General features: G+C 32.5%; 1 protein-coding gene across 1 annotated transcript; it reads right to left on the bottom strand.

Annotated features, from left to right (window-relative positions):
- Positions 1-67,785: 67,785 nt before the first annotated feature.
- LOC115889782 (protein fork head-like) lies at positions 67,786-69,557 on the bottom strand. The gene has a single exon (XM_030909863.1). It carries the CDS (start codon positions 69,211-69,213, stop codon positions 67,921-67,923), a length of 1,293 nt encoding a protein of 430 aa, XP_030765723.1. The 5' UTR covers positions 69,214-69,557; the 3' UTR covers positions 67,786-67,920.
- Positions 69,558-72,089: the final 2,532 nt, after the last annotated feature.

Below are 72,089 nucleotides of genomic sequence, written 5' to 3'. Positions count from 1 at the left end.
AAGTTTAAGCCTTATTGCCGCCATGTACCTAATATTGCTATGTCATCAAATATGGTACTATAGAAGGTACCACTTTATATGCTTCATGGTACCGTGATATTACAATGTCACTGAAGATATAGTATACCAAGTTTAAGCCCAATCGAACGCCATGTATCGTAATATAGTACTATATTATGGTATCACTTGATATGCTTCTGAAAAAACGGCGTCAGTTGGCTGGAAAAGGACGGTCGATGACATTTCCCATATAAATTTACATATAAAATGACAGTGATATTCATTTCATAGCTATCGTTAACGCCGTTTTTTCCCGATTATACAATATGAACTTGGTATGAACACAATCGAACGTCAGGAAGTGGTATCTTAATAGTAGAACAATACTTATTATATTGTCGCCGAATTACAATGAAAATTCAGGATTCAATTATACAATCAAACGTCAGGAAGTGATTGTAATTTAGCTCATAAGATTTAATTCCAACTAACATGGCAAACTGAAAAAAAACAGCTCTGATCTATTTTAATATGTTTAAATGATGTAGCAAATTTGAAGGTAGGCTTTATCAGGAAGTATTACGATATGAATTACACAATGGCAACACTGCAAAAAAGTCTTTTAAATTTTGTTTGTAGAAAACTGTTTTCTTTTAAATTTATTGCCCTCTATTATGTATTAGCAAAACTACCACATCAAAATATCTGATTTGGAGACAGGCTTTTAAAGCCTGTCTCCTTTTGCTACCTACAATTTTATACATGTAACGAGGCTTCTGTTGCGTAGCTAGATATTCTGTGCTAGTAGCCTTCTGTAATTCTTCTCTCGTCCCAATAGTTCTTCCCTTATATATAAGGTCTTTTAATTTCGCGATAAAAACGTCGAAAGGGGTTAAATTACAGGACCTAGCAGGCCAAGATATGGGGCCCTTTTTCCAATCCAATTCTCTCTAAATTCCCCATTTAATAGTTCAGTTGTAACCCTGCCGTTTTAATTTTAATTGGTAATAGTAATATAGAATGTTGATTTACTTTTTCAAAAGTCTTTAATTATGCAGATAAATAATAATATAGAATATTAAATTGCGATAAAAAATAATTAAACAACTAGGTCAACACAAAATCAAAGCACACTTCGATACAAAGGTGAAAAACGATATATTTCTCTCATTCTTAGAAATAAGTACCCATAACTTTATATCGTTCGAAATGGTTAAACGCCAGCATTTTTTTAAGTTCATAGCCAACTATGATTTCCATTTAAAAAATTATATTTTTTATTATTTCTGACAAAAAGAGCAAGCATAGAAAAAAACTCATTACGCCACTGGATTGTTCTTAAAAAAGTGCCTTTAGAACGTCTTTACAGAATTTTATTATTGCGCAAAATAAAAAGGTTATGGGCAATTTTCAAAATGGTTAAAAATACAAAAAGACCCCGTATCTCAGTTGGTAGTGAAAATATCAATAGGCGGTTTATGCCATTAGACGTGTCTCAGAAATCGAGCCCATGACATCTGTGTCGGTTTTGCTCTATCTAGTCAGGAAATAGGTTTTCTCTGTTAAAACAGACCAATTCCGACCACCCTGTACAAAAATAAAAAATATAAAAAATGGTAAGTCTCGCAACCCAATTTTTGCAGAAAAAAAGTTGTGAGATTTCATGTAAAACCAAGTCAGTTTATTTCATTTAGTTTCTATTGAGGCACCTATTCAACAATATTGTTATAAATTATTACTACCAATCTCTCTTAATTTCTGTAATAATTATAATAGCTTGGCAATTGCATGGCACCGTAATTAAAAAAGAATAGTCTAACCATTTCGATTACTAAGTAACTATAAACACTGCACTTAACAATAAGGTATAGTGTGACCAACGGATCTGTAGCTACGGGGTATCGGCAGGGGAACGCAGTTGTAAACAAAACACGCCCAATTTCATTCATAAAATAGGCATGGGCGTACGGTGTTATATGAAAATAATGTGTATCATAAATATAATACTCAGATTAATATTTTTTTTCAAAAAACTTTATGCTGTTTGAATCGTTACTGTTGAGTTAGCAGATAAACACTAAAAGCTTTTATTAAAGCTCCCTTAAGTATTTTGAATCATTTTATTATTGTGTTGTTAATATAATAGAAGAAATAATTACAGCTGAGGGTTGGACCCTTTGGTGTTACACAGCAAAATAAAACACTAAATCAGTACAATCCACCAAAACACTTTTAATTTTACACTGGACGCACGTTTCGCTAACCATGTGTGCCATCAGCAGATGATCAAGACTGAGTCTTGAGGTATATTTATTTATATATCTGTACTAACTATATTTTTTTCTATAATACATAATTCTAGATATAACTATTTCCAGCAAAAAAATCTTGAAAATAGTTAACTTTGGAAGCGCAAACAAAACATAATTTTACTCACTAGTAGATCCAATATTGCCTATTACACCAGATATGGTATCGCTCCGCCAGCAGTTTTTAAAGGTTAGGTCATTGTCTACCCATATGTTTCATCCAAATAGATAATACTTGGCTATATTTTCGAATTTCGCGTATATATTTTTGCAATGCAATCTCTCTCTGCAATATAATGGGCCGCTCCATTAATAATTATCTGTTATTTTGATATTTACGCCAAAAAAATTCATTTGATTTTAATAACCCCCTAAGCATTTCCCTGCAAAAGGAAAATTCGATTCTTCCTGCAATTTTTGCAAAAGCTTTCTAATTGTGGGGACGAGTTTGAATTCGAGATAAAATTTATTTATCAAATTCCTGACCACTTCGAAAAAGTCGTCGAGCTTTTCGACAGCAGTCTCACGTGGTCGTTTCTTTCCAGAGCTGGATATCATTTTATCGGGGTTAGTTTTCAGCCTTTTTTTTATCTTCTGTGTGAATTTTTTTATAGCCGATACGCTAACTCCGGTATAAAGAAATATCCGCTCAAGTTTACGTTTAAGCGGCAACTTAAGCGAACTCTCTGTAGCTTCTTCATCGCAAACCCTATTATGAACACAAGGAAATACACCAAATGAGATTTCATCCACGTTATTATTAACTTACCTATATAAATTAGCTATTATTTCTCTTGTCTGACTATGTAGCGTCTTACCCTTAACAAATTTATTCGTTTTAAAACACAAATATACGATCAAACTTGATATTAATAATTAAAAACTACGAACGAAAAACATTATAACAAGATAACAAAACAATAAAACACAACTTAACTATCAAATATACTAAAAATATAGGAATAAAGTTTAGGATAACCGGTATAAAATAATGAAATAAAGTAATAATGATCAAAAAAATGACACCGCCACTGGATATTTCAATAGTATTCAATATTCCTACTCTTTTCAGAAGAGACCGTGAAGTTGGGGATAAAGCAAGCGAATAGGAAAGGCGTAAAAGCCATGGCAACCGCGTGGTAACAAATCTTGTGACGTACTCTCGCCAATCATGTTCGATGAATAGGCGGCCATGCGCGGCGATGCCGGTTTGCCAATGATATCGTTGAAAAATCTTCAACTTTCATAATAAGCAGATTATACAGAATGAAAGAAATAAGTTATTAAATAAAACATATCGAACAATATGAACTACGTTAAAATTTCTTAGTAATATACGTCAGAATATATGCTAAACACATTATATAGGTATAATAAAAACATATTAAATTTATAGTTCATGTCTGGCAAATTTGCTATTTTATAGATAAACGTGGCAATATCGATTTTTTTTTTCTCGCATTCCTTCCGTAGCTTCAGATCCGCTGGTCAAACAGTACAATATGATCGAAAAAAATTATATGGAGAATGACATCGATCGTCGTTTGGTTTGAAATTGTCAAGTTATAATTATTCCAGACTCCAGATATAAAGGGATGTCTAATATTGATACTAACAATTTATAACAAATTTGTTAAATAGGTGCTTCAACAGAAACTAAATGAAATAAACTGACTTGGTTTTACATGTGATTTCACAACTTTTTGTTCTATAAGAATTGGGTTGCGAGACTTGGCATTTTTTACATTCTTTGTAATTTCTAATAGGTACAATCCCGTGAAAAAGCTATTAGATATTGCCTAGTTAAAACATCAAGGTTTGTCCACCATGTACGCTATACGGAAAATTTTCGTATCTGATAATATTGCAAGGATGTTGAATTCACGTTCAAGCTTATCTTTGAATAAATTTTACGATGAATGTGTGTCAAGAGAGAGTTTAAGAGTGCTTAAAATTAACATATCTCACGGTTATACGTCGCAAGTTACGTATGAAAGTATGAAGTGTCATTGCTAACTATATTAAATCTAAAAATCTATGACGAGCTTCTCTTTGCTTTGTATGTATACGATCGAAAAAAAACGGCGTTAGAGATGGCTTGGAAGTGAAGATCGCTGTCATTTTTAATGTAAAACTATATCAGAAATGTCAACGACCGTCGTTTCAAAGCCATCAACTGGCTAAAGCTACTACAACTATAAAACCGTTATCTTACGTTTCTAAAAATAGAGGAAAACAGATCCTCGAAACTATCGGGGTATCGAGACCGGTTATGACATAATATGCGATAGAGACTAGAGCAGAGAACACAACAACAAAACGGCTCCTAAAGGGGCGTCCACACTGGATGAGCGAGCAGGAGCGAGCAAGAATTCGGGTATGTTCTATGGGAACGCTTAACTGGTGTGGACGGCTCTGCGAGCAAGCGAATGATTGCTTGCTCGCGCTCGACGTTGTTCCATGCCGTGTTTATACATCAAAGAAAATTCGCGCTATTGCACGTTCGGTTTGGACGGGATTTTGTTTACCACGTTTGCGATCGAATATCAAAAATGGAATGGCCGAATGAAGTTGTTTTAGAACTAATAGAGGAGTACAAAAATCGCCAAGACCCGTAAGGTTATCGCTAGCCTTTCTCTAAGTGAAATTGCTTTTCGATAATTGATATCACTTTTCATTATTTTTATGTCAATTAAATCTAATAAGGTATTAAAATCTGTAAGTGACATCCGACAAAATTTCTTAAATTTTCCCGAATCTTCTGTTTCAACATCGTTTATTAAATTGTTACCACCATGAGAAACTCGATTTTTAAAAAGAGTTATGTTCCACCATCTCCTCCGCAGTCGTTTTCTCTTTTGACGTTTCAACAATTTATAAAATTCAATGAAAGACGCACAAGCAATAATTTTTTCCGACATTATGAACATGAAGTGCCACACACCGATCAACGTCGAACATACAAATAATCGCTAGGTCTGGACGGAAGCTGATCATGTGCTCGAGAGCAGCAGATATCACGAGCGAATTTGAATAAATGTTTGCTCGCGCTCGTTACTGCTCGCTCATCTGGTCTGGACGCTCCTTAAGAACAACAAAAATGCGAACACTTAGATCAATTATAGGATATACCTTATATGACCGGAAAAGAAGTGAGGATATAAGAGAAACATGTGAAGTACAGGATGTAGTAAGATGGGCAAGAAACAGGAGCAGAGAGTGAAGAGACCATGTGGACAGGATGCCAAACGACCGGTTAGCGAAAATTGCTAAGGAAAAAAGACCCAACACGCCTCGACCGCCGCGCCGGGACGACCACCTACCTTCTAGTAAGGACAATTTAATAATTGTAAATTTATGATATGTGACATTAATGATGTAAATAAATTATTAGAGTAGTTAGATGAGTCGATGAGTGTCCATTTCCATTTTATATTGTTACTCAAAATCTCTCTCTCTATTGTATTTCATGGTTATTACCTATAAAAGGTGCACTGAAAAAAAGGATCTCTCAGTCGAAATGAATATGATTTTGACTCAAAAGATTGGCGCTTTTCAATAGGGCCAAGAACGACGTTTCTTTACCCAAAGCATTAGCTATCTTTTCATAAGCTTTAAAAAATTACTTTAGAGAATAGAATAATCTATCTGTCCAAAGTATTTCACTCTTGACCCAAAATTAATATGCAAAGAAGTTCTTGCTATGTATTGAAATCTTGCTACAATAACAATAGTCTCTTTGATTCATGCAAAAATTCTTGATTGAAAAGGCATACTTCTTGATTAAAGAGACACTTTTCTTAAACCAATAGCGAATACCATTGACTCAACTAAAATTTATTTTGATCTAAGAGAAGTCTATACTCTATCATATACAGTAGCGATGGGAACTATCGAATGAATTAGACTATCGAATGTTTAATGAATGAATGATTTCAACTATCGAATGGTTTTATTCGAATAAAATCATTCATTCATTTGTATACTAAAGCATATGTGACAACCTCGCCGTGCGACTAAATGGTTATCGTTGAGCCACGACTATCGAATGCTTTTGATAAATGAAATTTAGTATTCATTTGATTTTTGTATGCGTCAGTGCATTATTAGTTCTTCCAAATTTTTATAACTTCGCCGTATAAATACTGTGCTATTTTTAAAATAGTTAAAATACTAAAATAGTAGTTATTTTTTAATTTTATTTATTGACGATTGTGTGCATGTGCAGGTGGTCAAAATTTTTCCGAAAATTTGTGTGGTTTTCCGTAGTCCGATCTTTCAATTATTTAATTTTATATGATATATGGTTTATTTTTTAATGGGAAATTATGAGAAGTAACAATTTTTAAGAGAGATGAGATGAACTTACAATTAATTTTAAAAATACATATTTGTATTTTAGATGTTTTAATAATATGAATTAGTTGAACTTAATAATCATATTTAAGTAATGTGGTTAAGTAAATGTGGTTATCGAACTCAAACTATGGGGTGAGAAAATTAAAATGAAAGTTTTACACGTGCCAATTTAAAAAAAAGTTAACGATGTTTGTATTTTGTTTATGCTAATTCTCTTACATGTAGTTTTTTGCGAAGAAATATTTCATTTATTTTTTAAAGTAAATGCCAGTAAAAGTAAATATAATTTTTAAACAGTAATATAAAGCACCTAATATAAATAATTTTGATTTCTAATTTTTTATTTATATTTTTCTTCCATTACACTGTATGCTTAGAAAATTAATAAATGTTTATATTTCATGATATTAAAATTTGTTGTTAATAAAACAAATTAGTTCTGTAATTATTATTATTATTTAATAAACCAACGTTTCCCCCAAAAATTTAGAGACTATATTATTTTTAAATAGGATCTAATATAAATAATTTTGACATCTAATTTGTTGTTTATATTTTGCTACTACTTAAAAAAATATTTATATTAAATGATTTTAAATTTTGTTGTTAATAGGTATAACAAATTATTACTGTTATTATTATTTATTAAACCAGTCTTTGCTTAAAAACATTAAAAATCATTTTCCTACATCCAAAATAATAAGTATTATTGCAGTGTAACAACAGAATATTAATAAAAAAATGCAGAATATATAAACATACTATCCCTAACTAACTAAAGTCAAACAATAATATTCTTTGCTAATATCAACTAATATCAAAATATGGCAACAGCGCCCTTCATAATGTATTTTCTGTGTAAATACTAGCACCTCAATAAAAAAAAATATTGTGTCCTTATCTATATCTGACTCCGCAAAAAATCAAAGATGCCGGCTTCTTTCATAGCATTGCCACCGACCGCTGTCGGGTTTCTCGGAAAGAAACCTACGTCGCCGGGCGACAACTAAAATTCAGTTAATATTTTATTATAATCGATCCTGACGAATAAATGAATTTCATAAATGAATGAATTTTATAAATGAATGGTTTTTGCTGCCGAATTACTAGAATACAATATTTCAAGGCAGATGACGGATCTATTCGATAATTTTTATTCGAAAAGTTTTCAACGAATGTTTTCTTACTAACTATCGAATTATTCGAATGAATTGCAACTATCGAATGTTTCGATAGTATTCATTCGATAGTTCCCACTACTAATATACAGGCATATTACAAGGTATATTATTTTCTGATAAATTTAGGTTTTCCTAGTCTGTAGTAAGTAAAGTGATATTATTTTCCTCGATAGTAGAAGGATAGTAGTTATTTCTGCTTCTTCCCTTCTTGGTATTTTTTGGGGTGGTTCATCACTCTACAAATTACAAAAAAATATTACATCACGATTAGTCAAAGTAAAGCAAACAAATTATTAAAATTATAAGCTTTGGTCGCATTTTGAATTTTTTAATACGACGACTTGAAATTCTAAAATTTTTGTAATTATTTGCAGAAAAAAATCGATACCTATATTATTATTCTATCTATAGTCACGCATGCATTATCTAAACAGGGTAAATGTCTCTTACCTTCAAATATAGCAAATAAATGCTCTAATTTCCATTTTTCTAGAAACTCCTTTAAAGAATCCATATATCACTAATTTGTTATACGATATGCATTTAAAAAGCAAATTATGCAAAATTCCAAGTGGAAAATTCCAAGCAACAAAACCCGTGCGTACTATGATGTGCCTATGAAATGCGACGTGCGACTGATCGGACTGCCGACTGATTGTATATGCCGACCTTCGTCATCGTCTTTGCGTGTCGTTATTATTTTTCATCAAAAGAGTATTTAGCTATTGGAAAAATGGCCATGTTTCTTGAATGAAGTACTTCCTAGCGTATTTTTGTTATTATCTTAAAATAAAGTAACTTGCAGTTGGTTGAATGAAAATAGATTCAAGAGAAATTTTCGAATTTATCAAGAGAACAAGTTTTCTTGAGTTAAGAGAGTTTTTCTTCAGGCAAAATATTTTCTTTTACGCTGAAATAAATTCTCTTGCCACCAAATTTTCTTTTTCAAGAACGATGACGACTAGTTCAAGTCTATCTTTTTTATTAGTGTGGAGGGAATTATGACATCTTAATTCCCGTTAATAATATCACAAGAAAGTTACGAGTTATGACTCCATTTATGATTAGCTTAACCAAGACGATATAAGCTTATATTAATTAAGTAAGAAATAAAATACACTTAGTATATAAAAAGCCTCCATATTCGAATTCGTTTCCATTAAAAATAAAATTTAAAATATATTTATATATATTTTTTTGAAGACAACAATTACCATTATGAAACATTTTATTCGATCACGAAATGTATAGAAATTGTTAGTTTTAATTATTTACCTCACCTAGCAACTAAAAATAAAATTTCCGTCCACGTCTGAACGTCTGCGATATACCCACAAAACACCTTTTATCAGTTAGAAATAAAATTGATAACGTTTATTCCAGGTTTCAAGAATGATATGGGTGTATTATCTCTGATACCTTGGCGCCATAAATATGCCGCTTATTACTAAATCTCAACCAGTTTTATTTAAAATATTTTATATTTTAGTTATTTTTAGAGAAACATCAGACAGACTTATTTAAATTTTAGTTACATGATACGGTCATTTTAATAACTGAACAACCTCCTCCTCCTAGGTGCCTTCTCTGTTGAGGTTGGCGATTAATATGGCGTATGACTCTCTGTCCAGAGCTTGGTGAATAAGAGTGTTTCCGTCGGTGTGGGTCCAATCTCTTATATGTTACGTAGCCATGGTTTCTTTTTCCTACTAGTAAGAACTTCTAGTAATTTGCGTGCTGTATTCGAACGAAGGCTTTTTTGTAGTCAACGTAACATACGTACAGCTTCCTTTGGACTTCCATGTCTCTGCAATTAACGTTAAACTCAGGATGGCTTCTCTTGTTCTTGTCCCCCTTCTAAATTTTTATACTGAACAACTAATAATACTGACTGAACAATAATACTAATTGTTCTGAACAAGTGAACAACTGAACAACAGAAAGTAAAATTAAAATTGCAAGATGACTAATCTTCAATATCGATTTTCTTAAGCGGATCCCCATACAACAACCAAGCATCGAAAATATTCGAAAATGACTGAACACTTAGCGGTTGTTTTTCAAAAGGAGTGCAAACCAATTGCACAGATTTTGTTGTCTGAATGTTACTGTATACTCTCAGAAACTTTGCAGATTACCCTCGTATGTCTCTTCAGTAGCTCGCAGATAGCAATGAGCCAATGCAACCAAAACACAGACTCCCTTGTGTGGACCAAAAGTGAAGGATGAAGTCTTGGTCCTGCTGCAAGACTCTTGCAAATCTTGCACTTTAAAAAAAATAATGCAGGTACTTTCTACTAGTACCTAGAGTTATTTTACTTTGAAAATTTCCAAAAAAAATGATTTTTTGTTAAAATTTTGAGAACCACCGGATCTTTTCTGGATTTTCTTTCTTGTAAATTTAATCTAATACCTATGTTGCCATATTATCAAGAATTTTTTTTTAATTAAAAACTAAAAAAAAATTCAAAAAATTTAAAAAAAAGTTCGAATTTTCCAAAAAAAAAAAAAATTCGCAAAAAAAACCTCATAGGTGTGTTTCTGGAGTTGAACTATACTACCAGTTGAAATACTTGCACTTATTTCTGGGACACCCTGTATTATAGATATTGAATCAGCATTGCCTCTTTTATTTTTTTGCAGTGATCACATAACAATAGCAGTATATACAGAAAATATTATATATAAAAAAGTATTTTTCAATACAAGGGGATGTATACTTGTATTCATTTAAAACTTCCCAATATGGCGGACATCAGTATGGGAGGCTTAAAAAACGAAAATCTCTAACCTGGAATCGACTGTACTTCAAATCGTTCAAATTGCTAATCTGTGGTAAATCCAATTGAACTCTGACACTTGGCTGACATTGACGTTTACGGTTCCTTTTTCTAAATATTTTCATTATTTTTTGAGTTTTTATTCACAAATTCTACTTGATTTTGTTCTTTTATTTAACCTGCAACCTGCAGTACTAATTATATAGTTATAAATAATCTTTTCATCGATCAAGAATTGACGAATAGGCTGGAAGATATTCAAAATGTGAAAAACGCTTAAAAACGTATTAGAAAACATTGACTCGTTCACAAATTCGTGAAAATAAATTAGTCCAGATGTTTGTAAAAAGGTCTCTAATTATTTTGAGAAGTTTCCTCGTATCAGTAATTTTCAGGTTTGTAATATGTACTATATGATAATAAATAGATTAAAACTTATATTTCAGGAAACAGCGCGGGCATTACAGATTGTTTTAAATCAGTTTTAAAATATAAAGAAGGTTTAAAACAGGTTTAAAAGTTGAGTTAGTAGAGAAGGCCTAAATAAGGTAATGTTGGTAATGGGACCAAACATCAAATAACACTTGAAATATATAATTATGTACAATAATTGTAATTAGTTTTCATGAATCTGTTGGATATCTATTGCATTGTTTTTATATTTCTTGAAATATATATTTTTTTACTTTACAGGATACACAAAGAATAATAAAAAATACAGTGACTCACTAAAAGCACTTAAGGTTTGTAATAGATGTAGTTAGAATATCAAACACCAAACCAAACCAAAAATTATGTTTTATTTTACTGGTATTCCTCATATTTGAAGGGAAAGTCATTTCATAAATAAGCAAGACATTGTATAGTACACTCTATATTAATAATTGTTTTTTATCCTATACTTGTTAGTTAACGCATCACTTACTAGGTATAAAATTTAGTACTGATTAACCTATAGTTGTGGTTGTGATATATTCTGATGTGTTTCTGGCAATTTACAATAAGTTAATATTTAAACAAACATTTCTGGCTTTCCTGACAGGAGTGTGGACACAAATTTAATAAAGGTATAATGTGGATAATGTTCTGATTATTACAGTTTGCATGGATGTTTTTGTATGTTGTTATTTTTAATAAAGTATATTTAATGAGTTTTTGAGTATCTCTTTTTCCTTCAGAGAATTGTGTTCTAATCTTTATATATTATAAATTTTCATAAATTATATCTACAAAATTTATTACCTTATAATTTTTTGCTAAATACTTTGTAGTTGATACAGTTTAACAGTATATAAAAGAACTATTTAAATAAGATGTTTGAAAATATATAGCTGTTTTTGCACACATCATTTCAATTTGTGATTAACTGTACTGAAATATAAACAAATTCAGAGAAATGGGGTGATCTATCAACTATAACATGAAAAGCATCATCCTATTTCCAAGTCTTCTATTAATTTCACTTATTAAACAACAATATTATTTAAACTCTCAGATATCGTCAAAACATGAAAACAAAAATTTACTTCCTATAGTTCTTACGTCCCTTTAACTGAAATATAAGAAACAGGGGAGTTAATATTCTCACTGAGAAAGTTTATAAAATACCTTTAAGTAAAATCTCTTCGGATCTGCGGTAAAATACCTTTATTCTTATTAAATAATTTCAATAATCTATGTTTTTATTTATGAAAACCACCTAATAACCTAACTTTAACGTCAACTTGACAATCCTGAAAAATATTATTGCTAACCAAGGAGTAAATCAATTTCTGAATTCGCTAACGCCAACTTATTTTTCATTAAAAAAAAATTACCAATTTTCGTAACTAGGTGGGCCATATTGAGGAACTTTTAAAAGAATAGTACTATAATAAGTAAGTGCAATTAGCATTTTACCAACAATAAAGTTTTTTTCTTTCTCTAACGCAAAATGTAACAAGTTAACCTTGATAATTCCACAAAATTCCACTTCTCCAACTCCCAGTGGTTGACATACCAAGAATTTACAACTTTGAGAAACAGCTCACTGTAGTATTGAGTAATAAAAAGGATTGGAAGGAAAAAACGCTTACTCAGCAGTAGATAGGCACTATCGAAGAAAACAGGAAATTGCCATCCTATCCGATAGTCAAGCGGCACTAAACGCGATCAACTCAGTAACCATCAATTCGAGGTTGGTCAAAGAATGCCTAGAGAAGCTCAACAAATTAGACAAAGAAAATAAAGTCCTTCTACTCTGGGTGCCTGCTCACCAAGGGATAGAAGGTAATGAAAAAGCAAATGATCTAGCTAGAAAAGGAGCGAACACTCCCCACTATCTGGACCAGAACCGTTGTGTTCAGAACCGTTTTGCTTCCGACGGCGACGACGGAAAGAGATAAACTTTCCGAAACGTTTAGCATTTTTTTTTGTTAGGCAAATTTGTATAACTGTAAACACAACTTCTGACAAGCAGTGTCCGTTTAGGTTTAACGCAGAAGTGTTTACAAAAAATAACTATTTTATTTTGTAGATTTTCTTGCGGTGCAGTGGCGAATTACCCATAAAGGATTTTTTTTGAAAGATGAATCCGCCACAGAGGTATAGACATCTTTTAAAGATTCTTTTATTATTATATTTTAATTTTATTATTATTCGTTAAAATTCTTTCAGTATTTATAAAAATATGTGTTTAAGTCTTATTAAAATAGAGAGTGAAAATATGGAATTATATTGTTTGATTATTAAGAACGTTAATTACTGATAAGGAAAGGCAGACAATGCACAATGAAATTTCGTGTAATAGGTTTTCAGAACGCAAGTCATTAATTCGTCTATTATAATAAGAGGATAAAAATATAGATAAAAAGATCTTTTAACGCATTTTAACGACTTTTATATCAAAATGCGGTGTGCGTATAAAAAAGTTCATCTCAGCGATCTGTTAAAATAAAGTTTCAATCAAATCAACTCAGTAGAGACTCTTTTGTCAAGTCAGTTTCATGTGCAATAAGCTGCAATTTGGTAGTTAAAAAAAATCCATTTATATCGAACGTTCATTTTATTTATTTAATTTTTTTTATTGTTAAGATCATTTTTTTTAAAAGATCTTACGAAATATAGTTATTTTTTATACAAGCCACGAAAATTTCTGGAGACTATAATGCAATTTTATCGTCGTGTTATAAGACAATATTTTTTCCATAGCGAGTTACGTTTTAAAAAATATTCAGAAATTATTATTTCAAGGAATTTATTACGTGCAGAAAAAATGTTGTGCTGAGTTGGCGTTGGTTTCTATGTAATTTGACAAATAAATAAAGCTGTCTCTTTAGTTGTCAGTTTTGAGTCAATATTTTTTAATTCTCTTTCGTGTCGATTGCTGATTGAATTGGAGCCAGAAATGGCTCAAAACGAAATAAGTAAATTACCAACAGATATTCAGGCTGAGGCGACAAACGCCATATCCAAACTACTTCCATTTAAATCCCGAATAATTTATGAAAACGAATACAAACATTTTCAAAAATGGAAGCAAATTAAAAAACGTGCGAGAAGAACTAAAGTTTTTAACCTATCCTCCCTGTTAAAGTGTCATTTAATCTACCCTTACGGTTAAATATTATTTTATCTACTATTTTTGATAGATATAAGGCAATTTTAACAGTTGTAATGGAAAAAAAGCCTAAAAAGAAGATGAGCAAGGTATTGATATTAGCTCTAAAAAGGTCAATGCTTTCGATTATGGTTCTTATATACCCAAAGCAAGTTCAAAGTCATATATAGTGCTTAAAACAAAGCGAACAGATCTAATTTTTGAAACTTTTACTTTTTCTGCGCTATAAAAATTACTCGACAATTAGCAACCGGACGGTCGAGACGTAACCGTCTGGAGATGTTAAAAGATTTTTGTTAACAGACCGTCCGCATTGTTGCCTACGCACATCAGTCTCGACGTTCGTTCATTGTCTCGAAAGGTGTGTGCCCTCCATCAAGGATAATTATTGTGTGAGAAGTACGAGCGCTGAGCTCCCTTTGACTCGAGTAATATAGATCTATTTTTTTTTTCGTTATCTTATCACAATCGTGAGTATGAACCGTTAATTCCATTCTTATAAAACCGATGAACTAGAATTAGTTTCCAATAAATCAGAAATTAAATTGTTTGGCAAAAATGTGTCATATCTACCGTGTGATCGAAATAGAAACGGCGTCCAGTTGGCTTGGAAATGAATATCGATGATAGTTTCCGTATAATTTTACATACAAAATGACAGCGATCTTCATTTCCAAGCAATCCATGACGCAGTTTTTGATCGATCGTATCAATATATACAGGCAAAATAAAAACACTAAATCACCACAATACACCAAAACACTTTTACTTTTACACTGGACGCGCGTTTCGCTAACCATGTTAGCATCATCAGCAGATGATTATAAACTAAAGTACAATCTACAAGTTGAGCGTTTATATACACGCTCAGTGGGCAACGAGTGGGCGTGGCAAAATCTAGCCAACCGAGTCAGAGCCAACTGAGCGTAACAGTTAGATTTCCGCCACTAGAGTAGTAGGAACAAAGAACTTGAAGGAATTGGACCGTTGACTCTGTTCATACTATCTTTACATTTATTAATTCTGATGCTTTCATATGCATCTAATTGCCTGGCAATTGCCTTATGTCAGTGAGACAGTTAAAGTGCGTTTTTTATGTTAGGCAATTATAAGCCATTTACAAAGAGCTATACTACTATCCGTCTCAAAAGTGGCTCACTCCTATATTTTTTTCAGATAAAAAAAAACAGATTTGGTATGTTAGTATCTGACATAAGTTAGGATTGATAGACGCATTCAATTGTTTTTGGTCACTTCCTGTTTTACCGGAAATTACTACAACGTTTGATTTTTAAATGGCACCCTCGGTATATTTTTATTTTATTCGATAGCAAATGACACTCTTAATGGAATGACATAATATATCTTCTTCTTCTTCTCAGTACGTTAGGACCAAGTCCTGTGTTTTCTTCAATGGTTCCCTAAGAACAGTTGGGATGATGAAGACCATTTCATACCATCTTATAGGTGGTCGTCGGTTGAGGCGTGTTGGGTCTTTTCTCCTTAGCAGTTTTCGCTAACCGGTCGTTTGGCATCCTGTTCACATGGTCTCTCCACTCTCTTCTCCTGTTTCTTGCCCATCTTACTACATCCTGTATTTCACATGTTTCCCTTATATCCTCACTTCTTTTCCGGTCATATAAGGTATATCCTGTAACTGATCTGAGTGTTCGCATTTCTGTTGTTCTTAGGAGCCGATTTGTTATTGTTGTCATAACTGGTCTCACGCAAGCCTTATAAATTCTAACTTTGCTTCTGACACACATATATTTATTTCGCCAAATTATATTCTTTAAGTATCCTGATATTAATTATGCCTGATTAATGAAATAACATATCATATGTTAAATTTTGACATTTTCGTATTTTAAATTTCAATTTGAAAAACTCTTTAAAATAAGTACGTATATGTAATTGAAATTCCGCACCTAACTATATCAGAAACGCTTTCTTCAGACTAATATGATACTTTGTATTAACAGCAAAGACATTATAAAGATAGACCGAACATCTCATTCATAAATACTCGTTGGTAGTGTATCAAACATTCCAATGTGTCAAACAAGGACAGAAGAGACAGAGAAGTCTAAAATTTCCGACCCCGGCAACTAGGCGCATTTGGATTGTTCTAATGGCCAGTGGCATATCGTTTTTTGGAACGAATTTAATTAGTAAAGTAAAAGTAAAGTAATTAGTAAAATTTTTACTCCATATTAATATATTACATTAACACTTTTTCGTCAGATGAGTTTTGTTATAAGGTCTAATATAATAATACAATTATTATCCCACATATACTTATGTTGAAACGTTAGTAGTTTTCGAAAATCACTCCAACGTCGATTTTCAATTTAAACTTTCAGTTACTTCTATATAAACTTTCAATTACTTTTGAATATTTACAGGGTGACTCAGGCTTCCGAAACAGTTCTATATTAGGTTTGTGGTTGGTGACTTTTCTTTCAATTTTTTTTTCAGAATATGGAGGCATTTAGGCACATTTTAGACATTTTTGTAAACATAGGTGGCCGAAACATATTTTCAAACCAAAGTTGTAGATTTGCCATTAAATTTCCATTCCATTCCATACCTTTTTTTTATCTTAAAAAGAACTTTTCAAAATTAGTACCTAATTAGTAACGATTTAGTTAGTTCGCAATCGATAGCTTCCTGTGAAGTACTGTGTAATAGTTGTTTAATCTTATATTATTAATAACTTCCTATACCTAAAATCAATATTTAATGAGAAAATTGTGTTTTTTTTGAAAATATAAGACAAGATTTGACTTTCGGTCTTCTTCTTGTATTATGATGGCTCTGATACGAGGCAATTGCCTTTTAGTCTCGCAATAGAAGGCATTTATCATTAAAAGAATAAAATCTGTGTGCTACAGTATGGGATTATTTATTAGTTAAATGTCCTAATCTTCATGAACTGTATTAAGCATATGTATTGCGGTTTGAATCACCCTGTATGTTGAGAAAAATATTTTGAAAATGTGCGTTATCATGGCATCCATCTTATGTAAAAAATTGAAATAAAAATCACAAACCAAAAACGTAATAGGTAAAAAGCTTTTTTGGAGGCCTGGGTCACTCTCTATATAGGTATGTATAAAACTAGTAGCCTAAGAATTATTTACAGTTCGTTCCATTCTAAAAAAAGTAAAACACACCGTACAAATAACTCTAGGAAGATGTATTTGTACGGTGGTAAAAAACTGTCTAAACAAGGCGAAGGGGCAGATATAATAAAGCAATAAAATGTAAAAAAGGACGGTTAAACATCTATGTTTATTTATTGAGCAAAATTCCTTTAGAATATCGTATATAATGACCAAAATAGGACGCAATTTTAAGAAAAAAATGTCACTTTCTGGCTTATAATAAAGTTTCAAATGTAACGTTTATATCCAAATTTGTTATGATCTACAATAGTTAGGTAGTAATTGAGACGAATTATAATTCAATTGCCGGCTACTACGTTCTTGTTTTAGTAGATCAAAATTCAACAAATATAATTAGAAATTATTTTAATTGTGAGAGACTCACTTGTGGGACGCCTATGTACGATTACGGCGCGGCGGAAACAATACCTACCTGTGGAAAGACAAATTCGGGTAATTTGAGCTTATTTGTTCACACATTTGACACTGTCGTACCATATTGAAAATTCGCAGATTCAAAAGTACATTAAACAAAAACAAAAATTACTGAAAAACACTGAAAAGTTCACTTTGGACTTGATTCCGACTTCAAACACACCGTAAGCTAAACGTAGTACGCTATAACGGACCATGGGCCGTCGCGAGGGCTGGTGGGACGGACGGCTCATTTCATTCATGAAGACTAGCAGCGACGTTGCCAGTAGTTCTAGACGTTTCAGCACATTAAACAGTAAACATGTCCTTTAATAGTAACGCATATATCCTCTGGTTAATAACCATATTATTACGCATGCTTCTTTAAAAATAAACTATTAATTTAATTAAGAAATTGTGATTTATTGATATCCGGTGAAGGTTTTAAAGTAACCTTTTCTGCAAATCAAACTAAGTAGATAGGCGCAAATTTGATATGTGGCAATGTCGCCTTCTCTATCTCAGTTGGTTTTTACAGTACGTAGTGAACCTCCGAATGTTTGATTGGGTTAAAATGCATAATGTGATATCTGTTCTTTCTAAATCTATGATTAACAGTGATATTAGATTATTTAAACTTATCGACAAATACGTGTAATCAAATCAATTATAGTAATACACTACTCTAATTATTGATAGTTGTAATTAACAAGTACTTCTAGATACTTGTAATGTCATAAATTTTATGCACTTTAAACTGGGGACAGACTGCACTCGAATTTTTTGCTGTTTCATGGAAATAAATATTATATAATATAAAATAACTCGTTATCTAAACGTTATATACTACAAAATATGTGTTTAAAAAATAATTGAGGACTGCAATTAATGTTTTATCTACTCCATATTCGTTATTGGCAATCAAAGGACTATGTGATTGAAAGAAAGTATCATTGTTACTCCTAAAAATAATCAATATACTATTGCTAAATGTCTGGTGCCTTATTCCCATTACTTTAACTTCATAAAAATATTGTTTCTTTCTTTTTGTGCACGAGTAAAATAAAAATAAACCCATCAGAATAAAAATCCTAGGATCAATAAATTAGTGTATGTGTAGACCACATTAAACTTTGACCACCTTGTACATATTATATCGTCTGTCTGAAATTTCAATTTGTTTGCCAAGAAGTGCCTCTACTTGAACTTAAATATTTCCTAAAAAAATTGTATGGAAAGATAAGAATTAATAAGTGTGTCATTTCACGTGCTTCTGATATCTTTTTATCAATGTTTTGAAAAAAAAATGTTTGCAAAAAATATTTAACCGTGTGAATATCTTATTGTTAAAGTAGTTTTGAGTGCAATTTGTGTCTTTATTCCTTGTTCTTTTGTCTAGAGAACTGACGCTGTTGTAGACTGAAAAAAATATAATAATAATAATAATAATAGCTCCCGTATATAGCGTTTAACGGCCTTGGGAGTAGCAAGGTACAGCTTGCCATACTAGAGCCGTTCGGTATACAAGGAAGGTAATGTGGCTAGCACTACGCTTCAACCGCCTATTATTACCTCAGGATTGTGAATCCCAACTACTCATTTACTAGGCTGAGTCGATCTAGGTACCCAAACTATTTTTATTTTAATAAAAATAGTCGGCTGATGAAATGCCGGGTGTAGGATTCGAACCCACTACCTTGAGGTTGGTAGACGAGAGCCTGTACCTCTACGCCACCGGGTAGCGATTTTGTAATATATACATGAATACAGTGTTAACTGGATTTTTCTTGAATCCTATTGGTTAGCGTAAATTATACACTGATAGAGTGTTCCCAGAAATAATATACGCGGTTAGAGTGCTGATCACTCGCCGTATCAAGAATTGTAAAATATACACGGCTATAGCACCACGCAAAATAGTATACACGGTAGCAGTTTGCCATTCTGCAGCGTGTATGAACACTCCATTTCCAATTTCTTTTTCTCTTTTGTTTACTTCCGTAGGTATTTAATTTACTTGTGAACTTAGATAGGTACCTACTCCGTGGTTGCGATACGAATTTGTGTATTTTGATATATTTAAAAGATAATATGGAAAAAAATCCTGCAACTTTTGTATTTAAAGTTTTTTCCTAACTCCTAAAATAAAGTCTCTAGATAGGGTGCAAAATATAAAAGAAAGTCCTATACATATAAGTCTTTAGTCGTTGCATTTTTAGTGTAGAATATTTTAAAATGTAATTTTTGTTTATTTAAAGATGAAAAGGACGATGAGGCGATGGATGCAGTAAATAAAATGGAGACTGAACTTGAAAGAATTGTGGGAATTGCAAAACTATCGAAAAATACGATACTTATTAACAAATTTACAAAGTCTCTACAGCAGATAAAAACAACTGGTCAGTTAGAAAAACTTTTTATTACGACGATTAAAGAAAACAGAAAGGGAAAAATGATTGGTGTGCAACCTACATCATGCATAAGAAGAAAAGTTTGGTCTGATTTTAAATGTGGCAGAAAACGGATTCAGAGCGGAAGACCTTCAAAAGTTGAAGGAAAAACAACCAAGAAGAGAACTCACAAGTTAATACAAAACATCAATGAAAATGTATCGCACGCTAAACAGCACTAGTTTGTGTAATATTACGATTTTTTAAAACTACTTTTTGGTAATAAAAACTGATGATTGAATTTTGTATTAACTTATTGTTTTAAAAAAGTTATAGGAATCTACTACCGTGTATATATTTCGCTGCGAACACTGCAATCATGTATGCTCGTTCATTTGTGCAGTCTGCACTGTAGTCGTGTAGATTATCACTATGAACACTGGAACGCTGTATGATTACCAGCAACCAAGAGCGCTCCTTAAAATACTCTTAGGCGGAGTCTGCACTGTTATCGTGTATATTATACAAAATCGCCACCGGGTACCTAAAAAAATATAATTTTACAAAAAATATTTTGGATATATTCATCATCATCATCATAAACATTTTCAGCTTATTCAATCATTTCGAATTATGGTGTAGCCTCCCTCATATATTTAGATACTCTCTTTGTAGTTGGGCCCATTGCTGTCTATTGTTGACTACGCGGACCTAAGTTATCCCTGCTAATTTCTTAATATCATGGTCCCATCTCAGGTTCGGTCTTCTTCTAGTTTTTTAATTCCTCGTGAGTACCATGCTGTAAATTTTTTGGTCCATCTGTTGTCCGTTCTTCTTGCCAGGTGTCCTGCCTGCCCATTGTCATTTGAGGGATTTGATTCTGTGGATGACGTCTATTACCTGGGTCTTTTGTCGTATTCACTCTATTCCTTATGATGTCCAATTGGTCGAATGTTTTCTTCTTTAGATATAGTGTCATTCTAGATTTAAATATGATTGAGTTTCTTCCATAAGTACTCTATGCTAACTCCATTCTTCTGTTGATTTTTGGTAGTGGAGATCTCGAGCTGTGTATTAGATGTCCTATTGGATATATTACACCACCTTTAATAAGCAAATTTGAAAAAATGTATTTTTTGCATAGTTTCACATAATAATTTAGCTTTATAAAATTATTGTTTAGATACATTTAAACGTTATTATCAAATGATACAATTTTCACAATTAGCTTTGGGTGTTTACAAATGAAATTCAAACCATAAATACAAAAATGTTGTAAAATTCATTTTTAGCCAAAAAATGCTTATAAAAAGTAAAAAACCACCATATAATCGCAGGTCAGAGACTATAGTTTAGAAAATTATGGATCATGTTGAGGACATAGATGCCATTATTGTCCCTACAAGAATGGAGGTTTACTAGCTGGAGCTTCTTTAGCTGTAAAAATATTAAACCCTAATATATAAATATTTGTGACTATGAAGTTGTTTTCCTATAAGATCCTGGTACAGAACTTAAAACAGTTCTTTAGGGAGTTGAGCCAGAAAGATGTGCAAGTAATTCCAAAGCCAACGGAAAATAACAGAACGGAAAGCAACGGCCCAGTATTCACACTCATGGAAAGTACCTTTTTAGATGGTCTGGCTGTTTCTGAGGTAGGTTTCAATGCTTAGGGACCTCCAGAACCCATATAACACACAATATCCGCAGGATATTCATAGAATGTCGGAATATCCCATTATAAGATCATCTTATAAAGACATCTATAGGATATCCTCCAGACATCCTGAAATCCTGTAGATGTCTCAGAATAGAACATCTTATGGATATATCTGTCGTATATCTATGTACATCCAGCTGAGATATCCAAACATGCTCATGATAATAAAATATCCTAACAATATCGTCTAGATATTTAGGAAAAATAAATAACGTACTACTTTTTATATTACATAAAATGCAATAAACTATACAGATAGATATATATTACGTCAAGGCAACAAAATAGCCTGTTAGTATCTTCTGGATAATCTGGATATTTATGAGCTTGGCCACTCCCAGTAATACAGAGAATTTAAATCGCCCGCGCAAAAAATTTGCCACAATCCATCTCGACAGTTGTTTGTTTTTGCATCGTGTATTATTCAGTTCTTTGATTTAGTGAAATTCGAGGTGAATTCGGTCGTTTGTCGATATTGAATGGGCTTAAAAATAACTGAAACTAACAAAACTGGTTGAGTTTGACTTAGTTTTTTCTTATACTCATAATTCTAGCCTTGTTCTAGCAGAAATTCTATCCTAACCTCAACTAATGTCGAAAAACGACGAACGACTCAGGGTCTCACAATGAAAAATTTGTGACAAAATTATAGGTGAAAATTTGTTGAAAAGCGCTTGTTCTTTATCCCTAAACCCATTTTCGTGTTTGATCTATTCAAACAGAAATCCTATTTTTGTGTTTAAATTGTGAGTTTCTGGAATGTGTGGTGTTAGAAATTATACCTGTATCCTGTGTGATAACTTTGATGTAAACCGTTGCTGCTAGACATAAACTGCTAGAAGCTAGACTCCATAAAGGGTAGTATAATCTGGTATAATACCATACGATCGAAAAAAACCGCGTCAGAGGTGGCTTGGAAATGAAGATTGCTGTTATTTTGTATGTAAAATTATATGGGGAATGTCATCGATCGTAATTTTCAAGCCAATTGAACGCCGTTTATGGTTTGGTCGATGGTACAGTATAAATTGAAAGCTCTTAACTCATACAAATAAACTTCTAAATTTTGACGCAAAATTCATTGACATAATATGTAGGTATATTTTAGAGCTGTTAATAAAAATATCCAATGAATAACGTCAAAATGTGGCCAAATAAAACTAAATCGCGAACGTTTTTACTATAAACTAAGGATGAAGTAAGTATTGTCAAATAACAGTCCTCATATAATGTCCTAAAAATATTCTATAATGCTCCCAACATCATCCTTGTATTATCCTATAAATATCCCAAATAATCGTAAAAGGCTTGCCTAGGGATGTCTTCAAGATGACTTTTTTTTGTCCCATCTGGATATCCCATAAATATCCTCCTCTGGTTTTTGGATATCCCTAAGATATTTACTATATCCTTGGTGGATATCCTCAAGATATCTATAGGATTGTGTTGTGTTATATGGGGAGTGTTGTGTTATATGGGGAGCCATATTGATAAAATTAGCTAGCTCTGGTCATTTTAGGTTCATAGAAAACGAAAAATGCGTTATTGGAGAAGCTTGTGCCGAGTCTAAATTGGATGTATTATTGGATCTATTGTGTCCCCTTTTCTTAAGTTATAACTCAACATCACACAGTCTCAAGGCTTCGAGAAAAACTAGTATCTGGTTTTACAGAAATTAGTTCTCCATCTCCGATATCAGTCGTACCAAAGCTTATGAATGGTTGTCATCTCCATGGTAATGAGGTGCTCTGGTGTTTTCCCATTTTCCCCAAGGAATCTGCATTCGTCGGTTGTTTCTTAGGTTCAATCTACTGAGGTGTTTATTGAGGAGACACTGTTCTGTTAAAAGTCCGAGACAATTCGAAGATTGATCTCACAAGGTTGGAGGATTCCCATTCCACGTTACGGATGAAGTCTTCCAGGTTCTTTAGGCTGCTTTAAGTTTGCGCCGAGTCAATAACCGTCAAGCAAACGTTATAAATATGACCTTTAAAGTATTTTTTTTGTAACTTTTAATATCAGAAAAATATAATTAGACAAACATTTTGTGTTAAAGATGACGCTTAAAAATGCATTGTTGTCTAGATTTGATTATATCAAAATTGAAAAGTGAGGTAATTAAAATTATTCGTCAATTTCTCAAAGGTGACATTGAATATTTTTTTTATCTGAAAGAAAAAAATATACCTACTTGATGATACTGATAAGACTGATAAAACTGAAATTAAAATAATCTAGATATATCAAGTTCTCGCGTAAAAAGTAAATGTATATTACACAATTTTATGTTAAACTTTTATAAAAGTTTTCAATAAAATATAAAAATGAGTAGGGCTAGTATGTTTTAAACTGAATTATAATTTGTTTACATTATTTTCATTTTAAATAAAATCTACTAGTCTTGCTTACTTTCTCTTTATTTACTTTGCTTTTCTAAATAATATCGTCAGTTCTATTTACATTCTATACGAACTAGAAGTTATCTAGTTATATAGCATTTAGCAGTGGTGGACTAAGCCTGTCGGGGGTCCGGGGCGGCAAAGCTAAATGTGGCCCCCGGTCTGCACATTTTGTAAAGATTGAATGACGTATGAATAATGGTTGACAAATTTCAAGTATTTATATACTGTACTAATTGTAATAAAAATCGATATATATACAGGGTGTCACAGAAATAAGTAATTTAAGGGGTGGTAGATAAAAGAAACATATTTTTTCTTTATCGTTTTTCAAATAGGTCCAAAATAACGGAGTTATTTTACTTTGAAAATATACAAAAGAAAATTTGCTAAAATTTTGAGAACCACTGGATTTTTTCTGGATTTTCTTTCCTATATCTAATACCTATGTTGTTATATTAACAAGAAATTATGTCTTTTAACTAAAAACTAAAAAAAGTCCCGAAGCTTTCAATTGTTTTTTTCGCGAAAAAAAACTTATAGGCGTGTTTCTGGGGTTGAACTATACTACCAGTTAAAATACTTGTACTTATTTCTGGGACACCCTGTATATTACAGTCAGTATGTTCCCGGATTGTCTTTACAAAAGGAAAAACTTTTTAATTATTGACTTTTTGAAAAAAATGCGTTCTTCATAGGAATTTTTGCTTGTTGTAAAATGGCGTTTATAATTTTCTAAATATCCATACCGTTTTAGAAAAAATAAAAAAAAAACATAAAAATGTAGTTTTTTAATGTAATTTTTCGCCAAAAAACATCCTAAAAAAATAAAATTCCTAAAAATTAAAACGCTATGGTAATATAATTTCGATTTCATTTTTTGATAGATCGTTATAATTAATTTTGATTAACGTCATATTTTTTGATGTTAAAGTATCACATTTTTCGATAACTATTATCACCCTTTCCGTAGCATTGAACTAAATAAATTTTGTGCTTCTTTAACATTTTAAAACAGCAAAAAATATAACTTTAATTAAAATTCTGTCAATAATAATCTATCAAAAAATGAGAACGAAATTATATTACCATAGAAAGGCGTTTTACTTTTGCTAGTTCAAAAATTCAACTACATTTTCATGTTTTTTTTATTTTTCTCTAAAACGGTATGGAAATTTGGAAAAGTATAAACAAGAATTACCATTTTAGAACAAGCAAAAATGTTTATGAAGACAATCCGCGGACATACTGTAGATATAAATATGTTATTCATCGGCAGTGCCATTTTTACGATGGGGCCCCAGCTTCAAAAAGGCATCAAAAACGATAACATCATTTTTTTTAAAGCTTATAATAATACATTTAAATTGAAAAACGAATGCAATTTGACGTAATAAAACAATCCCCGAGCGAATGTTTGCATATATTTAATGGCAATTTATGATGACAAAGTCATGGGAATACCGGTTCCACATATAAGCCGCGTTACTTTTGCGACCGTTCCAGGTAAATACCGCGATTTTGTAAGGGGTCCCTTACAAAATCGCGGTATACTTCTATATAGGTCCAAAAATAAATAATAATTATTCGAATATAAAAAATAATAATTATTCGATATTCTAAACAAAGAAAATTACCCCTTGTTTTAATTTCGTAAATAGAAAAATGCCATTGACTGGGGCCTAATAATTGATAATTAAGTAAATATCTGCTTCCATTTATACTGTGTTTAGTTTGCGTATACTTATGGTTTGCATACTCTAATTACAAATTGCTTTATAACACATATTGGCCTGTTTGCCAGTTGAATAAAAAATTACTTATTAAGATTTGGAGGCCCCCTAGAAGAAGGCCTTCCGCCCCCTTAGTCCGCCACTGGTATTTAAACCCTACTAACTGGACCAGAATCGTTCTACTTCCCATGTGGAAATCACCTTAAAGCGTAACTCAAGAAACTGGAAGACTTCCTCCAAAAAGATTTTCCTTGATTTAAGTAAGAACAATCTGCAGATTGTCACGGGGTTTTTAACAGGATACTCTATTTTCTCAATGAACACCTTAGTAGATTGAAGCTAAGAAACAATAATTGAAAATGCAGATTCTCTGGGACAAATGGGGAAACACTAGAACACCAATACCTCATTATTGAGTACGCCGAGACGACAACCTTTCGGGCCATAAACTTTGGTAGGACTGATGTCGGAGATGGAGAACTAACCTCTGTAAAATGGTCTCAGATATCAGATACTACAGCCGTAATTATTTATTTATATTATATAATACAGCCGTAACTACTGACTAGCTTATAGATGGGAACGAAACAGCATGGGGCTCAAGTTACATCCACGCTGGGGCACTTTATATATAAGGTTAAACCATCCCTACATGGGACACTCGTCCACAGGACATCCGTACATAGAGCATCCAACCATAGGATACAGACCGTAACTTGGACAACCGTCCATAAGATAACGGTACAAGGGAACACTACCCGTACCTTAGAACACTACTAGGACCTTGGATAATGCCCGTACCTTGGGCACTGTCCGTAACTTGGACCATAACCTTGGAATCAATACATATATATGGGATACCTGCTCATACCTTGGACACAGTCCGTCCATAAGACCCTAAAAATACGAAACTCTTGTTTAAAACCCCAAACAAGGTCTAATAAACAAAATAAACCTACCTCGAAACACTTCCGAGGGCTCAATAATAAACAAAAGAACTGTCCTTTCTTCCATTTAACATTCTGGAGGACAACAGCAAAAGTACACAAACGTGTCAGCAAAATACAAATACGAGTTAAGGTGGGCCAATCCAAAACTCTACCCTAAAAATACGCAGTAATAATAACGAATCTAATAAAGATAATAACTCATCTTTACCTGTAGCTTCGAAATGGCAGCTGATTCAAATTATGCAGCAAGATTTAAATTACCATTTTAAAAGACGGGTTTGCGACCGTGCCGCAAACCGGCCAATGCCAAAAGTGAGGTTAAAGCGCAGAGAGGCGCCTTGAAGCGATGTTGACAGCCCTCCATAGAACCAGTGATACGATAACAGGGTTGTTGACTAGAGAACGTAAAAATTACGCCAGGCGCGTCAAGTAAATTATCAGGCCTGAGCGATACGGAATCCGGTGATTATATGCCAGACATCATATATTATATATGAAGGACATGTAACGAACTAAAAATGTTACATGCTTCAAAGTGGTTGAAATGAAATATCTACATTACAAGTATTTAGGTAGGTACTTTATATTAATTTAAGATAACTGTTTATTTTTTAATCGGTCATAAAACCCGCGACCAACTTGATTATCAGCAGACGATGGTCTAAACTTTTTAGTGAGTTCTTCTGAAGCTGGCATGGATGTAGCAATTAAACTATTTTTGAAAGATTTATACAGGGTGGCGCACCTCATTCGGCTCGGTTGATTATACAAAAACGGAAAGATGTAGAAACAATTTAAAATTATTTTGAAATGTACAAGGTGTCAGAACTAAGATCCATACCAAAGTTAATTTTTTTATGGAACACCCACTATTTTATTTCATTTTTGGATTTTTGGACATAAAATAAGGCATTTATTATAAGGGTTTAATATGTTTAAATGCTTTGATTTCTGAGATATTTAAAGATATTTAAATATGCATGCTATGATAAAAATGTTTGTCAACACTTTTTACATCATTTTTCAGAATTAATTTTTGTGCTGACTTTCAAGCCAGAGAAATAAACCTTACTAAAAAAATTGATTGATTCCTAAAATGTATACAGAGGTATCAAAAATTGCGTCATTTGAAGTAACGAAGTTTTTATGTAAAATAAATATTTAAAATATACCAGCAATTTTTAAATATCTTTAAATATCTCAAAAACCAAAGCATATAAACATATTAAACCCTTATAATAAATGCCTTATTTCATGTCCAAGAATCCAAAAATTAAATAAAATACCGGGTGTTTGATTATGATTGAAAAGAAGGTCTTTTTCATCAGGAAAAAGTGCTGCTAATAAAACAACAAGATCGACATCTTGTCCAACCACTAGAACTTGTTCATTTTTCTCAGATATTTGGATGGCAGTACGAATAATTTGAACATCAGCAAAGAAGATTGTGTAAAAAGATGCAGTTGAAAAAAGCCGGCATGAAATGTACAACTATGTGCGGAACCTGATGTCGTGGGCAAAGTTGTTCGAATACTGAGCACATTCTAGAAACTATAGACGATGACAATATGTAGATGAAAGTATGAATGTTAGTTTAGTGGAATAGACAATGTTTTTGTTTATATTATACAGTATTAACACGTTAAAATACCTTGGGAGACTATAATTTGAAAGGCGATCTGTATTTTTTTTGTACTCCATTTTTCAAACGGTTATTGCTCGAAATACATTGGATAAATATAAATAATAAATAGAACCTTTTTTGTAGCAAATTTTATAGGGAATATTTTTGACAAGAATAAAATTTTCTGTGTGAATAAAATTTTTTTGGCGGACGGACTGAAGCGTATCGGAAACAGCGTTGTCAAGTTCTTACATTTGTACCAGCTCTGCTAAAATTTTGCTGATATTTATTTATTCTTTCACCTCTTAATTAAATATATATTACCTTTCAAATGATACAAATTTTTAAAATATGTTAAATTGTACAATACAAAGTATGGAACTGATACCGAACGGAAGCTTACGTATGGCGTCAATACAATAAAAATACAGAATGAATATGGAATGGATATGGAATGGAAACGGAAGGTATAGTGAGAATCAACCTTAATCCGCCTCGCCCCCGCACCTCAAGCTGGACATCAAGACAACGCGCACGCCGTGCATCGCGTAGTGTTTGGTGATTAAATACCTACTGAATTCGCCACCCTACACTATTTCTTTTCTTAATAAATATGTTTACAGTTAACTAGCGTAATGCGGACCGCGGACCCCTTATACACATGCTATGGACCTCTAAGGGGTCCGTGGACCACACTTTAAGAAACCCTGATTTAGACCTATCGACAGGTAAACCCTAACGCGTTTACCTGTCGTACTCCTTTCTCCTTTGCCAGTTGGAAACTCTGGGGTTGTTTTATAGTCATCATCATCATCATCACGCAGCCCCCTTTCACGTCCGTAGTTGAACATAGGCCTCCTCCAAACGTCTCCAGTTCTCGCGGTTTTTAGCTGTTGCAATCCAGTTAGTTGTTATTCGTTTCAGGTCGTCGGTCCATCGGGTGGGAGGTCTGCCTTGGTTACGCTTGTCGGCTCTTGGTCTCCACTCTATAAGTCTTTTGGTCCATCTCCCGTCTACCATTCTAGCAATGTGTCCAGCCCATCTCCACTTTTGTTTTGCGATTCGCTGGATAATGTCATCCACTCCCGTACGTCGGCGTATCTCTTCATTTCTTACTCGATCTCTCAAAGTCAGGCCAATCATAGATCTCTGCATCCGCCTCTGTGTCACTTTCAATTTTTCTGCGGTTGCTTTTGTTAGAGTGAGTGTCTCTGCGCCATAGGTCAAAACCGGGAGGATACATTGGTTAATTGCCTTTCTTTTCAGGTGTATTGGGATATTTGCTCTAAAGATGTCCCTCATTTTTCCGTAAGCCGCCCATCCCAAGGTAATTCGTCTAGCCAGTTCACAGGTTTGGTTATCTCTGCTTATTTTGATCTCATGGCCCAAGTATACATATTTGTGGACTAATTCTATTCTGTTGTTGTGAATTTGTATGTGTTCGCTGGGCACCATATTAGTCAGTATCTTAGTCTTGTCAACATTTATTGTTAGCCCAATCTCGTGTAATGCATCGTTAAGTTCTTGAAGCATGTCTTTGATCTCTCCCAGACTATCTGACACTATAACGATATCATCCGCAAAGCGTAGGTGGTTGAGTCTCTCTCCATCGATAACTATTCCTTTTGTTGCCAAGCCAGCATTTTGAATGCATGCTCAAGCACAGTAATAAACAATTTTGGCGACATGGTATCGCCCTGCCTAACTCCCCTTTTTATTTTTATCTGGTTAGTTGTGGAATGTAGATTTACAGTTGTTGTAGCATTGTCATATATGTTTTTTATTATGTTACAATATCGATGGTCGATTCTACATTCTTGTAGCGCTGTTAGGATGGCCGGTAATTCTACCGTATCGAACGCTTTTTTAAAATCGACAAAAATCAGTGCTAGGGGACGATTGTTTGTTTTATAGTATATCATTATTATTTTAAGTGGCTTTACAAAGGAATATATCCTAAATTCATCATTTTTTGGATGTTGGATGTCATCTGCCAAAATCTTGCCTAGTTCGTTCGTTGGACAGCCTTTAAGATCACAAAATATCACTAAATCTTGCCTATCAAAACATTACGACTGTATTTTACTACACTACTATAATTATTTTAAGATAAGTAAACAATTTTTAATTGTGTATATTGTGTATTTAGTTATATTGGTTATCTTTATCATCGTTTTTCGCAATTAAAAAATATCGACAAATAAATCAAATGCTCTCGCTTAGATTAACAAACCGCGGATTAATTTTCTTAATAGCGATTTGTATGTATAATATCTACACAAACACGAACAATATTATCGATCGACAATATGACTTTTTTATTGAGCGTCAAGTTTAAAACAAGCAAATATTGGGAAGTTCATTTACCTTTGTTATTTCGAAAACAAACAAAACTCGACGATTATTATTGAATAAAAGTTTGTTCAAATACTATAAAGGTATTATTGAAAAAGTGTTTGTTTTATTTTAAGTTTTTAAATAGAAAGCAAATATTTTGATTTTGACATGCTCGCCTTAAAATAATCGAGATCCTCTCCGATTACAAATATATATTGAATTATGAAAACTAACAAATCAGTGAGTAATTTTTGGTATTAAGTAATAATGTTTAAATTAGATACTCTTACTAGAAAAATAAATAAACAAGGGTATTCCTTATTTATTTATGCGTGTAAGCGTTTATGTATTTTTTAAATTAACAATCAGTTAAATAATAACTACATATAACGACGGGTATATTGTTAATAGTAAATATGTAAATGGGTGATGTAGTTATTTTATTTAAGGAGGTTAAGCGGGATTTACACTGTATCATCTTTGATGTACAGGGTGTCCCATTTTAGTTGAAATCATGCGATATCTCCGTTATTAGTGAAGATAGCAGGGCGCGGTTTGCACAAACTTGTCCCACTTTTTCGTCAAACGGAAGATGTCGTAAACAAAATTTTTATAGCCCTCTTTACTTCTAAGCTACGGGGCTTTTTGAAAATTTTGCAATTTGGCACACTCTCTGTATCTCTGTTATTGTTAAAAAATCACTAATTTATTCCACTAATTGCGAGGTTCTGAATGAAGCTTAAGGTAGCCGTTGTCAAATCGATTAGCGCAATGGGTAAAGACTAGTGATGGGATAACTCGAGCGAAAATTCGCTCGATTACTCGATTATTGAAATAACCGACATCGCTCGATTATGAACGAGGGATGAAAGTGACGAGTTACGAGCGACGCACGCAAGCTATTCTAGAATGAAATAAATTGAAATCCGATTTTAGTGTGATATACTCGATAAAAAGCCGAGCGAATGTTCTACACACATTAATTTATACGACGTTATCCGTTGCGTATTTGAGTGACAAAATTTTACGATCTACATCGACAATGCCTTGAAATAAACGAAATCAAGCAAGCGATCAAGCGAATCGCTCGTCGCTTGCTACTTGCCATTCATCACCGAAAGAATATGTGCTCTGCGCACGCAACTTACTGCTTGGCGATACGAGTACAGTAAGCGATATTTCGCTCGATACAATAATCGAGTACTCGATTATTGAAATTAATCGGTTTTTCCCATCACTAGTAAACACGCTAAGCGCGTCAGATGAGAATACCCAAATCGATAGTTAAGTGCGCGCTAAGTGAAAATTAACATCATTATATTGTCGTGATCCTGGATTGGACCACCGTCGTCACCAATCTTGTAGTCGCTGCCACCAAATGTTGTAGTTCTCTATTTGACTCGTATCACCACTTGTTGGGAATGTTATTCTTTATTTTTTTATAATTAAATTCTTACTAAGTTGTTATTACTTTTTATTTTTAAACTTTTAATACATGCTCATAGCTTGAATATTTTTGCATTATAGCCGGTGCCGTTCAAAGCCTACTTATTTAAAGGGGGCAAATTTTTATATACTCTATATCTCGAAGAGGAATCGAGCAAAATATCAAGTGTGTTATATTTTTGGAAAGGTAATTTTAAATTCTTTTCAATAAACTAAAAATATACAGGGTGTTCCATATAAAAAATCAAATTTTCTGTTGATAATTCTTAAATTATTAATTTAAAAAAAATTATACTTAAACCATTAAATTCTACGTAAAAAGGTACCTTGGAAATGTTTTCATAAAAACAGAAAATTTTCCATAGCAAAAAAGTTACAGCGATTCATTAAAAAAGCATATTTTTGAAAAACACCCCGTAACTCCGAAACGGTAACAGATATCGATATGCGGTTTTCACCATCATGTTTTTGACAAAAATTGAGCTCCAGACACCGATATTAGTTTTTGTCTATCTCCTATAGAAAAGAGTGTTTCCATTTAAAAGCGTCGAATTTGAACCACCCTGTACAGGGTGTCTCATTTTGGTTGAAATCATGCGATATCTCCGTTATTAGTGAAGATAGAAGGGCGCGGTTTGCACAAACCTGTCCCACTTTTTCGTCAAACGGAAGATGTAAACAAAATTTTTATAGCCCTCTTTACTTCTAAGCTACGGGGCTTTTTGAAAATTTTGCAATTTGGCACACTCTCTGTATCTCTCTTATTGTTAAAAAAATCACTAATTTATTCCACTAATTGCGAGGTTCTGAATGAAGCTTTAAGGTAGCCGTTGTCAAATCGCTTAGCGCAATGGGTAAAGACTAGTGATGGGATAACCAGGGGCGGCTCGTAGCACTGGAAGATGGTGAGGCACATTAGAAGAGAATTTTTATTAGTACGTATATAGGGTGACCATTAGTACGAGGAAGTCCGATATCTTCGTAGTTCCCCCGCAGAAACCCTGACTATATTATTTTAAATAACGAAAATAATCGATATTTTTGACCCCACCCCGAAAGGTTCACGATTTGTCCTCAAGTTGGCAGCACTTTTTGTCTAGTCGGTTGGGCAACTTTAAGAATATATAAACAAGGGTTTAGCATACAATTTTGAACACCCTGTCAAAAAACTATCAAATCATATTTAATAATGCTTTAGGATTATACAAAGTGATCAAAAAGGAACTGAAAAATGCAATAATATACAGGGTGTTCTATTTAAAAAATCATTTCTATCCACTCACACTTTTTTGAGCCACCCTGTAGAGGTTAAAAAAGAGGTTTGTTTTCGTGAAATACATCCTAATACACACTTTAAGTCCGCCCTTTAACAAAATTGCTAACTTTTTTGCACTATTGCCGGACCCTGTAGAAATTAAATTAATAAAATTATAGTTATTTTTTATACAAGACGATAAAATGGTATTTTATCGTTGACCGAAAAGATTAATTCAAGAGCGATGAATGAATTTCGTGATAATGTAATTTTATCGTCGTGTATAAAACAATATTTTTTTCCATAGCGAGTTACGTTTTAAAAAATATCCAGGAATTATTATTTCAAGGAATTTATTACGAGTAGAAAAAATATTGTGCTGGGTTGGCGTTGGTTTCTATGTAATTTGACAAATAAATAAAGATGTCTCTTTAGCTGTCAGTTTTGAGTCAATATTTTTTAATTCTCTTCGTGTCGATTGCTGACTGAATTGGAGCCAGAAATGGCTCAAAACGAAATAAGTAATTTACCAACAGATATTCAGGCTGAGGCGACAAACGCCATATCCAAACTACTTCCATTTAAATCCCAAATAACTTATGAAAAGGTATACAAACATTTTCAAAAATGGAAGCAATTAAGAAACGTGCGAGAAGAAATAAAGTTTTTATTCTATCCTCGCTGTTAAAGTATCATTTAATCTACCTTTGCAGTTAAAGTACTATTTTATCTATACGTATATACATATATATATATATATATATATATATATATATATATATATATATATATATATATATATATATATATATATATATATATATAATGCGGGGGTCCTACAGCTTCTGCCGCATCCCGCATTTCGACCTCCATATTGCTCGATTTTGCCATTCTTCCTGGTTAATAGCTCTGTCTCTCATGTACTGGTCTACTCCATCTAACCACGTAGTTGTAGGTCTTCCCCTTTTCCTTCTGCTTTGGGGACGACACTTTCTAATGTGTCTCCATTGCCCTTTTTGGCCATCTTTCCCCTCCCATTCTTTTTACGTGCCCATACCATAGTAGCTGTCTCGATTCGATGTTGTCGGTGCTGGTATATATTCGCCTTGATCTTTGCCTGATTTCCTCATTTCTAATGTATTCCATCCTTGATATGCGACATGCTCTTCTGAGAAAGTCCATCTCCACTGACTCGACCATCCTTCTTTCTTTTGCTGTAAATTGCCAGCATTCGGCACCGTATGTTAAAATTGGATCTACGATTGCTTTGTAAATCCTTATCTTTGTTTGGATGGATGTTTTATTTGACCACAGGAGAGGGTTTAAAAGACCGATTACTTTCTTACCTTGTTGAACTCTACTATGTATATCTTTCTTGGAGTTCGTTGGAGAATTCCAAAAAAATTAAGAACTCCAACTCCGAGAAAGTACTATTTCTGATAGATATAAGACAATTTTAACAGTTGCTATGAAAAAAATAAAATTAACGCTCTTTATTTAGACGCTGAGAGTCTAAAAGCGCTTAGCGATTCCTAAGTTACAGAATTCGTCATTGGCCCTGGTCATTGTATAAAATTTACAGAAAAAATAAAATTAATTAAAAGAAGTATCCTCCTTAAATAATACTAAACTCTTAGCCAGAAAGTTCAGTTCTAAAATACGAGCGTCTCCTTTTTTGGCGTGCTTCCATCGCGATCCATATTTCCCTCTCGGCCCCGAAAACGGTCGTCGCGGCGGACGCCACGCACCAACCGCCCCCGCCGCTGCCGGCTAGGTTTTCCGGTGGCATCCAGACGGATATTGGATATCGGCCGGTGTTATCCGTATTCGGGGACGCGGCGCACGGATTGGCGGCAGTATTGACGTCCGGCCGTGCGCCTGCGTCTACCACCGTCACAGTCGACGTCGTCTGCTTCCACCCTTTATCGCCTCCCCAGAGGTGGGATGTTTTTCATTTTCCAACCTGGCTATAGCAGCACGGGGGGGTTGGATATTGTCGGAAATTATTTAGGATTTTCTACGGTATATTTTCTATTATCTAAGTTTTTGGCCTGTTAAATTATTACAATTTCAAATTTATCAGAGATGTTAATCCATGATAATTAAAATTCCAAAATTAACTTGAATAATGGAAAGTACATAATAATATCTATTTTCATTTTTTCACATATTATATAAAAAAAAGTTCCCACCTTTTTTACAGTGTTACAAAAAGTAAAGACAAGTATAATAAGTATGTGGTTTACTATGCTACCTCAAATATTTACTGATAATCTGTGTTGAAAATGGCCTGTTTCCAGAGACTGCAGAGTTTCGACTAGATAATATAGTATATTGTTTTATTAGGATTAAAAATGGCACTTCTTGTGGTGAGGCTGAACGTTTGACATACAGGCGAGCCACAAAAAGTCATTTTGCTCCTAATAGAACACGCTATTTATTTTCAAATGCCACAAATAATTTTTTAAACAATTTCAAACGTTCAAAATATTATAAAAATATTTAAAAGTAATAATTTGTATGTAATTATACAGAGTGGTCCAAACTGTACTCCGGAAACTTCGGCAGCATATTCTGCAGATAAAAATATGTAAAAAAGTTCGTATAAATGTATGTCCTAAAATGCTTAGTTTTGGAGATACAGGGTGTAGAAGTTTCACTTTTATTTCGATTTTTTCCAATTAATTTCTGAAGTAGTCATAAATAATTTTTTAAAAATTTCAAACGTTCTAAATAATATAAAAATATTTAAAAGTAATAACTTGTATGTAATTATAAGTATACCTGAAACTACGGTTACGCTCCTTGAATTTGACACTTTATGTCAGTTTAATAATATATTTTCGTACTTGTGTGCTTAGGCACAAATAATATTCTACGAGGACAGTTTTAGAAGTCTTAGACTTTTAGAATTAAAAGTTTTTCTTCAAACGTCAAAAAAGTATTAATTTTTGCGACGTAATTGACAATATAAAAACGTAATTATAATGCCTAGGCATAAAAATAAAATACTTTTACGCTCAAACACAAAAGTACAAAAATGTATTGTTAAACTGACATTAAGTGTCAAATTCAACGAGCGTAACCATAGTATTTATTTATTTAGTTTCTCGATATATTATTACTAGCAAGGTATTACTTTTAAATCTTTTTATACAGGGTTGTTCACCACATACGACACGGAGTATTGTAGCTAAACGATGAGATTTTTACAAATTGTAAGTTTTGGGTTCGATGAAGGACTATTAGAGGTACAATTTAAAAATAATTTTACAAGATACAGAGTGTCTCAAATAAGTAAAAAATATCAAAGTTGTATTTTTTTAAATGGAACACCCTGTATATTATTACATTTTTAGTTTCTACGATTAAAATAAAGGTAAATTTGATTAAGGTTTATTATACTTAAACCTTACCGTTTTTGAAATATTTTCAATTTTGTGAAATTGCAGTAAAAATTTTAAAGCTTCATTTCTCCAAGGGTATCAATGTTTTTAATACTAAATATTTAATGAAGTTTATTTATTGATCAGTTATTGTGTTGCAATAATAAAAATAATACTACCTTATACAGAGTGTCTAAAAATTTATTTTAAATAATTATTAGCTTCAAACGGCAATAACTTGTTTAATTTAAATGGAACACCCTGTATATTTTACGAGAATCAGATGCACAATTTAATTGTCTATCAAATTATATTATACCATTTTTTACCTATCTCTTAAGTGTCCGTAGAAAATGCATTTTCTTGTAATTTAGAACTTATTTATCAATATACCCATGGACTATTGACATTTTAGATTATTTTTAAAGATGTACCAAATTTTTAAAGAGTACAGATACTAATATTGTCGATATAATTCGTTTATTTCATTAAAAAATAAAAAAAAACTGTTTAAATATTTGTTAAAGAGGATCAGTTAATATGATTCCAGTATTCAAACAACATTAACTGACTGTTTGCTTTGATTAATAATAATTGCTCCAAATACTAAAAAACTGAATTTTGTATGGGCATTAGACAGTGTGATAAAAAGTAACACCTTAAAAATGATATTTCATTTTTTAATAAATGCTTATTTATAACTACAGAGACTTTAATTTGATAACTTATTATTATATTGATTTCTGACTCAAATCCACATTTATTTATAATAATTTAATAACGAACACAATTAAGTATGTAATTAATTAGTATATGGGCGCAAATAATGGTGTTATATTTAATTAATGGTATACTCTTTTATAAAGATTTAAATAGTTTTCTTTTTGCATACAAATGGGCTAGTAATATTATCGTTTTGCTAAAAACGATAATATTACTAGTCTGTACATTTTGTACATTTGTTGCTTTAAAAACAATCTAAAATGTCAATATTCCATTGATATATTGATAAATGAGGTCTAAATTATAAGAAAATGCATTTTATACGAAAACTTGAAGGGATAGGTAAAAAATGGTATAATACAATTTGATAGACAATTTAATTGTGCATCTGATTCTCCTAAAATATACAGGGCATTCCATTTAAATTAAAGAAGTTATTGCCGTTTGAAGCTAATAATTATTTAAAATAAATTTTTAGACACTCTGTATAAGGTAGTATTATTTTTATTATTGCAACACAATAACTGATCAATAAATAAACTTCATTAAATATTTAGTATTAAAAACATTGATACCCTTGGAGAAATGAAGCTTTAAAATTTTTACTGCAATTTCACAAAATTGAAAATATTTCAAAAACGGTAAGGTTTAAGTATAATAAACCTTAATCAAATTTACCTTTATTTTAATCGTAGAAACTAAAAATGTAATAATATACAGGGTGTTCCATTTAAAAAAATACAACTTTGATATTTTTTATTTATTTGGGACACTCTGTATCTTGTAAAAATATTTTTAAATTGTAGCTCTAATAGTCCTTCAACGAACCCCAAACTTACAATTTGTAAAAATCTCATCGTTTAGCTACAATACTCCGTGTCGTATGTGGTGAACAACCCTGTATTATTTACAACGTTTGAAATTGTTTAAAACATTATTTGTGACGTTTGAAAAAAATAGCATGTTCTATTCAGTGTAAAAATTACTTTTTGTGCCTCCCATGTAATGTCAAACGGACAGACTCAAGCCTCAACACAAAGAGTATCATTTTTATTCCTAATAGAACAATAAACTATTCTTTTTCAAACGTAACAAAATTATTAATTATTGCGACGTGATTGACAATATAAAAAACACATTTTAAGCCCTAGGCATAAAAGTAAAGCACTTTTATACCTAAGCCCTTGGCCTGAGCATAAAAAAGTATGTAAAAAAGTACGAAAGTATATTATTAAACTGACATAAAGTGTCAAATTCAACGAGCGTAACCATAGTTTCTCGACATATAATTACATACAAGGTATTACTTTTTAATCTTTATATATTATTTGGAATTTAAAAAACGAGATTTGGTATGTTAGTATATGACATAAATTAGGATTGATTGACATATTCACTTCTTTTGCCACTTCCTGTTTCACCGGAAATGACTACAACTTTTGATTTTTAAATGGCACCCTTGGTATTTTTTACTTTGTTTGAAAGAAAATGACATTCTGAAGAGAATGATACAGCATATGTCAACTTTTGACATTTTCAATTAAAAAAATAGCATTTTAAATTTTAATTTCAATAGTGAAATTAAAATTTCCAAGACTATACTTATTAACTGCAAGACCAAGACCTAAGAGACTCTTGGCCTTATTCTTGGTCTTGCATTGGCTCATCACTACATCTAATTTTCTTGGAAAATTAGCTTTTCCTTACAAGTTCTAATAGCTATTTAAATAAATAACTAATCCTTCAGAATACCCTTGTTATAATTGTACAATTAATTGTTGTTAATCCATTATTATAATTATAAATATTCAAAATTAGGACGTGCGATTTGCAGGCGATCGATAATAAATTACTTGACATAGTGATTGAGATACTGAATTGTTAAGCTTAATAAAAGAATTAAATTTTTGCCCTTATCAGCATTTTATCCCAATCAAAAATCTGTATTATTTAAATATCTATAAAATTAATGAGTCTGGGTTATACTTATTTGCGTCATTTATCTTTTTATTTTAAGAATTTCAACAAATTATTTATAATAAAACGTCTAAAATTTAAATTAAAAAAATGGAAAAGATGTCTCTTGGATCCCCAGATCATTTTATACTTATGTAGATAAGTATATATTTATGATCTGATACCGGGTCCAGACCAAGCAGACAAAAGAGTAACAAGACAGAAACATTCATGTTTTACGGCAAGTTGTGACAAATCCAATACATTTCTGCGACATTTTTGTCTCATTTTTGTTTTGTTTCAAAATTGACGGAGACTTTTCAATGTCCCGTCTCGAGTCGGTAAAGATCAAAGTGTATATGTTTTGTTCGTATATTTTGCGCGATAAGTTGTCGGCACAGTGTGGATGGCGTGTGCTGCCAACAGTAGGAGACCAGTGAAATCACACATCTATACTAATATATAATATGAAGTGACTGACATACTGATTAATCACGATCCTGCTCAAACCACTCAATGTAAGAAGCTCAATTTTGGCATACAGGCTGATTCTAGGGTGTTCGATAAGAAGGGATTTTTCGAAATTCCAGTTCCAAGAGGGTGAAACCACCCCTCAAATATTACAATATTTTTTATTTAAAAAACGGTCAAGTTTCCGAAAAAACGCTTAAACACGTATATTTTATTTTGTTTTTTTACATATTTTAAGATTTTTTAAAAATGTATACAGGGTGTTTCGAAAAATCTGGTCATTGGTTAATCAAGATCCTGCTTAAAGCGCTTGACGTAAAAAGCTGATTTTTGGAAAACAGATTGACTTTAGGGTGTAGAGGTTCGATAAGAAAGGATTTTTCGAAACTCGAATTCTAAGGGGGTGAAACTATCCCTCAAATATTAAAATGTTTTTTATTTAAAAACCGGTGAGTTTTTCGGAAAAACTCTTAAAAATGTATATTTTATTTTGTTGTTTTACATATTTTAAGATTTTTTAAAATGTATACAGGGTGTTTCATAAAATATGACCATTGAGTAATCACGATTCTGCTTAAACCGCTTGACGTTTAAAGCTGATTTTTGGCAAACGGATTGACTGTGGGGTGTAGAGGTTAGATAAAGAGGGGTTTCTCGAATCTCAAATTCCAAGAGGGTGAAAACGCCCCTCAAATATTACAATATTTGTTATTTAATAGACGGTTAGTCTTTCGGGAAAACGCTTGGACAAGCATAATTTATTTGTTTTTTTTACATATTTTGAAATTTTTTAAAAAATCATACAGGGTGTTCCAAAAAGTTAAGTAATTGATTAACCACGATTCTGATTAAACTGCTCGACGTTTAAAGCTTATTTTTGGCAAATGTGAGAAAATTTTATCCAGTTTGTATGTTAATGGAAATTCTTGCCTTGCTTTATCATCACCATTACAAATTATTAATTCGACGCGAACGAAGTCGCGGGTACACGCTAGTTTAAGTGAAAAATTAATTCGAACTCTATTAGTGTGTAGTTGGTTTACTTATGAAGAATATACTACACATTTTCTTATATTGCTATTTTTTGACCGCAAATGGTAAAATCATAACTAAGAGCTTCTCACCCGTCGAGTGCCGTCGAGTGAGATGCACCCTGTACAGTCTGACAACCCAATGAAGGGAGGTCGAAAGAATGCGAGCAAAAAACTTCCTTGCATATTACGATGTTGTCACAATTTTCTCGTAATAATCCTAATTTATTTTGTATAGACTAGAAGTACAAATTTTAAATTTCTATTTCATTACTTAACCTTATGAATTTTCTCAGTAGTATTGTCTTCTGGGATTTGCTATTTTATTTACATGGGGAAATTTTTTATTTCTGTTTTTGGTAAAGTGAGGTCCATTAAGACTGCAACAAAGGGGATTTTTATTAAACAATAATAACTCAACTTATTGCAAGTTAATAAAAATATCAAGAATAAAGAATAGAGACATAAAAATAATACATTGCTTAAAATAGAAAATAAGTTAAGTCGTATAATTTTTTTTAATCAGCTGCACCTAGGTATACAAAATTTTATCCCGCATTTTGAAGAGAAAATCCAGAAATAAAAATTAAAAACGTAATCAACATTGAAAATACATTTTGGGAGGTTGACCAGTACATGGAAGAAGTGGAACCTCTAATTATTCAAACTGATAATGACAGCAGTGATGATGATTCCGACACCGACACTGACGATGAAAGTGATAAAGAAAATTAGACTCTTATATGTACAGGGTGTTTCATAGACCTAGTATTTGTTTTTTGTTTTTTATTTAATAGTTAAGTACTTACATTACCAAAGAGACATTTATAATTTAGAGTTTAGGTTTCGACCGTTCATAGTTTATTATAATGCTTTTAATATTATTTATTTATTTCCAAATGTTTTCAGTTTTTTTACCTATTTGTTTTTTATTAGATAAGTACCTATTAGGTAGTCATTTGAAGTTTAAGACTCGGTTTAAAAAATGCCAAAAATACCACAGCGTTCTTAGTTTATACCTAATATTATATTAAGTATATCTATTATTATCTAAGTAAATAATTACCAAAATTTGTATTTACTTCCAATGTACTTATTAAAACTGATTAATATTTTTAATAATAATCTGATTAAAATAAATTTGCACGCCTATGACATGAGTAGATTTTTTACACGCTTCCCCTCTGCTGCCTCAGACGTCGTTGCCCTTCATTCAGTTGTCGCACTGTACACTGCTACGCAATTCAGGATCTACGCGGATCGAGGAGCAGGGCGTAGGTAGATCGGAACGTATAGGCTGTGGTATAGGTATCGACGAGTGGCGGCATTTTGCCTTTTTTTATATCGCAATTTGTAAACAGCGCTTATTTGTAAACAACCACCGTTTTTGGAGAGGTATTTTAGATAACAATCGATATTTAGAAATGTTTTGACACCCTGGAAATACTACTACCGAGCACGTCATTGTTGCAACTTGCAACTGCGTTAATACGCCTGGCGGTGACCGCCTCATACTCTTTCAGATATTTAGCAATAAAATAAAGAAACCTGTTATTTTTAAGCTGTTTTTTTATAAATAACTATAACGGTTTCAACTGTTATCTAAAAATAACAGTTTTGCCCATCACTAATAAAACTCATTCGCAACAACTAAACGTTTTACTTTGTTGTACTTACGTCTCAAATTTGTCTTGTCAGAAGTCTCCATTTTTTGTGACAAGTTTGTCTTGTTTTTGTCTCAAAATCGTGTTTACTTTTTGTCGCCTTGGTCTGGACCCGGCATAAGGTTATCATTCAATTTTTAATGCAAATTTTATTTTTGGAAGATATTAAAAGTAAATTCTAACACCCTTGCAGTTTCGTAATATTGAAATATGGTCTAATTATTCGATTCATTGAAAAGGAAACGCGGAAATTAGATCAGCTATCGCCGTTCGTCCCAATTAACGGCTCGACCTCATTTAAATATCGGGGGCTGTGTTTTTACACCATTTTTTACACCATTTTATTACCCTCGGAGCTAATTAAGTATTTTTATCGGATGATATGAAATCGAAGCTGATTTTTATCCTAACTTTCTTTCTTTACTTGTTTCATGTATGTGATAAAATAACTATTATTATGTTATTGTCTGATAAAATATAATTATTTTTTGCAGGTCGTACAACGCTCGATGTAACGCAAATATGCAATAATAATCAAGAAAATAGATTGGATACGACAAGAGATCCAAACAATAGATGTCCCTCCACAGGATCAAATCCTTCTAGTGGCAATGGGCAGGACAGCTGGCAAGAAAGACAGATAACAGATGGACCACAAGAATTACAGCATGGTACCCACGAGGAATAATTAAGAGACCTATAAGAACACAGGGTTGCCGTTGCCACAAGAAAATGTTTGATTGTGCAGAACTTAAAACCATAAAGATGTATAACACATTGTGTAGCCATCCATGACCAATATCTGTAAACTATCCAATAAGACGTACGTTCGTCAAATTTTAAAGCATGATTACGAGTCCCACTACGACCGGTAAATTCTGTTTAAAAACTGTAAACTACTGAGGACAAGGTCTGTTTTAATCGGCCAAATTTGTCCATAGAAACTGAAGTCCTTGCTGACATGGGAGAAAGTGAAATAAGAATTGAACAATATTCACGTATGCAAAGGAGTGGAAGTGAGACTGTGATCTACAGTGACGTAATTGAGCAGTAAAATTTGGCCTAAGTATGTATTATGTATTATCTAAGGGATTAGGCGATTAAGCAATCCTGTCTATTTACTGTTTTTGCCTATTGTCTTTTGGTCCTTGGCTCATGAGCCAGTTCATACTCTGACATTTTACTGAATACCTGAACACTAATGACGGAAAATGATATTTGTCAGTTCGAAATTTAAAGTACACTTGCGGCCTCTTTTGATGTACTAACTTAGATAAAAAAAAGCAAAAAAAAATAGGTTTTGTTAGCTGATTTACTGTTTTGATACTATTTTTATACGAAATATGTAAATTTTCAAAATGTGTACCTCAGGCGATTGTGATGTAGCTGTGCAATCATTGAAGCAAATGTGTAGCAAAGTACACAATTGTGTAGCTTGCGGCAACCATGAAAGAAGTTTGTATGGATGGGACCATGATATTAGGAAATTGGAAGAGATAACTTGGTCCCACATAGCCAACAATAGAGAATGAACACAATTACAAAGATATTGTCTATGTAACATATAATATGGCAACCGCTTATCAATGTACCAATGCTGGCATATTCAGTAGAAGAAGAAACGTTTAATTGAAATAAATAAAGACAATGGAAGGCCGGAATTCTTTTATTAACTATACCGAATCATTGTCTTTACATATTTTTTTATATTTTTTTTTCTTCGGTTAAAAAAACTATATATGTAGATACAGTAAATAATGTTCTTATATTTTTTGCTTATTTATTCTTTGCCTTCTTCGATATATCTATTTTAAGGTCTTAATATCATGGTTTTCAGAATTTTAATATTCTTTTGAAGTCGGCCGGTTAAAAAAAAACAAAACAAACAAGAAAAGTCGGTGACGCAAATAAACAAGTCTGAGAAAAATATTTGTTGTAAAAATAACTAGAAGAAATATTTCCCCTTTTATTTTTTACTAGACGATCCCAATAGCCAGTTTTTATTGGTGTAATAAAATAAGAAGTGAAAACATCTAAAAAATAATAAATAGTGTGAAGCTATTTTTTGTCTACATAATGGTTGTTTGAAATTGTTACAGAAAAGATATTACAACGATATTACATTGTGTGTAGAAAATATAGGATCTTCGACAGAAACGAAGGAAAATACAAAAATCATACTTACAATAAGACACAGTAAAAAAAATAAGAAACTCATATCAAAGACTCTTTGTATCTGTGTTGTAATATTTCGATGACTTATGACAAAGAATATTATAGTTAACACAGTTATGGTAAGCGATTTTGTATAGCTTGACGAAATGTAATTGAAAATGTGTATTTTTTTGTTATATTTCCTTATATTTCACATGATTAAATAGCAAGTTACCTACTTCAAAAAAGACCGCTAAACAATTTAATTTGAGATTGTCTAAACAATACTAGTGTGATTTCTCAACTTGTATCAGTACGATTTAGTAGAGCTACCGTAATCTTACAGGGTCTAGCATATGCTACAAATGCACTTTAGAGGTGTAGCTTTTCGTCTGTAGATAAAAATGTTTACACATTATGCAGTATTTGGTAGGTAGTGGACAAGCTGGCTTGCAAACTGACAGTAGTAGTCGTAAAAAAAGTTAAAAATAATGAAGAGAAAAATAAAGTTGAGTTTATCATATTTTTAAATTAAAAACTGATGTGTTCCTATAAACCACTCCAAAATTATGGTCAAGTAGAAATATTTCAGGTATACTTGACCATTATACATAAGATTTATTATTAATTAATGGTCTTATTATACAAAAAGACCATTCCATAACGTGGTATACTGACGCTTTCAAAACCAAAACAGGGACAGAGATAGGAGCTAGGTACTTGGGTCGAAAACTAAATACTCCTAACCAATGGGCCGACACACAGGGGCACCGACCCCAGCATCCTTCGGGCAGAAATCTCCGCTATCGAAAGATGCGTACAACTTATCTTAAGGAGGGTCCACATTTAGTAACATGTTATATAACATTGCTATTTAACAAGCTACATATAACATGTTAAAAAACCGGGAACCGTCCACATTATAGTTTTCGTAATCATGAATCGTTTAGTTGAACTCAATTAGCTTACCTTTTTTTCTCGTGGTGTATTTCTGTCTTTTAAAAACATTATTAATAACTTAAAAGCAAACCATTTTGAATTATCCATTTCATCTAAACCAGTACCTGATTTGTATTTCTTTTGTTCCCTCTGGAACTGACCTATTAGATAACACCTCGGATAACGCCATTTTTTTCTAAACTTTTTCTTTTTCCAAATACATACCTCTTGCAATTTTTAGCCATGCATCATGCTTTTTTTATTTCACTTTAAATGAGGGACTACGGATATCCCATAACACTGTATGACCTCTACACAACTTAATTAGTTGACAAGTCTGCTCTTGGCTCTACTCCATTAATATAAGAACCATACGATCGAAAAAAATGGCGTCAGCGATGGCTATGAAATGAAGATCGCTGTCATTCTATATGGAAAATTATATGGGAAATGTCATCGATCGTCATGTCTAAGCCAACTGGACGGGAGGCCGACTGGACGCAGTTTTTTTCGATCTTACGGTATTATTGACCAGTAAATAAACAAATATCAGTTCACCATACTAAAATTCTATCGCGTACGTCCCTGAAAATATGAACGGCTAAACTAGAAATTTGGCAAGTCTGGACGCATTATTTCATGTTACAATAGCAGTGTTGTACAACATCTTTTGATCTTTACCGACTACAAATGGATAACATCTAGCAAGTTATATAGCAGCGAAATTTGCTAAATATGACTAAAAACATGTAACATGTTATATAACTTTGCTATATAGCAGTGTTAGATAGCAAGTGGACGGTCTTTTAGAGGAAGGAACTATCAGGACAGGAAATAGCCATCTTATCCGATAGTCAAGTAGCAATAAAAGCGATCAACTCAGTAACCACCAATTCGAAGTTGGTCAAAGAATGTCTAGAGAAGCTAAACAAATTAGGCAAAGAAAATAAAGTCCTCCTACTCTGGGTGCCAGCTCACCAAGGGATAGAAGGTAATGAAAAAGCAAACGATCTACATAAAAAAGGAGCGAACACTCGACTGACTTGGCCAGAACCGTTCTGCTTCCCAAGTGAAAATCAACTTAAAGCGGAACTCTCAAGAACCTCGAATCTGTAACCTGGCATGGGAATCCTCCAATGGTCTAAGACACTCGAAGACATTTCTCAAAACTTACGACCGAGAAAAATTAAAGAATTAAGGGTTTCTAACAGGACTGTCTACTCAGTAGATTGAAGCTAAGAAATAAGGGCGAATGCAGATTCGGTGGGGAAAATGGGGAAACATCAGAACACCTCATCATCACTGAGTGCGCCGAGATGAAACCATTCGTGACATAAACTTTGGTACGAGTGATATCGGAGATGGAGAACTAGCCTTTGGGAAGCCGTCTCAGATACTGGTTTTTGTCAAAGCCCTGAGACTGTATGATGTGTTATAACTCGTTATAACTCAAGAAAGGCGAAGACACGATAGATCTGTAAGGTCGCGGTGATTAATCTCCCTCCCACACATTCTACAAGGCTTTTGAAAAATTGACATTTCTGTTGAAATAATGCTAATAAAGATCTGAAGAAAATATATAAAATGTAGAAGAGAAAAATCTAAATATTTACAATAATCAGAATCACATAGTTCGAAAAATTTGGTATTATCGTTAATGAGAACTGTCGAGCATGTGCTACTTTCTCCTATGTTGCCTGGATATAATATTAGATACTCTTTAAGAGTCCATTCCACTAGTCCGAAAAAGTAGCAAAATAAGCGTTCGGCATTTAACGTTTTATGTAAAACTGGCTAGATATTTTTACACAAATGGAGAAGGAAATTAAAGATAAAGGATTATACTATATCCGTATTGTAGCACAATTTTAGACGACTTCTTTATTTTTATAATTTTGATGGTCAAACATCAACAAAATATTCCTTATATTGGTGTTTGGACTAAATTTTCTCGAAAATAAAGACATAATTTAAAATTCCGTTACTATAGAGAAATAGATTGAAGTTTTGTGATTACAGTGATTTATAATTTATATGGTTTTGTAACAAATTGCTCACTATTTTATGGCAAATGCTGAAGCTCTGCAAACCTTAATCAAGCCTTAATCAAAGCACGGGTGTTTGGAATTTTGGATGTGGCTTATATTCTTATATTTCCTTCGGCCACACACCCGCTTTACCCGACCCATGAGAGGGACCCGAACAGTACAGCGTATATACTCTTAATAAAAGATTTTAATGCACTGAATTTTGAATAATGACCAATTCCAATAAACAAATAAAAACACAAACGGTAAATCAACGTTCGAAATTTAATTTGAATGTTCTTTTATTTTCGATCCATTTCAATTAAAAGCTTTACCTATCCAATACATTATGGAAATAGTATTATCTGGCATGGAAAAAACAAATAAGCGAATTATCGTCTACGAATCGATTTCGTTTCGTTCGGCCTGATAAAAAATACTTAATTGGTTGCCGGGATAATGAATGACGTAAAAATTAAACGCAGGCGAGGTTTGTTAGTCGATATTTAAATGGAGGCGATGCCATTAGCGGGCACGAATAATGATTTAGTCTATTCTCGTAGCGAAAATAATTATTCGAAATGCTATTTGTATGATTAGAAAATTTACACTTTTACTGTAATTTTGAAATTTACACGTTTTCTGAAAATTTATACATTTTCTGTAAATTTGAAAATTAAGTATGTTTTTTGTAAATTTACCCCTCTTCTGTAAATTTGAAAATTACACGTTTTCTGTAAATTTACACTTTTCTGTAAATTTTAAAATTATGTTTTTTGTAAATTTACACTTATTCTGTAAATTTGAAAATTCCGCTTTTTCTGTAAATTTGAAAATTACACGTTTTCAGTAAATTTGAAAATTACACGCTTTCTGTAAATTTACACTTTCTCTGTAAATTTGAAAACTACACTTTTTCTGTAAGGTTGAAAATTATGTTTGTTGTAACATTTTCTGTAAATTTGAAAATTACACGCTTTCTGTAAATTTACACTTCTTCTGTAAATATGAAAATTACAGGTTTTCTGTAAATTTACACTTTTTCTGTAAATTTGAAAATTATGCTTTTTGTAAATTTACACTTTTTCTGTAAATTTGAAAATTACACGTTTTCTGTAAATTTGAAAATTACACGCTTTCTGTAAATTTACATTTTCTCTGTAAATTTGAAAACTACACTTTTTCTGTAAGGTTGAAAATTATGTTTGTTGTAACATTTTCTGTAAATTTAGAAAAATTACATAAAATAAAAATATATTGATTTTATTCATCTTCTTTCTGACAATTTTCCAGACGCGGTTTTTAAAAGATCCAAAATTGATTAAACTATCTTCTAACCTTTTAAAAATGGCTGGGTTTTTAGGAGCTCTTTAGGTGATCTGGAGCTCGCGCTCTGGATACTGCTCAAAATATACCTAAATCAGCTGCCATTTGACAATTCCGCTTTTTCTGTAAATTTGAAAATTACACGTTTTCAGTAAATTTGAAAATTACACGCTTTCTGTAAATTTACACTTTCTCTGTAAATTTGAAAACTACACTTTTTCTGTAAGGTTGAAAATTATGTTTGTTGTAACATTTTCTGTAAATTTGAAAATTACACGCTTTCTGTAAATTTACACTTCTTCCGTAAATATGAAAATTACAGGTTTTCTGTAAATTTACACTTTTTCTGTAAATTTGAAAATTATGCTTTTTGTAAATTTACACTTTTTCTGTAAATTTGAAAATTACACGTTTTCTGTAAATTTGAAAATTACACGCTTTCTGTAAATTTACATTTTCTCTGTAAATTTGAAAACTACACTTTTTCTGTAAGGTTGAAAATTATGTTTGTTGTAACATTTTCTGTAAATTTGAAAATTACATAAAATAAAAATATATTGATTTTATTCATCTTCTTTCTGACAATTTTCCAGACGCGGTTTTTAAAAGATCCAAAATTGATTAAACTATCTTCTAACCTTTTAAAAATGGCTGGGTTTTTAGGAGCTCTTTAGGGGATCTGGAGCTCGCGCTCTGGATACTGCTCAAAATATACCTAAATCAGCTGCCATTTGCTCAATGTTTGTAAGACTCAATATAAAATTTCTATACCAAACATATTTATTTCCCAAAATTTTCAAATTTACTCATTTTCTTATTATTTAAAATGCACACACTTCAATCTGTTGAAATGAAATGTCCCGCATCCCATCAAAGGTATATTCCGATCACCATGACAACCGTTTACTGTGTTACTCGGTGCGGCCTACTATCTACTAAGTGGATATTTGAAGAAAAATTTGAAATGTTGAGGTTAATAGTGAAAATAAATATAGAGTGTTATATATTTTCGAGAAGCCCATGCCAAGCTCAACAAGAAAATTTAAAAATATACAAGGGGTTCTATTAAAAAAAACATAAGTATAGTTAATATCTCAAAAATATTTTTTCCGAAAAAGAGTCTGACTACGCCACTGCATTCTACACAGAAAAGTGCCTTTAGAATGTATAATTCATTTTTTCCGTAGTTGCTGGAAATAAACAAACTATCGAACATCTTCAAAAAGTACAAAATTTGAGAATCCCCTGTAGCTTCGAAACCGATCAAGATAGCCACGATCCATTTGCGCCATTGTAATTTTTTCAAAAAAAGAACCCGAGACTGCAATATCAAAATTTGAATATTTCTCACGGTTTCCTAGATACCCTATAGAAACAACCAAATTGGTCCACCCTGTACAGACAATCAGGGGACATACCATTGTTCATGAGCCGCCGCTTGGTTCACCGATTATTTCACGGCATTGACTAGCGAATGCTCGTGCTACAAAGCGTTTCATTATAACGCTCCGCCTTTACACTATCATATACCTATACTTTTTTCCTGAAAATATGTTGCAATGTTCTTACGAATCATCACACGTGCAACCAAAATTTATTACCTACTGCGCGTACGACAGAACAAAAAAGAGTTCCAAACACTCGTGATTGTAGTCTACAACACATGATTTTCATATCCCGAATATCAGTTAGCATTGCATTAGTTTTATCTTATCGAGAAAAGCTCTTATCTGTATCCCGAATGGCATTTGCGATAAGGAACGAAGCTTAACGTAAACTGCCATGCGGAAAAGTAAAAATGAACAAATCGTTATGCTTTCACAACATCATAAGCCCCGATTTTTACACAACAAGTTTTTCGCCTAAATCAGTAATATATATATATTTATTTATACATTGTCATATCATCTGTTAGATTGACCATCAAAAGTAGTACTTTAATTATAATTAAATAGTACTATCAATTATGAAATGAAGTATCTTCTTGGACTGGCATTGTCTTTATTTTTTGAAGTTTTACACAAGGTTTGGGTCAGATGTGTCGCTGACTGTTATCAATGTGAATTCTCACTCTTGGAATTACATGTATATTTTCTTGGCAGTCGTTGGCATCAGTTGACTATGATTCACATGGCCAAAATTATTGCATATATCGTTTAAAAATATACGGAAAGGAATTTAAAGAAGCTTTTTTTATACATAGCGTAAAAATTATTGTTTATCGTTCAGACCCAATATTATTACAAATTCTTGCACATTTCGATTTGTGGTCTCTTGGGTTTCAGAGGAAATTTGACCATTGTTTTGGCCTTAAAATGTCTAGAAACATTATTTTACAGTTTAATAGAGACAGAATAGTAACACTGCCTCAAGAGGACTACCGGCAAGTTGCAATAGCTGAAATTGTAGGAGTTAACCAAAGCGATGTTTCGCGAATGTTACAAAAAATCAGGGAGACAAACGAGGTTACAGACCAGCCTGGAAGAGGTAGAAAGAGAGTTACTACTGCTGTGCAAGACCGTCAAGTATCCCTAATTGCACGACGCAATCCCCTTATTTCTAGTACTGCTATTAAAAATGAGTTAGCTCGCCTTGAAGGAGTAAATGTTTCAAGAAAGACCATAGCAAGAAGACTCTATGACAGAGGATTACATTTAAGGAGGCCTCTACGTGTTTCGAAGCTAAATTTACAGCACAAAATTACGCGACTACAATGGGCTAAGGTGATGAGAGCAAATGGACATAATTGGAATTTCGTCATGTTTAGTGATGAAACAAAAATAGGCCTAGTGTCAGACTCGCGACGAAGTTTGGTCTGGAGAGCATCTGGAAGACGAGCATGCTAGAATGCAGCTCAAACCCGTGTCCCGTTACAAGGGAGAAGCGTTTGGTATGGGCACGTATAATGCACGGAGCTCGAACTCCTCTTCTTTTAATTGATGGCACAATAACAGGTGCCTCATATCTTAGAGACGTTTTAGAGCCTATTGTGCGTCCATTTCGAGGGGCAGTGGGGGATGATTTGTTTACATGGACGATAATGCTCCTCCCCATCGCACTTTAGCGGTTCGCGAATTTTGTGAAGAAGAGGGGATAAGAAAACTGTGTTGACCATCGATGTCTCCAGAAATGAATGTGATTGAGTATGCTTGGGGCATGCTAAAACGCCATATTGCCAAAAGGAATGGGGGATCATTGCTTTTCGCAATATGGCCAATATGGGAATGATCCCCCCCGTACCTTAAATGAATTGAAAATTGCTGCGCGCGAAACATGAGAAGCCATTCCTCAACATCTTCTAGACAACTTAATTGAGAGCATGCCACGTCGTCTCACTATTAGTTGTGAGAAATAATTAAAATTGTTTTCAATATTTTCTGTTTAACTAGTTGCACTTAGATTTTTAATGTTATATTAGTTAGTCGTGTAGTAAGCCAATATGCCCAAAAATATAAAAAGAATCATATTAGGTCCAAAATAAAATAATAATCTTTATATGCAATAATTTTGACCATGTGTGTATATGGCAGTCTTCTTCTTAGTTAATGTTTTGAATAAAAGTTTTGTTGAAAATAGTTTCTTTTATTTTAACAAGAGTTATGAGTATAAATATTTTTAAGAAAGACCATCAATCATCAATCGCATACCGTTGACATAATTTTTTGGTAGATTCTACACATTTGGGCGAGGTTTCAAAAAATGTTTCGCCAGTGCCTTTTTTACCCCCTCGTCCTCTATTTTTTATTTTGAAAGTTGGCAACTCTATAGATGGGATTAAGATTAGTTCACAGTTCATACTGATCTGGCCGAAGAATTGTATAATTTTAATAAAGACAATAGAAAACAAATCAATATACTCAATCATTGTCTACCACATTCAAAGTAGTTCAGACATATTATTATGCAATAAATAACGCTATATTGACCATCTTTTTTAATTTAAATCTCTTCACAAAATAAAACGGTGATTGTATAGCGAGACACGAGAAGAAAATACATTATTTTCGTTTGAACGAAGTCAAGTTCAAAAAGTTATAAATGTTAAGTATAAATATTTAAGCCTCAATTAGCACTTCGACCAGTTACAGCTGTCGACCGCTGTATTAGCGAGTATCTATTTGTGGTTCTGCGAATCCCCCTGGTTTTTTGGTTGTTAAACGTGATATTTCGACGTTATGCCTTAAAAATATTTCACTGGAGATTTCAGAAAAAAAATCCTTAATAAGACATCATGATATAATCTTCCATGTACATATACAGGGTGAGTTTCCTACGATGTTCTCTATGGGCATCTCGGAAACTACTGGAGATAGAGAGTCGGTTAAATGGGGAAAGAATTGCAGTTTTGAGGGGTCATAAATATGCGCCTTTCAGATTTTTGAAAAAGTTCATGGCTTACTAGATATTTCGAAAAAAACAAATTTTGGCTATTTTAAAAATTATCCCTAATTTCATTACAATCTATTTTAGACAAATAGTGTCCAGATAAAAGTTGTAGATAATCATATTCCTAATGAGTTTGTGTTCTCCGATTTTTTATAAAACCTGTCATTTTTGACATATGACACAAACATATGTTTTTTTTAATGGAAACCATAGTGGGCTGTGACTTCATAAAAAGCGCCATTTTTTAATCTTTTCAGCAATATAAGCTATAATATGTTTCTTTCACAAAATTACTGAGTTATAGCCAATTCTTATCTTTCTTGACTAATTTCACTTAGCCATGGAAACAAGTTCAATCGTCGTTGCTCTCAGAAATGTGAAATTGAAATTAAAATAAATTAAAATAAACAAAAAATGTAAATAAAAATTTTTCAAATGAAGAAAAGCGTGTGGGATTATTGGTTCAACAGTAGGGAAGAAGGGGGTTTCTGCGCCAGGAGCAGGAGCAGAGCGCACAGCGCATGCGCGTAAATCAGCTAGGAACATGTAAAATACGCTAATAAACAAGAATAAACAGGTTTGGTTTGGTTTGAACAGCTTTTGATCAGCTTTGAACCGCTTTTTAGCTTAAAACAACAGGCCTGTTCATTTTTTGTTCATACTTTTAAAGCTGTTCAAACCAAACCAAACCTGTTTATTCTTGTTTATTAGCGTATTTTACATGTTCCTAGCTGATTTACGCGCATGCGCTGTGCGCTCTGCTCCTGCTCCTGGCGCAGAAACCCCCTTCTACCCCTACTTTCAACTTTTCTTGGCCATACAGGATACGTTGATCGGTGAAAGTTACTTACGTTTTCTAGAGAACGGTTTTCAATGGTGTTCAAATTTTGTTGTGATTTATAACTTAAAAAAGACAAAATATGTTATTAAACGGCTCTTTACAATTTAGATTACACAAACTAAAACTCAAAAAAATATTATCACTACGTACACTTTAAGTTATTTTAGAAAATGTTCAAAAAATCCGCAATTATTTTGAGTACATAAATGCATCTTTTTAAAACTGAATTTCTAGGTATTCTCTCAGAACGACTGGTCGCCTTAATTAAACTTCTCCTGTTCCGCCTCTTCGAGTGCCTCTCTTAATTCATAAGTTTTTTTGTAAACCTTGTTGTTAACCATACCGCATAAAAAAATCTAAAATGGATAGGTCAGGTGATCGAGGAGACCCATGCAATTGGTCCACCTCCCTGAGTCTACATAATTATGATATAAATAATTTTTTAAATAACATTTCTTTTATTGTGGGGGGGGGGGATTGGTGCGTCATAATGAAAGTCATGTTGGAACCAATGTATTAATGCGCGAGTATCTAAATTTAACTTTTGCAACATGTCGTGAAAACCGTTTTCTAAAAAACGTAACGTTCACCGGTCAACATATCCTCGAAACTGTATAGCCAAGAAAAGTTGAACGAATAATTCTACACGCTGTTCTTCATTTAAAAAACTCTTATTTACAATTTTAGTTTATGTTAATTTACAAAGATTGGATGTGACAATTTCACATTTCTAAGAGCAACGACTATTGAACTTCTTTCCATGGCTAACTAAGTGAAATTAGTCAAGAAAGATAAGAATTGGTTATAACTCAGTAATTTTGTGAAAGAAACATATTATAGCTTATATCGTTGAAAAGCTTAAAAAACGGCGCTTTTTATGAAGTCATGGCCAACTATGGTTTCCATTTAAAAAAACATATGTTTGTGTCATATGTCAAAAATGACAGGCTTTAGAAAAAAGCGGAGGACACAATCTCATTAGGGATGTGATTATCTACAACTTTTATCTGAAAACTTTTTGTCTAAAATAGCTTATAATGGAATTAGGGACAATTTTTAAAATAGCCATAATTTGTTTTTTTCGAAATATCTAGTAAGCCATGAACTTTTTCGAAAATCTGAAAAGCGCATATTTATGACCCCACAAAACTGCAATTCTTTCCCCATTTAACTGACTCTCTATCTCCAGTAGTTTCCTAGATACCCATAAAGAACATCGTAGGAAACTCACCCTGTATAACTCATATTCATAATATGAATAGACCCAAGATATACAAGCCACAGAGGTGGATATACAGGGTGTTTCAAAAAACATGTACCATCTCTCGTGGGGAGATTTCTGTTAAAAATAAGATTTATTTTTCATATCAATATAGGCCCGATTCTGTTTTGTTTCGTAGCTAGAGGGTCTTAATATTTTTTCGATTTGTTATAATTTTCTTCCAAGTACTTTTAGCGTTTCGAATGAAGTTTTGAGGGTAAAAGTTACTATAAATGCGACATATTTTAAAGCTAAAAAAGTGTTGACGTATTCACCACGAATATGCATATGGGTTATCAATGGAATATTTTTGGAATGTACGCCACTGACCTGTTTCTCTCTTGTGAGCGAAATATAAGCAGTTTAATGCCGAATAAAAGTTGTCTCTTGATATTTATCCGATTTTTAATAGCAACCTTTAAAAAATGTAATATCATTAACGAAGAAAGTTTTAAATAAGTATACACATTGATTCCTCATCAAAAAATATGAAAAAAAGTTCCTATAAACATGGATATGGAAATGCATAGTTTTAGAGTTACAGGATGTTAAAACTTTTTAAAATTAGTTTTTTTTGTAATTACATTTAGGTTGGACTAGTCGCACATAATAGTAATAATATTTAATAATAAGTTAGGTAAAATATATAAGTTATTAATTTTATTTTTATTAATTGTGATTAATAAAATTGTGTTTATCTCATCAAGGAGGCTGAATTCGACAAAATATCAAGACATAACTTTTAATTAGCATTAAACGGCCTACACAATTTTAATATCAAAAGAAAAAAGTCAGTGGCGCACATGTTTTTTTTTGAAGAATATTCTAGTGATAATCCATTTGCAAGTCCCTGATGAATTTATCGACACATTTTAGCATTAAAATATGTAGCACATATAGTAACTTTTACCCTCAAAATTTAATTCGAATCGCTAAAAGTACCTGAAACATAATTATAAAAAATCGAAAGATTATTAAGCTACGAAACAAAGCAGAATCGGACCTACATTGATATGAAAAAAAATCTTATTTTTACGCGAGGAATCTTCCCATGAGAGATGGCACATGTAAGCGCCCCTCCCAGTGGTCTTTGAATGGACAGAGCTGGGAGATGGCTGACTTAATTAGGAAATGAAAAATAGCTTCAAAGTTGCTTTTGCTCATGTGACAGACACAAAAAATATTTATTTCAATATAACTCGTTAATAATATATGTATTTTATTCTTTTCACACCGATTGTTTGAAAAGAATGTATATAGTACTAAGCAAAGATTATTAGAAGGCAGACTTAATTATTCCTGTAGATGCTGGAATAGTTCAACTGCAACAAAGGAAAAAAAAATTAGTATATTAAAATTTCTTAAAATTTTTCAATGATTAATAATCCTATAATGATAGTGATTAATAATCCTATAAATTAGTAATGATTAATCATCCTATGCTGCTAAAAAGCGAAAAAGATCTGGTGGGCTACACTAAAAGAAAGAACATTGCAATTGCTAAAACACTAAGGCCTCGATGAATTAGCTGAAATGTCTTGATTGTTTTGCTAGTTATATCTCAAACGCTATATCAAAATAAATATCGAATCTATTAAATTCTAGTTACTACTAAGCAGTGGCGTAGCAAGGCGGGGGCGGAAGGGGCGGGCCGCCCCGGGGTGCCCCTCCAAGTACCTGCGGAGCGACAAAAAATTGTTATAAAAGCGGCGGACGGATTCTGTAGGGGCGGCAATCCTCTCTCCTAGAAGCTCTCCGCCCCGGGCGCCCCTAACTCACGCTACGCCACTGCTACTAAGTCTAGTTAATGTTTTAAAAGTATGTTTGTATATCATTTTATATTTAATATTAAAATTACTTCGATTGTTTAAAATTTACAAAATAAAATACCTAGTTAAGAAATTGAACAGGTCAGCATCAGGGTTCGGAAGTAGTTAATTAAGAAGTAGATTACCTGATTAACTACGTGTACTTTTTCTTCAAAAACTAGGTCTTTTCCCGTTCATTAACTACATGAAAATTACGTTAATAAACTACCTATTGATATTATGAATAACTTTACTTTGTATGAGGAGTCTAAATAATATGATGTGAATGGTTATATTTAAAGCCATATTTCTTCTGTTTTCTTAAATACAGTATATGTTTTCTAAAGCTTCAACTTATTATAACCTCAGATCAAACCTTTGACATTTGAAAGTTACATACATATGTTACATAAACTACACCCCCTACATAAACTACATTAACTACATGTAATGTAGTTTATGTAGTTTTTAAAAGTAACATGTAGTTTTCCGAACCCTGGTCAGCATCCCTCACAATACAAGTGCCCTCGATACGCCTCTGCATCAACTAAATGCAGTGGCGCATCTAGAGACTAAGTCTGGGAGGGCTAGTGGCAGTTTTTAAGTAAAGTATATGAGGTTTAAGATAAGTAAATTTGCGGCTGAAAGGTACCGTATGATCGAAAAAAACGTCAGCGATGGCTATGAAATGAAGATCGCTGTCATTCTATATGGGAAATTGTCATCGATCATTTCCCAGCCAACTGGACGCCGTTTTTTTTCGATCATACGATAATACCACTGCGGAAAAAATAACATGGATTGGACCGGATTTTCTATTTTGATTGGCATTATTAATTCCTGTTGTGACAATTTTATTTTATAAAACATCTTAGCATATTGGTATTTTTTTTTCTGAAACTACCACCATTACCCCTCCCATTTATACGCCCCTGACTAAATGCATATTTATAATATAAATTATATATTAAATTCTTAAAATATTCCTCATATATTGTTTTATTTGATATACCTTTATTTGCTTAAGCATATATTACAGAGAATGTGGTAGATATTTTGTTTCAAAAATAATTTAAATATGCAAAGACAAATGCCAGTTTTCTACTCGGAATTTAAAACTATAGTATAATTAGGTAGGTGTGTCTTCGGTATATCCATTAATTCACTTTTTTTAAGAAATGTGTTAAAAAAATAACATATTCGGATTTAGTTTCTGTTTGTATATCCTCCATACATTGTGTTCTTAACAGGTTATGTAAATTTTGTAATTCCATATAGATTCGTGGTACTTCATTTGTTAATATTTAATGAATGCGGTTTTTCATGATGGTTTATTTGTATAATTTCTACCAATAAAAGAATACGGAGGTAATTCCTATAATGATATAGATACAGAGCGATCAACAATGATTGAAATAGTTGGGTATTCTGATTTTGCTCGTTTGGTTGGCAATAAATTTAAGAAACTAGAATATTTATCGGACGGTTAATGTTATCACTTAACATCAAGATGTAACAGCGTTACATCACACAAACCTCTAAAATCTTTTCTATTACAATATTGCCAACTACTTCAATCACAATCATTGTTGATCACTGCGTGGATCTATTTTTAATAAAAGCACGAAATTTCTAATAAAAAATTGTTTAGTTAATTGTTTTTTACATTGATATCAACTAAATGTAATGAAGAACAGCTTCAAAATAAATATTAATAAAATATTTAACTAGATCTTTAAATGCTCATTTTTTTTAATGATTATTACATTACCAAAATACCCTCTAGCAAGTACCCTAGTCTTCTTTTTATCACGATACAATGATAAATATTCGAAGAAGCAAGCTGGGACTTGAACAGCAACATTTCATAAAACCTTCAGATGTAAACAGCGTGTTACATTTTTTTCTTAACTTGTTTATTTTGAGTCACTAAACAATTTAAGGGCCTCGTTTAAAATGTTATCTAAACAAATTTCAAAATAATTGATTCTAAGTTCAGTCCAACTGAAATTATAATCTTCCAAAGTCCATCGATATTTGTTTTAATTCTAACTTTTCTTCTTTGACAAACAGTCTGTCAACGCACTGTATTTTTTAAGAGGCAGAATTCTCCATTAGGTGCTTTTAAATTAACTCATGCATTTTACAAGTTGTTTGAAACTTCAAAGAATTCTCTTTGCTTACACATGTCTTTAAATATTAACTTTTACCGACGAAGACCACATACAACGAAAAACAATTTTGTTTTAAACTACCATTTTTTGCCGAATTTCATTAAGAAAAAAGACTTAAAAATGATTTCTTTTTACAGGGTGGTCCAATAATGGAGAAGAGGAAATTCCTCTAGGAAACAAGTATGTATGTGGAAATTATCTTTAAGTTCTAAAGTTGGTAACAAAAGAGGTAATAGCAATATAAAAAAGTGAAAATGCTAATGTTCTCTTAAATTTTTTTAATTAAGATACTTTGAAAATATAAACCCTGTGTAAGTACGCTCACAGGCACGAAAAACGGGCACCTTAAAATTTTCATGTATTTTAAAGTTTTATATAGGGTGGCGCACCTCATTCACCTCGGTTGATTATACGAAAACGGAAAGATGTAGAAACAAAATATTTTATGGGTATATGTGGGCAGACAATGTGTACAATTTAAAATTATTTTGAAATATACAGGGTGTTTCAGAACTAAGATCCATACCAAAGTTATATTTCTTCTTATGGAACACCCTGTATTTTATTTCATTTTTGGATTCTTGGGCCCAAAAAAATGCATTTATTATAAGGGTTAAATATGTGTAAAATCTTTAGTTTTTGAGATATTTAAACATATTTAAATCTGCATGCTACAATAGAATAGACTATTAACACCCTGTACATTACTTTTCAGAATTAATTCTTATGCTAAGGTAGAGAAATAAACTTTACTGAAAAATGGTATTGGTTCCTTAAATTTATACAGGGCTATCAAAAGTTGCTGATCTATTTTAAGGATATATTTTATAAAAAAACTTCGTTATTTCAAATACAACGCCCTGTATTTTTTTAGATAAATCGAAGCAGATTCAAATGCCCTTTCAAACTATATTAGGGCTTCCTATACCTATCTAGCTCAGATTTTGAATAAAAAGCGATTTTTAAATAAAATTGCAATCAAGATGGCTGGTGTCGCCATGGCAATTTTCTAGTGACAGTAACTATTTTAACTTATTAATTTATTAACAGTAGTGGGAAAAATATCAAGCTTTTGGTGATTTTGATTGTTCTGGATTGAATATGTAGTCATACATGGTAAATGGTAGCAGAATCATAGAAATTTCTCATTAAAGCAAGACAAATGAATGCATCTCAAATCTCAAACACTGGGTTGATCCTCATTTTCAAGTCCACAAAACTGTATCTGATCATACCTATACTGATTCTGCACGAAATAATTGATTGTGAAAAAGGAAAGAAATTTTTCTTAAATTCTTATAGAAAAATAATGCAATAATTGCTTGCAACTAAATAGTAATATTTTCAAAGATCACTTATACTTATCATTTATATACCGGGTGCGTCTCAAAACTGGCTCACTCCTATAACTTGTTTATTTTTTCAGATGAAAAAACGAGATTTGGTATGTTAGTATACGACATAAATTAGGATTAATTGGACGTATTCAATTGTTTTTGATCACTTCCTCTTTCACCGGAAATTAATAAAACTTTTGATTTTTAAATGTCAACCTCGGTATATTTCTACTTTATGCGATAGAAAATGACAATCTGAATAAAATGACATATCATATGTCAACTTTTGACATTTTCGCATATGGTTTATTTGAAATTGTAACATACGGTTCATGACCATAATCTGACTCGAAATATCAAGTGTGTGGTACAAAATTATTCCTAAAAAATTCTTTTTCCAAATATGCAAATAAGCCACTTGTTCCATTTGAAAAAATTGGCATATGATTAAAAATACGATTTGGGCATTTTTTAACCGACAAGGACAAGACACGAAAAACATTAGACGATCAAATCTATTTTTCCAAGGCTCTTTGTTTAAAAATTAGTGTTTTTAACACAACCATGGCACTCTAGATTGAAATTTAAAATACGATTTTTTTAGCAAAAATGTCAAAAGTTGACATATGATATGTCATTCTACTCAGAGTGTCATTTTCTATCGAATAAACCAGAAATATACCGACGGTGCCATTTAAAAATCAATAGTTTTTCGTTGAAACAAAAAAATAAATTAGTTATAGGGGAGAGTCACTTTCAAGATGCACCCGGTATAGAAAAAACAACAACCGCGGACCAAGATTGAACGAAGAGGAGAATTCTGAAGTACTTTTAAGTGAAATTTTATTGTTAAAGTAGCATAAATATGCTTACTTGTTATGGTGACATGTTAACTATTGGGGGGGAGGGGGGCGCCAGGTAGGGTATTCGCCCGGTTTCAATATTTCCCTTCCACCGGCCCTGCTTGCCTAACATGCAAACCTGGACACTTAAAACGGACATTATAAGGAAACTGCAGGTCGCACAAGGCTCAATGGAACGCAATATGCTGGGAATAACCAAGAAAGACTGTAAAAGAATAGAATGGATAAGACAAAAGACCCATGTAATAGATGCCATCCACAGAATCAAATCCCTCAAGTGGCAATGGGCAGGACACCTGGCAAGAAAGACGGACAACAGATGGACCACAAAAATTACAGCATGGTACTAGGAATTAAGAGACCTAGAATAAGTCCAAACCTGAGGTGGGACCATGATATTAGAAAATGAACAGGAATAACTTGGGCCCGCATAGTCAACAATAGACAACAATGTGCCCAAACTATTTGAGACAGAGTTTACCAAAAATGCTTTTTATATCTACTAGTGGGTAAATGAATTTGTAGATATATTACGACTTTTCTTGGAACTTTAGTTTCGGAGATATTAAAATACTTTTTATACTAGTGGGTAAATGAATTTGTAGATATATTAAGACTTTTCTTGGAACTTTAGTTTCGGAGATATAAATTTAATCGGACCTTTTTAAAAAAAAATAATTTTATTTTTCAGAAACTATTTGAGACAGACTTTACCAAAAATGCTTTTTCCCAAGTAGCATTTTCACGACTTGCGACTACATGTTTACTAAACACAACGTTGGATTAGTTACAAAAAATAGTTAGCTCCCTACCTTGGCTATTAAAATAAATTTAAACGTTTTTATAACGTTGTGCCGACGTTGGACTAGTACTACAGCAAAGTAGAAGCTTCTGCGACGTCGAATAAACGTTGTCTTGTAACCTTTTTTGCTTAAGTGATCTTTTAGGTATTCGGACAACGTAGTTACAACGTTGGATAATATAGAGTTTTCCGACGTCAGTTTCAGGACCTATTCCAACGTTATGCAAACGTCGTCTGTTTTACTTATTCCAACGTTGTTTAGATTTCCTTATTCTTACGTTGGTAGGACGTCGAGGCACTACCTTTTTGCAACTGTATTGAACCATAACCTTAAATCTTAAATTTTCACTTCATTGTTCTGTTCAGTCAGACAGTTCAGTGCTGTTTTTGTTTTTATAAAAAAAACTTATTTAAAATGGGACATAAGAAAGGTACATATAAAACTAAATTTAAATATACATCGGCATATATTACCGATAGTTTATCCACTCCCTCGTTTATTTAGATTATAGAGGGCGGCACAAGCTAGACTCTAGGATGACTAAATTAGGCAATCTTGCGACTAGTATACTACCTGTTAAGGCCGAACTGCGACTTTATTAGTCCAGTATGCGACTACTCGAATTACTCCATCTTAATCTCTAAACAACAAAGTGAAAGCCGCCATGTTGTTAAATAAGAAAATGTTTCGTTCCTAAAATAGCAATTCCTGCTTTTTGAATACATTAACTTGAAATATTTCACCCTAAAAAACACGCGGAAACAATTTTTTCGACTGCGAATAAATTATCTCATTTTACTAAAAAAAAAAATTCGAGAAAATTTTTAAAACTTCTTTAATTTTAAGGCCCGTTAGTATTTTTCAAAGTAGAAACAATACATTTATCAATAAAGTTGTTTGCGTTTAACTTTTTTGCCTTGGGTAACGATTTACAGAGTCGGTTAAAATGTTTCAATAATTATGATCTTCCAACATCCTCCACACTTAAATACTTTTGTTTTGTTTTCCTTCACTGCACATATATCTCTAACTAAATCATAAAAATAATATTTTTACTATAATTATCCCAATTTAGGATAAAACGCGACTTAGACGCCATATTAGTTTTGTATTTCTGTGAGTTAGGATTTTAAACAACGTTGCAGTTTGTACTAAATTAGGCTTCTAGCCAACGTCGGTATCCAACGTCGTTTCAACCCAAAAATTATTCTCCAAACTAGTGCAGACTAGGGTTGGCACGAGGTTGTGCCGACGTTGCGCCCCGACGTTTGGTTGCGTGACACAACGTTGTCCCGACGTCCAAATGCTGCTTGGGTTATATCTACTAGTGGGTAAATGAATTTGTAGATATATTACGACTTTTCTTGGAAGTTTAATTTCGGAGATATAAATTTAATAAGACCTTTTTAAAAAGGAATAACTTAGGCCCGCATAGTCAACAATAGACAACAATGTGTCCAACTACAAAGAGACTATCATAAATATGTGAGGGAGGCTACACCATAATTGGGAATGGACGAATAAGCTGAAAAAGATTGTTTATTTTTTTTCCTCATTATTTGGTGAATATTATAATCAAAATTTCTTTAACATCTAAGTGTAGTAGTGATGGGTTGTTATTTACCTATCTGTTATTTTATAACAATTATTTAGAAATAACATAACGCAACCGTTACTACTTCTAAAAAATAACACGTATAAAATAACGACCCGTAGAGATCGACTGTTCGTAAAAATTTATGTGTAAAATTAATTCGAACTCTAGTGTGTAGTTGGTTTACTTATAAAGAATATACTACACATTTTCTTCTATTTCTATTTTTTGACCGCAAATGGTAAAATCATAACTAAGAGCTTCTCGCCCGTCGAGTGAGATGCACCCTGTACACTGCTACGCAATTCAGGCGGATCCAGGGGCAGGGCGCGGGCGTTGGTAGATCGAAATGTAATAGGTATAGACGAGTGGCGACATTTTGGCTTTTTTATATCGCAATTTGTAAACAGCGCTTATTTGTAAACAACCACCGATTTTAGAGAGGTATTTTAGATAACAATCGATATTTAGAAATGTTTTGACACCCTGGAAATACTACCACCGAGCACGTCATTGTTGCAACTTGCAACTGCGTTAATACGCCTGGCGGTGACCACCTCCATACTCTTTCAGATATTTAGCAATAAAATAAAGAAACCTGTTGTTTTTAAGCTGTTATTTTGAGCTGTTTTTATAAATAACTATAACAGTTTCAACTGTTATCTAAAAATAACAGTTTTGCCCATCACTAAAGTGTAGAAAATTGTTGTCCGAAAACTACGAGTCAATAATTTGTGGATATAGATCGTTTGGACATAACATCATATTTGGCGTTTTTTTTAAATCATCTTTTGAAACGCTAAAAGTAACGACATAACTGCAATAATATAAGAAAATTGTATCATATATTTATTTTAACTTATCTATAGTTTACAATGTAATAAACCGTTTTTACCTTTAACAGTGTATTTTTTTATAACCCCCTTTTATCTAAAAAAATGTATTTCTGTGTTCTCACCATAATGTAAAATGACTAATACTACCTACATATTTTATATGATGAAATTATGGAATGTTTTGGTCATATTTCCCGATTCTGCTGTTGAAATAGCATTAGAAATTGACAGTGGTATGTGGTATACCGACACTTCAAAAAATCTACTATAATATCTACGATCAGAAAGTTTTCTGATCAAGCTGGTTTTGAAATTCTCAGGGATAATAGAATTTCATATAATTTCTCAAAGAATTAGTTAATGTGTCATCATAATGAGTGTCTTATTAATATACTATACCTAAAGCCTATCTATGAATAATATACAGGGCTGTTCGTTGTTCTCCACATATGACACGGAGTATTGTAGCTAAACGATAAGATTTTTACAAATTGTAAGTTTTGGGTTCGTTGAAGGACTATGAGAGTTACAATTTAAAAATAATTTTACAAGATAGAAAGTATCCCAAATAAATAAAAAATATCAAAGTTGTATTTTGTTAAATGGAAGACCCTGTATATTATTACATTTTTAGTTTTTACGATTAAAATAAAGGTAAATTTGATTAAGGTTTATCACTTAAACCTTACCGTTTTTTAAATATTTTCAATTTTGTGAAATTGCAGTAAAAAAATTAAAGCTTAAAAATAGTTGCTTTTTTCTGCGCTATTTTCTAGGCTAGGAATATCCTAAATATAGCAGTAAGAAGTATCTACTTAATAAAAAAAATAATATATGTAGGTATAAGAGAGACAACAATTGTATTAAATTTTTTAGAGTCTATTTGATAGGTATTTTGATTTAATTATAATAATAAAATTTTATGTTTGCGTTGATTCTTTCTTTATTAGGTTGTTTTTATTTTATTCAGTTAAAATTATTTCAGTTACATAGAATTTTCCCCAAAAATATTCTTATGTAAAATTTAATGCAATAAAAAATAAAAATATTTACTAATCATAAGTATGTTATCAATATATATGTTACGGTTAAAGTCCGATATCCGGTTAATGTCGACATTAACGTTTAACATGTTAATGTTTGGGTTAGGCTATGTTTTTGGTTGTTTTGTTGTGTGTTATTCTCGAGATTAACCGGATAATATCGACATTAACCGGACATCGGACCTTAACCGTAACCTATATCTATATCAAGTAAAAATTTCTAAATTAGTTAAAATTTAGTTTAACTAATTTTTTTAATGGATGGTTTTGTTCAATACTATTGTTCACCATTTATAACAAAAATACTTTAGGAATATTTCTTCAGTATACACTGATGCTAATAATGTAATAATTTCGAAGAAAAAATAAAAACATATTCACAAAAATGCTCCAAGAAAATTTTACTAATCTTGTAAACATAAATTTAAAATAAACAAAAATTAATGATCATCTTAGTGAAAATCAAATTTCAAATTAAAAAAGAAATCAATAAATTATAATAAAAATGATTTGTATGATTTTTATAATAAGGATATTGATATTATTTACTCCAACTGAAATGATAAAAATGGAAATAAAATTCAAGTTAAAAAATAAATAAAAATGAAAATAAAAATTATAGTAAAATCATTTGAAAAAAAATTAAAATAAGAATATGGATATTTGAAACTCCACAAGCTATTTGAAATAATAAAAAAAAACGATAACCAAATTTGATAAGAAATTTAATATATTATTTATTATATTTTACTTTTCTTTAAACTTAACGATTTTTCTAGTAATTTTTAAATATAAATTCATTATCCACTTTTTGTTTGTACTACAGTAATATTTCAAATATTTATCTTTTTAAAACACTAACAAAACTAGAAATGCCAAAAATGAAGAAAAAACTCTGTAAGATTAATAAATACCAAAACAACAATTTCACTTTGTAGAACATTTATTATGACAAAAAATTAATATACATAAATTATATATCTTCTTATTTTTTCAATTTTTAAAAGTTGCACATATTCATATCGATTTAATATACTTATACAAATTCCAAGTATATTAAGAACATCACATAATATTTGAATATAAATTTACATCTTTACAATTAGTTTACAATTTATACAGTTTTACCGTACATAAAGAGCTATATTTGTATATATATAAAAAGAAAACAGACAAAACAAATACTCCAAAAAACTTTAAAACCGTCTTTTCCACATCATGTTAAAGCATTTAAAAATAATTTAAGAAATACTTTGGAATGGTAAATTATAAAAAAGGGATTATTTTCAAAAAACTGTTCACATAATTTGTACTTCGACTAAAACCAAAACAGATCAAACTCTTGGTGAGATTTTTCGTAATCGGTAGAGTACTGTCTGAATCACGCACACGACATTTTAAAACAATATCACGCGTGGCACTAAAATTTTGCGTTTGCACATGTACTATTTACTGCAAAAAGTCATTTTTATTATTATAGATCTATGTAGATATCTTTGATTTGATGATTTTTCGCAGCAAATTCTCAATAGCGTCGTGTATCACCGATGTCTTTTATTTACAGCACAGAGAAAATTATTTACATCAATTTATTCGAGGTCACAAACTAAATTGTTTCTAGGCCAGAGGGTACTGTCACAAACTCGTCGTACCAGCAGACGTATGGTAGAGCGATGGGCTGTTGTAATAATCGTTCCCCAGTGACGTGTGATGGATAGCGTTGGGTAACGGGTTCAGGGTGTTGTACCCCGCATACTGCATATCCGCGTACATCTTTATATCTGACTTACTTTCTGTGGGAAGTAGCCTGGTAATGGAGAACGGGTGGTTCGAAGGCGTATAACCCGCCGGTTCCTGTTTGAGATGGTGGTTCATTGAACCATGATGCTGGAGCATCGCCTGGTGCTCACTTAACGCCAAGTGGTTGTTTCGGTTGATCATGGCAGATAATTCCTCGTGAGACATACCTTGATGGTGTTGCTGGTGCATGTTCAACTCGTTGGCGTTGAGAAGATTCATTTGTTCGACGTCGAGTTTGCTGGGGTGGATGTTCATCATCGAGCTCAAGTTGTTTTCGGTCTTTTCCAATGTGTTGTGAGATTTATCCTCGCTGGAATGTAAAGGTGTCTTTTTCCCTGAACTATTACTGTTGTCCATGCTGTGCGACGGGCTCTTGTGGGACTGCCTGATCAGTTCCTTCTTCTCGTCTTTGAACCGTTTCTGCCGGCGCAAATAACAACCGTTTTCGAACATGTTTCCTGAGTCCGGGTGTAAACTCCAGAACGAACCTTTCCCGGGTTTGTCCGGAGTCCGCGGAACTTTCACAAAACAGTCATTAAACGATAGAGAATGTCTGATTGAGTTCTGCCACCGTTGTTGATTCTGCCTGTAGAACGGGAACAAATCCATGATAAACTGGTAGATTTCCGATAAAGTTAGCATTTTCTGCGGACTATTCTGTATAGCCATCGTGATTAGCGAGATATAAGAGTACGGTGGTTTGGCGTGAGTATAGGATCTGCGATAGGGTTTTTCGTTTCGAACTCTCTGGAGCGCGGAGTTTGGAGACGTATCGCCTCCTCCCAAATCACCCCTACCTATCTGCGAGTAATTCGGCATCCCTGACATGGTCGTTCCCATACAAGAAGCCATGTTAGAAATCGGAGATCCTATCGCGGTGTATCCAAGTTGTGGAGACTCGTTCAGAGCTTGTTGTCTTTGGTGGATCCTCGGATTCATCGTCATGTTATTGGACATATCCGCTGAGAGCATACCGGAACCGAACATGGGTGCTTGAGGCGAGCAATTCATGGAGGCCATGGGCACGCAGGACATGGAGTTCATCGAGTACGTTGGAGTCATCGGCGTCATAGCGTTGCTCGAGGTGGACATGCTGGTCACGTCGGGATACAACTTTTGCGCGAGCATTTTTAGAACATTTGCACTATCCACTATTGCACCGAAGAAGGTATTTTCGAGGGAAAATCGCACTTTAACTGGGTCTTTACGCGCACTCGTTATTCGAAACAATCAATTCGATCTTAACTTGTCGTCGGAGGTTTTGTTTCATTGTTTACATCACGAACGGTTTCACAAACAAGTTAACACTTTAGGTATTCCAAACCTGCACTGATTGGAAAAACAAATACTCCTCGCAGCCTGTTTACTTAGATACTACAAGCCGATGTGAAGTACCAAGAGCTTTAGGTAGTCAAACACAGGGTCGTGAGGGGAGGGTGATCGCCATAGCGACGTACCGACCAATGGGCGACGCGGGCGAGCGGTTACTAATAGCAACGCAAGTTTGGAACGGCGGTGATTGGGTGCGCGCTATGGAAACTCCGTGGAACTTTGGGAGCGTGGGGCACGCCCACCGCGATTACGCCACCGTCGTCTGACCGGCGAACTAACAATTCTAATTCAACGATGTGTAGCAGCATCTCGATTCTGAGAAATGTACCGTACAGTAAAAAGTTTCTTTTTTTGTTTTTGTTGCCAAGTTTTAATGAAGATGAGATCGCAGTTTGTTGGGGAGTGATTTAATTTTTGCGCGCGCCAGTTTTGCTCGAGATAAATGGATAAGTTTGTGGCCACTTTCGTCAAAGTGATGTGAAAGGTAATTTTATGATTAAATTTCGATAAAACGCTTAAAGATGAGATATCTAGGAATGTACGGGCTATAATCTATACAAAATCACTTTGATCTGTTTCATTTATCGCCACAAAAATATTTTTTATGTCTCGATGGGAGTGTACCTATCGCTAATATTTTTAAGTTAGAGATATTATTTAGTCTAGAAAAAAGCAAGTAGAATATTTGATAACATAGTTTAAGTAACCGATTTTAATTACTATACGAGATTGATATTATCAAAATATGTAGATAATTCCGTGCATATCCTTAAAATGTTTTTTGGACTTCCGTCGGTAAGACGGTATAGGTATAAGTACTTATAGGTACTCTACCTCGCTATAGATTTGTTAAGGAAATGTATTATGTGTATAACTCTAAATTTTTGTTTGTTTGAGGTGACATTAGTTTTAAAATTAAGTGATTTAAATAATATTAAAACATTATATTAGACATTAAAAAATACTGCTTACTATTTTTCAATACAATTTATCATACAGTGACCGGCTGGAAAAACGCGCATCTTAAAATTTGCACGTACCTACTTATAAGTAGATATTTTCAAGCTCAATATATTTTGTTTTAGTTGGCCGGTTTTGGCGATTTTTTATAGTAGTTTGTAGCTAAATTATTTTTCTTTTTAAATTAAAAATTAAAGTTCCAATCTGTCTATTACACGAGAGAAAACAAAATTTTGCTATTTTGGCGAAAGTTTCAAACACGCTATGGAATGATTTAACAAAGTAAGGAATTTATAACGACCACGGTATAATCAAGGTACAGTATTTCTTTCTCGATAGCTTGTTTTTTCACCTCAGTAGCTTTATTTTTTGTAGGATATATTTGCTTTTGAAGAAAACAGTAATGATTTACAACAATTTTAGCATTAAAAGCGTGCCTTTTGCTTTTGGTCCTGTAATAATCAATACACCTATGAAATAGGTTTTTGGTTTTTATAATGTCACTTTCATTAAAAACTCATATTACTATTGTTTGTTGGGTAGGTACCTTCTCTAGCAAATAGTGTTTTAGGACCAGAAGTTGTATTGTTGCTTTGATTGAAGATGGTACTTAGTGGACTTTAAGCGGGCCTCACACGATCAGTATTATTGACAGTATTTTGGATGTTGTCAGTATTCCAAAATACTTTCAGGATTGCCAAAGTATATCAGTATACTGACAGTCCCATCAGTATTTTTGCCCTCACACAACCTTCCAAATACTTACAGTTTCAGAAATACTGTCAATAATACTGATCGTGTCAGGCCCGCTTTAAAACTACGTCTGTAAGAATATCCACCAATGATAATACTTTTTAATGGCCAGTGATATTACAAACTCAGTAAATACTATCTCATGGGTATATTGATTAGGACTTAAGACATGATTCTAATGCTAAAATTGCTGTATATTGTTACTGTCTTCTTCAAAACCGAATATTTCCAACAAAAAAAGCTATTAAGATGAATAAAATACCAAGAAAGGATGCACTTTGATGATAAAGTGGTTTTTAAATTCAATACTTTGTTAAACAATTCCACAGGGTGTTTCAAACTTTCGCCAAAGTAAAACTTTCTTTTCGCTCGTGTACCTACCTAATAGACACATGGGAACTTCAATAATTATTAATGTAAAAGAGTCTACAAATACATATAAATAATTCAGCTACAAATTGCTTAGAAATCCTCAAAATCGGCCCACTGGAACAAATTACACTCACTGAATTTTAAAATGAAATTTTTAAGGAGTAGGTAGTTACGAGTATATCTCGTATCACACAAAAAATGTTTTAATCTCTTTATGGGAGTGTATAATGTACTCTAAATTTGTAAGTGCATCTAGATATTTAGTCTAGTCGGACAAACAAAATATTGATAACAATATTTAGTTAACTAACTTAATTAAGTACTAAATATAATTTTACCTATTATACAAGATTTGCTATTTATTTGAGCAAAATTTGAAATTTCGCGCATTCCATTTTTGGTGCTGTGTTTCCGTCGGCAAGGACAGTAGTTGACAATATTTGTGTATTCCTCACGTAAAAATAAGATTTATTTTTTATATCAACATATAGGACCGATTCTGCTTTGTTTCGTAGCTACAGGGTGTTAAATTATTAATATTTTTTCGATTTATTATAATTTTCTTCCAAGGACTTTTAGCCGTTTCG

The sequence above is a fragment of the Sitophilus oryzae genome, unplaced genomic scaffold (assembly GCF_002938485.1).
Source record: "Sitophilus oryzae breed Bouriz unplaced genomic scaffold, Soryzae_2.0 scaffold_847_pilon_pilon, whole genome shotgun sequence".
Taxonomy (NCBI): Eukaryota; Metazoa; Arthropoda; class Insecta; order Coleoptera; family Curculionidae; genus Sitophilus; species Sitophilus oryzae.
This window is presented reverse-complemented; position numbering and strand designations above follow the sequence as displayed.

What these genes read in the sequence shown, in the direction of transcription:
- LOC115889782 (XM_030909863.1), bottom strand. Translation starts at nt 69,213, where the DNA reads ATGCTCGCGCAAAAGTTGTATCCCGACGTGACCAGCATGTCCACCTCG.